The sequence below is a fragment of the Emys orbicularis genome, chromosome 13 (assembly GCF_028017835.1).
Source record: "Emys orbicularis isolate rEmyOrb1 chromosome 13, rEmyOrb1.hap1, whole genome shotgun sequence".
In the NCBI taxonomy this organism is placed as follows: Eukaryota; Metazoa; Chordata; order Testudines; family Emydidae; genus Emys; species Emys orbicularis.
This window is the reverse complement of record NC_088695.1, coordinates 10,986,723-11,058,296: the sequence shown is the minus strand read 5'-3', so window position 1 is coordinate 11,058,296 and position 71,574 is coordinate 10,986,723. Positions and strand designations below refer to the sequence as shown.

General features: G+C 47.6%; 2 protein-coding genes across 2 annotated transcripts; both read left to right on the top strand.

Annotated features, from left to right (window-relative positions):
- Positions 1 to 13,992: 13,992 nt before the first annotated feature.
- LOC135887977 (butyrophilin subfamily 1 member A1-like) lies at positions 13,993 to 37,552 on the top strand. The gene is made up of 9 exons (XM_065415783.1): positions 13,993 to 14,098; positions 16,276 to 16,623; positions 23,260 to 23,541; positions 23,961 to 24,080; positions 27,859 to 27,891; positions 31,962 to 31,994; positions 32,941 to 32,961; positions 33,357 to 33,383; positions 37,017 to 37,552. Exons 1-9 carry the CDS (start codon positions 13,993 to 13,995, stop codon positions 37,550 to 37,552), a joined length of 1,506 nt encoding a protein of 501 aa, XP_065271855.1.
- A 20,384-nt stretch (positions 37,553 to 57,936) lies between these two features.
- Positions 57,937 to 64,944, top strand: LOC135887406 (zinc finger protein 383-like). The gene is given in 9 exon segments (XM_065415173.1): positions 57,937 to 57,960; positions 58,546 to 58,672; positions 62,500 to 62,616; positions 62,949 to 62,976; positions 62,978 to 63,273; positions 63,331 to 63,934; positions 64,103 to 64,338; positions 64,591 to 64,657; positions 64,830 to 64,944. Coding segments are annotated over 9 exon segments (1,614 nt in total).
- The last annotated feature ends 6,630 nt before the right edge of the window (positions 64,945 to 71,574 follow it).

The following is a 71,574-nucleotide window of genomic DNA, read 5'->3' as shown; positions in this document are numbered from 1 at the left end:
TTTGTGAGTCCACACTAACGGGGCAAGCGTCGACATTGGAAGCGGTGCACTGTGGGCAGCTATCCCACAGTTCCCGCAGTCCCCGCTGCCCATTGGAATTCTGGGTCGAGCCCCAAATGCCTTCTGGGTAAAAAAATGTGTCGAGGGTGCTTTTGGGCGCCTGTCGTCATCCGTCCGTCACTCACGCCCTCCCTCCCTCCCTCCCTGAAAGCGCCGGTGGGAAATCAGTTCGCGCGCTTTTCTGATTACTGACAGCGCGGACGCCACAGCAGTGCGAGCATGGATCCCGCTGCGACCATCGCTGCAGTTGTGGCAGTTCTCAACGCCTCGCAGCTTCTCCTCCACCTGTACCAGAGGCAGCTGCAGATCAATCATGAGAGGAGGCTACGGCACCACCGTGACGGCATGAAGTCGGACACTAGCTCCGACCTCTCTGAGAACATGAGACCCAGCGCCCAGGACATCTCGCTGTCACTGGGTCTTGTTGATACTGTTGAACGGCGATTCTGGGCCCGTGAAACAAGCACAGAATGGTGGGACCACATAGTGCTGCAGGTCTGGGATGAATCCCAGTGGCTGCGCAACTTTCGCATGCGGAAGGGGACTTTCCTCGAACTGTGTGAGTTGCTGTCCCCTGCCCTGAAGCGAAAGGACACCCGGATGCGGGCAGCCCTGACTGTCCAGAAGCGAGTGGCCATAGCCCTCTGGAAGCTCGCAACGCCAGACAGCTACCGGTCCGTCGCTAACCACTTTGGTGTGGGCAAGTCTACCGTGGGGGTTGCTGTTATGCAAGTAGCCAGGGCAATCGTCAAGCTACTGCTATCTAAGGTAGTGACCCTGGGAAACGTGGAGCTCATCAGAGATGGCTTTGCCGAGATGGGATTCCCAAACTGCGGTGGGGCTATAGATGGGACTCACATCCCTATCCTGGCACCGGACCAACAGGCCAGCCAGTACATCAACAGAAAGGGGTACTTTTCCATGGTGCTGCAAGCACTGGTGGACCATCGGGGACGTTTTACCAATATCTACGTTGGATGGCCTGGCAAGGTTCATGACGCTAGGGTGTTCAGGAACTCTGGTCTGTATAGACGGCTGCAGGAAGGTCTTTACTTCCCGGACCACAAAGTAACTATTGGGGATGTGGAGATGCCTACAGTCATCCTCGGGGACCCTGCATACCCGCTAATGCCCTGGCTCATGAAGCCCTACACTGGCGCACTGGACTCAGGGAATGAACTATTCAACTACCGGCTCAGCAAGTGCAGAATGGTGGTGGAGTGTGCTTTTGGCCGTCTCAAGGGGAGATGGAGAAGCCTACTCACTCGCTGTGATCTCAGCGAGACCAATATCCCCATTGTGATAGCTGCTTGCTGTGTGCTCCACAATTTGTGTGAGAGCAAGGGGGAGACCTTTATGGCGGGGTGGGAGCTTGAGGCAAATAGCCTGGCTTCTGATTACGTCCAGCCAGACAGCCGGGCGATTAGAAGATCCCAGCGGGACGCGCTGTGCATCAGGGAGGCTTTGAAAGCCAGGTTCCTGACTGAGCAGGGTCTCCAGTGACTGTTCACTTTGTGGACACAGATACTGAACCTGCCCCCGTTTCTTTACCCAGTTACTGTTGACTATCCTTCCAAGTTACATACCCCCTTCCCCACCTTCCCAACAAATAAAATCTGTTCCGTTTTGTTACTGAACAAGGTTCTCTTTCTTACTGTTTTCGCGGGAATGTTTTAAACCGGGGACGCAGACTGTGGCGGGGGGCTGGTTTATTGTTTTGATGCAAATGATGCTTCTAAACTCCGGGAATGACAGGCTCCGCAGTGCTGGATTGGTTGTTTCAACGCAGCCTGCCAGCAGTCCTGGGCGGGACTGCATGTATGTGTCGGCCAAGTGACTTTCTGGCAGGGGGCGGAGGGTAACAGATCCCCTGCTGCGTGGCTCTGTGATCCAGGATAAGGACCGCGGCAGAAGATCTGTAACTGCCCTCCCCCGCCACAAAGTCACAGATCAACCCCCTCGCACCCCAGAACATGAAAACCGCCTCCCAGACTGACCAGGGTAACTGGTGACTGTACTGTGTATGTGTCCTGATGCTGGACCTGCCCCCGCCTCTGTAGCCTGCTACAGGTGACTGTCCTGTCCAAGTAACAAACCCCTTCCCCCCCTTCAGACAGAATCCCCTCTAAAAGACACTCTCGGAAACAGTACTTAACAGAAACAGATGTTTTATTATGAACCGCACATGAAAAGGGGGGGAGGAAACTTGGACGTGGGCTATTGTGAGATGGGTAGGAAAGGGCTTTTCAAACTTTGGAACGAGAGCCTTCCATTGCTGCAGCAGTGTGCAGGGGCCGACTGAAAGTTTTAACGGCCCTTGCCGCCCCTCCTTCTTTGGACTTTTGGTGAGGGGGGTGTGGGACTTGGTGGCGGGGGAGGGCGGTTAGAGATAGACAGCAGCAGGGCTCTGTCCTCCTGCCTCCGGTCTTGCAGAACATCCACTAGGCGCCGGAGCGTCTCCGTTTGCTCCCTCATTAGTCCAAGCAGGGTTCGAGTAGCCTGCTGGTCCTCCTGGCGCCACCTCTCCTCCCGTTCCATGACTGCTCTGTGCATTTGTGACAAGTTCTCCCTCCACTGTGTCGTCTGGGCTGCCTGCTCTCGTGAGCACTCCATAAGTTCATAAAACATGTCTTCACGCGTCTTTCTCTTCCTTCTCCTAATCTGCGCTAGCCTCTGGGAGTGTGATGCCAGGCTGGGTTGGGAGACAGTCGCAGATGTGTCTGTGGGAATGGGAAAAAGGGAGTAAATTCCTGAGACAGATAAATGAAGTTGCTAACAAAGAACATAGTCTTTCTCTGTGAACAACACCATGCACTGGACCTTTCACATGCGCACACAGGACAAGGTCGAATTTTCGGCCCTCGCCTTCAGTGCCTGGGGTCTTGCAGTTGCGATCAGAGAAGCGTGGCAGGACACCTCTACTTTTGTTGCAGGAAAACATGGTAAGCCGTAGACTTGTGGCAGCTTAAAAATGTAATAGTAGCACTGGGCTCCTTTCGCACTGAATGCAAGGCCACTCTCTGCTGGCAGCAATCAGGGAAGCATGAGCTCTGCCCCTGTCCCACCACCTCGCGGCTGTCCCCGGGAAAGATCACTGTATGCTGCCCCTCTGCCGCCTCCACCGCGTGGCTGTAAAGCAGTCCCAATACTAACATTCCCCTCCCTAATTTAAAGCAGGGCGTCATGTGCGATATAACTCTAATGAGGATCTCGGAGAGCGAGAGGGGAAGAATGCTTCGGGAGACCATGCAGAGGCCAGGGCCGTATGCCGCCATGCTGTGCCGTGCCATGATCCCAGACTACTTACTGGACTCATGGCGTGGGAACGTGTGTTACCACGGTGGACCAGTTATGTTAAAATTACATGTTTAGATGTTTAAAGCACTCACTGCTTGATCCTTCCCCTGATTCGGTGTCCGGGGTAACGGCTGTGGATGGTTGGTAGGGGATCTCGGTAAGGGTGATGAAGAGCTCCTGGCTGTCGGGGAAATCAGTGGTGCAAGCGCTGTCGACTGCCTCGTCCTCCTCATCTCCTTCCTCATCTTCCCCGTCCGCTAACATTTCCGACGAGGAACCGGCCGTGGACAGTATCCCATCCTCTGAGTCCACGGTCACTGGTGGGGTAGTGGTGGCGGCCGCACCTAGGATGGAATGCAGTGCCTCGTAGAAACGTGATGTGTGGGGCTGGGATCCGGAGCGTCGGTTTGCCTCTTTGGTTTTTTGGTAGCCTTGTCTCAGCTCCTTGATTTTCACGCGGCACTGCGTTGCATCCCGGCTGTATCCTCTCTCTGCCATGGCTTTAGAGATCTTCTCGTAGATCTTTGCATTCCTTCTTTTGGAGCGCAGCTCTGAAAGCACGGACTCATCGCCCCACACAGCGATGAGATCCAAGACTTCCCGATCAGTCCATGCTGGGGCCCTCTTTCTATTAGATTGCACGGCCATCTCTGCTGGAGAGCTCTGCATCGTTGCCAGTGCTGCTGAGCTCTCCACGCTGTCCAAACAGAAAATGAGATTCAAACTGCCCAGACAGGAAAAGGAATTCAAATTTTCCCGGGGCTTTTCCTGTGTGGCTGGTCAGAGCATCCGAGCTCGAAGTGCTGTCCAGAGCGTCAACAGAGTGGTGCACTGTGGGATAGCTCCCGGAGCTATTACCGTCGATTTCCATCCACACCTAGCCTAATTCGATATTGCCATTTCGAATTTAGCGCTACTCCTCTCGTTTTCGAGGAGTACAGAAGTCGAATTTAAGACAGCTCTATGTCGAATTAAATAGCTTCGTGGTGTGGACGGGTGCGGGGTTAATTCGATGTAACGGCGCTAAATTCGATATAAACTCCTAGTGTAGACCAGGCCTAAGTTTTACCTTGAGTTTGTAAAGAGGTTCAATCATGTTATTGAACATAATTTTGATAAACCATTTCTGTTATACTCTAATATGGCTTCTAACCCCAATACTGTAGTGAAACAAACCCAAGGATGGGGAGCTCTTGAGATGCAGTCAGTGATGTTTGTGTCATCCCTTCCTGCATCAATTTTGCGTTGGGGGTGTGGCGTTATTGATATAATCTGGGACCATATAGATCATTGTTGCAACCAAGGTCCTGTAGTGGCACGCAAATCTTGTATAAAGGGGGTCAAATGAGGTGTCTAAGACAAGGTTATGGTTTACTGGTTATGATTAGGCTGTCTATATGTGTGTATCAATTTTGTAGTTGAAGTTATGAATATTGGCTCTATACTGTCTGTATTTCAAACTTATGCTATGCTGCTGGGTGACATCCCAGGCAGACTGGTGTTAGCTCTGCCTAGCCTGCTTGATGGCCCATTAAGGACCATCAGCTATACAATGGACCCATTAAGAGAAGGCAAATATGCCTTGAGACTCAGCAAAGTATGCAGGGACTGGCCCAGGTGACTGCAGACTCCATCTTGCTGTAATTTTCCACAGTAAGAACAAAGAGGTGTTCTTACACCTGGAAAAGACTATATAAGGCTGATTCCTCATCTCCATCTGGTCTTCAATCGTGCTTCATACCTCTGGAGGAACTTTGCTACAAGCTGAAGCTTTGAACAAAGGACTGAGGACCCATCCCAGCGGGGGATGTATTCCAGAGACTTGATTTGAACCTGCAGTTTATTCTATCGCTGCTGCAAGCCTGAACCAAGAACTGTGCCATTACTGTATGTAATTGATTCCATTTAACCAATTCTAACTCTCATCTCTATCTTTTTCCTTTTATGAATAAACCTTTAGATTTTAGGTTCTAAAGGATTGGCAACAGCGTGATTTGTGGGTAAGATCTGACTTGTATATTGACCTGGGTCTGGGGCTTGGTCCTTTGGGATCAGGAGAACCTTTTTCTTTTACTGGGATATTGGTTTTCATAACCATTTGTCCCCATAACGAGTGGCACTGGTGGTAATACTGGGAAACTGGAGTGCCTAAGGAGATTGCTTGTGAGACTTGCGGTTAGCCAGTGGGGTGAGACCGAAGTCCTCCTAATCTGGCTGGTTTGGTTTGCCTTAGAGGTGGAAGAAACCCCAGCCTTGGGCTGTAACTGCCCTATTTGAGCAATTTGTCCTGAGTTGGCACTCTCAGTTGGGTTCCGCCAGAACCGCATCGTCACACCCACCCCCCTCCATTTTGTGTGGAGTGAGGCAGGTGCCTAACTCCATCTTGCAAAAAATAACTTAGATGCCTAAATTGCCTGACTCCAGGAAAGGGGTTCCCAGCTGGATCACAAGCAGAAAGAGGCACCTCCCAGCAGCCCAGACCTAGAAGGCGCTGAACTTGGAGAGCGGGGCAGAGCTTTTAGGACACACCAATCTGGTTGGCTCCCTGCCTAGCTTGGTGGCTTTTATGCTGCCCATTCTTAGGCGCCTATCTCTCTCCCCATTCATTGTGTAGGGATTCTGAGCACCTAACTCAGGATTTGTGGATCCCAGTGTTGTTCCAGTGATTTTCCAGGTGCTTAAAAGTTAGAGGTTGTGATGCTCAGCACCACAGTGCCTCAGTCCCTTTGTGGATCTGCCCCTTCAGCTCTGCAGATGCTCAGCCTCACCAGAGCTCACTCAACTCTGTTGCTGCCCTCTGAAACATCAGTGAAGGGCCAGCATCCACCACTTTCCCTTTCCCAAACCTCTGCTGCACGTCTGGTAGGTCCTGACAGTCTGTTGAAATTTTTCTTTCCCTGTTCGAATTAAAACAACACCTTCTTCAAAGTGCATGTGTAAATGAGGCTGAATGGAGTGTCGCTGTGTGCCCCTGTCTATTGGCCTAGACTAGGAGTTCTCAAACTTTTTTTGCTTGGCCCCCCTTTGAAAATATTTCAGGCTGTGACAACCCTACCCCCTCTCCCCCGGCCTTCCCATGATACCGGACATAGCTTTCACGGCTTCCGTGCAGATCCCTACACAGCTAAGTAACCATACCATGCTATCCTTACTTCTGTGCTGCTGCTGGCGGCAGCACTGCCTTCAAAGCTGGGCATCCAGCCACCCAGCTCTGAAGGCAAGAAAAAAGCATGAGCAAGGACCAAAAAAGGGGTCATGTCTGGGAAAACCCAGACACATAGTAAGCCTATTTTTGTGATCTCGTAACCCACCACCACCACATAGCCTTGTGACCCCCATTTGAGTCGTGACCGCCAGTTTGAGAAACACTGGCCTAGACCATACATAAATGTTTATGAGTCTACTACTGCATCTTAGGTTATGGAACAGAGCTTGAGCTCTTAGATCCAAATACCCTGAAGTTCAGACCCAAACGGGGGCATCATTACATATTGAATCCTGTTCATCCGCTTTGAAATAATCTACATGAAAAATGTTGTTGATTTATTTAGCCTTGATGAAGATGTGAGGTTGGAAAATTACAGCATCTTCAAGACCCATTTCCTGACATACAGATAAATAGAATCCCTTCGATAAACTCACCATCAGACCTACACTTTCTGTCAATGAAGTAAGTGGCAAAACTCCAAAGGAGGGATAGTATTGCAAAATCCCAAGGAGGACAAGGTTTCAGGAAGGAGGGTATGATTGATGGTGTCAGAAGCAGTGGAGAAGGTGAAGACAGTGAGTAAAGAGTAGAAGCAAAGCAGTTCAGAAAATGAGTTTTTTCCCATGGAAAATTTTGATGGAAGCAAAAAAATATTTCATGTTCATTGAAGCTTTCACCTGAAACTTTCAACTTTTTGTCAAAAAGATGAAAATGGGAAAACTGATTTTTCAGGTTTTTGGCAACTGAAAACCAAAAGGGTTTTGGCTAAAAATGCAAAACAAACAAGCAAGCAAACAAACAAACCTTGATTTTTATTTTGACTAATAACAAAAAAAAAATCCACAATTTTTCAGCTTCTGGGTGTTGATTTTTCCAAGAATATTTTTGAGGAAAGCAGATACTTGCTGAGAAAACTGTTGTTTTGTCCAAAAAATAAAATAAAAATGAATAAATCCAGTGAAAAACAGTTTAAATGAAAAAATTTTGAGCACCTTTAGTAGATGCCCTGTGATATGCCCAAGAAGAAATCCTCAGAAACCTTAGCAGAGATAATGTAGTACAGTCGATAAAATTTTCAAATATATAAATCGGGGAGGAAGATTAGAGAAAAGGAGGTGGGGCTAGAATAGGAGGCCGGTAAAAGAAAATGCATTATTAATCTTTTGTCAGCATATTGTGCTAATAAAACCTATGGTTTTACCATCTCCAAGCAGCCTTGAATTTTGATATGGGATGGGCTTTCACCTTCAGACTTTTCATTAATAAAACGCCCTGCTTAGACAGTCTATTTGTTATTTACTAGCTAATAATTAACTCCCCCTCTCAATCTGAAAATCAGGTTTAAACCGATCAGGCCAGGACAACTTGTGGATTAGTACAATGGAATGAGATGTTAACAATGTTTACTATAATGGATATTTTTGCTGAGGAAGGCCTGAGAAACAACTTTAGCATTGGATCTATAGAGATCAAAGCAAGATCATGGTAAATTAGAATTGAAACAACATTTACCCATGCTTTGTGGATCATAACTCAGGGAACTTTCTTTTTGTGGCCAGCTTATCCAGAAGTTAATGCTAACCTCTGATTCATTATAAAGGGACATTCTTTGAAAGAGTACCCCATCCATTTGGTCTGGTATTTTCACTGTATGTTAGAAAACCAGTTTAATAATTTCTTCCCACTCCCTTTAAGAGTAGGGCTCTCCATCAAACAAAAAGTTAAGGATCATGAATGTTTTTCAAAGGCAACCTGTGAACTGATGACAAAATTAGGACAGGAACTTTCAGGAGAAACTGTGGTTCCAGAAGTAGAAGAAAAATAATTTTAAAAACAAAAGTGTCTTTGCCCTGTAGTGTGATCATCTCATACCCTAAACAACATACGGCTGGACAAATAAATGATTTTTCAGTTCACTGGGCTATAAGGTAGTCTGGTGTGGGTCTTTCTCTGTCTCTCCACTTTGTATAAATAATTAAATCATCATTGGGACAGAACACGAGGGAGACTGACTCCATAGCCCAGTGGTTAGGCTACTCAAATGGTGAAGAGGCAGGAATTGAATGTGGGTTTGCCACATCAAAGGTGAGTATGTTGAGCATTATGCTAAAGCCCATAGCAGTTCAAGAAGTAGTGGTACCTCCTCCTCTGGCCATTTTGTAAATAGCATCTCGGTTCCCCTCCCCCATTTTTTTTTTTTTTTTGGTGGAAACTATGGGCTGGTTTACACTGAAAACTTACATTGGTATAGCTTCGGTGCTCATAGATGTGAGAAATACAGAGCCCTGAGCCACAGGTGAGCTATGCTGACCTAACTTGCAGTGTTGACAGCTCTAGATCAATGGAAGAGTTCTTCCATCAGTGTAGCTACCACCTCTCAGGAAGATGAATTAACTGCAGGGATGGGCAGAACCTCTGCTTTTGCTGTAGTGAGGCCTGGTTTACACTACAGAGTTAGGTTGATGCAAGGCAGCTCACGTCTATGGAAGTGTCTACACTTAAATTTCGCGCCTGCTGACGTATCTGCCCCACTCTGCCGACTTAATAACTCCACTTTCATGAGCGGCATAGAGTTACGGTCAAAGTAATGAAGTTGATGCAGTGTCAGGCTACATCTACACTACGGGGGGGGTCGATTTAAGATACGCAAATTCAGCTACGCAAATAGCGTAGCTGAATTCGACGTATCGCAGCCGACTTACCCCGCTGTGAGGACGGCGGCAAAATCGACCTCCGCGGCTTCCCGTCGACGGCTCTTACTCCCACCTTCGCTGGTGGAGTAAGAGCGTCGATTCGGGGATCGATTGTCGCGTCCTGACGGGACGCGATAAATCGATCCCCGAGAGGTCGATTTCTACCCGCCGATTCAGGCGGGTAGTGTAGACCAGGCCTCAGTGAAAACACAGCACTGTTTACCTTGACTGTTACTGGCCTTCAGGAGCCTTCCCACAATGCCCCACACTGACAGTACAATCAATACACGTGCTCCTGGTGACACACCGCTGACACAAGAAGCAGAGTGTAAACACGCACAAGTGATGCAATTACTGCGGCAGCTGTATGCTGACATAAGTTAGGTGGAGTTAATTTTGTAGTGTAGACACGGCCTCAGAGTTCACACTGAAGCACTACAGCAGCATCACTGTAGCTCTGCTGCTGTAGTGTTTTAAGTGTAGACATAGCCTGTGTGGTGAATTTCTGACAAATTGACAAATAGTTTTGGTTTATCAAACACCCCCTTTTTTCAGCAAATTTACTATTTGCTGAAAAAACTCACCCAGTTTTAATCACAACGCTATACACAGGCTCAGCCTGAAGGCTGGTCTTCTTTTGGGGATGATGGAGGCTATTTTAGTGAGAGAATTCTGTGGCGCTTCACTAAACTTGACTGTTTTTTTATGAACCATGGTGAAAAACCACAGGACCCCTCCCTTCACCCTTCTGCTGCAGAAGTTATTCCTGGCTGTTTCTTCTGGTGTCTCTGTGGAGTTGCCAACTTTCAGAGAGGTTTTGCAAGGAACAATTCTGCAACAAAGGTAAAGAGCTTGAGGAAAAGTCGGTCCCCAGTTGCTGGAGGTCTCGTTGTACAGGGAATTTTAGTTTTGCATAGTGCTTAACAACCATTAGCTAGTTGATCTTCACAACACTTCTCTGTGGTAGAGAAGTAATATCCGTTTTACAGATGCCAAGAGTTGATGCTAGAGCCAGGATTAGATTGCAGGAGTTTCTTGTTGTACTCACTACACTGCTTTATCCAAACCGCCTCTCATGCGATTGAGCTCTTTGGGGAACTCGGTCCTGGGATCTTGGGTTTACTTAGTCCTTACTCCATAAACATCCTCTCATTGATGTCAGTGGAAGTCTGGTGTACAGGAATTGCTATACTTTATCAGACCGGCCATTCATCCAGTCCCCTGTCTCTGAGCTGTCAGTACCAGCTGCTTCAGAGGAAAAGGCAAGAAACCCGAAGCAGTGGACAATTCTGAAATAACTTGCCAATAGGGCACATTTCTTCCTAACCTCAGACACTTAAGTCCAGATCCTCACAGTATTTAGGAGCCAAACTCCCACTAAAATTGGGATCTGGGCCTTAGTGACTGAAATATGCCTTACATATAAGAGCGGCCAAGCTGGGTCAGACCAAAGGTCCATCTAGCCCAGTATCCTGTCTTCCGATAGTGACCATTGCCAGGTGGGAATGAACAGAACAGGGCAATTGTTGAGTGATCCATTCACTGTTGTCCAATCCCAGCTTCTGGCAGTCAGAGGTTTAGGGACACACAGAGCATGGGGTTGTGTCTCTGACCATCCTGGCTAATAGCCATTGATGGACCTATCCTCCATGAACTGATCTAGTTCTTTTTTGAACCCAGTTATAATTTGGGCCATGAAACAGAAAGTCCCTTGTAATTTTTACCCTGGCTCTAACTTTAATTGTTTTCATTATCCATGGCAATGACTAATTCTCCTTTGACTCCAATAAACCTCTGGCCTCAGGTAATGACTGTGCCAGTTGGTTTCAACGGTTAACTATTTGTCCGTGAAAATTTTTTCCTTTTATCTGTTTTTAAAATAGCTGCCCTTACATTTCATTAGTTGCTCTATTTCTCCTTCTATTATATGAAAAAGAGGAAACAGAAGCTCCCAATTTGATTCTGTATTCCTGTAGGTTACTAAGGTTTGCAGAATGTATTTGGAAACCTCCATGAAGTCTCTGTTTTTCTTGTCTTCCCCATTTTTTTTAACTTACCATATCTGGTCCCTGCCTTTTGAACAATCCTCCACCTTTCTTCAAGTGTTTCTAGTTTACAAGTAATTCTGGGTATTATCTGGATGCCCCCATTCAAATGCAGCCTGTTTGCTCTGCACAATTATGAAGTGATGTAATATTAGCTACAGCTGAAGAAATACAGATACATTTGGCATAGATGATTCTCCCCAGCAGAAAACTGAGACAGATGGTTGCCTTCCAAATACAATTTTATTTTAGCCTCATAATGCTTGGGGGCATGGGAAAAAGAACATTTTCAAAATTATAATTATCATCAGGCAAACGGAGAACCTTGGAAAATCAAAACGGCTGCCTTGGAAATACTTTTTATTGTTGTGTTTTTCTTTAAGATAGCGTCTTTATCTCTCCAGTATAACCAGCACACGATAAGGATCCTGGTTGCTAATCTACTTTCACTTCTAAAGTTACTGAGCGCAGTGCGAGAACATTTCAAATCAGTGCAAAACACATCAGGTAAAGGGGTAAAAATAGAATCAGGCTAATGTAAAACTCCGACTTTATATGTAGCGGTAATGATGCACCCTCCTCAACTGACATATTCACTAAAAATATTACGTTAACGCTAATGTCTTGAAGAGGATGTTAAGATGGCTGAGAACACTGTGGGGAGCCTGAAATTACTCAGAAGTATTTTTGTTCCAGGATTCATCAGGTAGGTGATCTTTGTTCATCTGAATACCATCTAGTCTGCTTTTTTCTAGGTTTCCCTACTCGCTCTGTGGCATTTATTCTTTAGATGAACTGTTAATGTCAAATAGACACTGGTCCTAGGACATCCACAGATAAACCGTCAGGTTCTTACTTTGCATTTAAATGATGTCAAAATATTAGCTTAAATAACAGGAGTACTTGTGGCACCTTAGAGACTAACAAATTTATTAGAGCATAAGCTTTCGTGGGCTACAACCCACTTCTTCGGATGCATCCGAAGAAGTGGGCAGTAGCCCACGAAAGCTTATGCTCTAATAAAATTGTTAGTCTCTAAGGTGCCACAAGTACTCCTGTTATTTTTGTGGATACAGACTAACACGGCTGCTACTCTGAAAAATATTAGCTTATGTCAGAGGCTGGTACTTTCTTTCATTATTATGATTAGGACACTAACATTCAGTTCTCACCCAGAACTCTCCACTCTCATTAACACAGAGTTCTGCGGGAAGACTGATGGGATATTATATCTGCAGGTAATGACATTCTTATATAGTTTGCCTTCTTGTATATTACTGCGGCGAAAGGATATATTTTACCCGCATGTGCTTCTCAAGAGGGTTTTCAAAGATGGGAGCATATGGAGGGGAGGAAGCTGCTTTCTCACCTTTTTCTCTAAGAATGGGTGTCTATGCAGAGTAGGAGACTAATTCCCTCATGTCCTTTGTATCTATATTTTCCTATATTCGGAATATGGATGTTCTGCTTCTATAGCCTCCCACTAGCAGAGCACTGAGATGCGTAGTGGAGCTGTATCCACCCTTTCATTACTTCATCCATTCATTAAGAGTCTGAATTCCAGAGCAAAGATATGGAGGATTTTCATCCTGACTTCTTGGCTTCTAATTAATGATAATCATAATTTGTATTATCATAGTGCCCAGGGGTCCCTGCTTGGGTGGTGGGTATCACAGACCAGGGGAGTCTAAGTCTCCCCAAACAGCCAGGTGTTGCCCTGCCCATGCTCTGTCCTAAGGCCCCCTCCTGCCTCTTGCTCTTCCCCCATGGCTCCAGCCCAGACTGCTCCTCTTCCCAAAGTGGGTGGGGGCTGGGGCTAGGGCTGGCAGCCCAGGACTTGGGACAGCTGGGGCCAGTGCTCAGGCTGCCTGGTGCTGGGGCCGCTCAGTGCTCCGGAGCTGGGGCACTGGGACCGCCCACCTGACACTCCGGGGCTGGAGGCACTGGGACCGCCCACCTGACACTCCGGGGCTGGAGGCACTGGGACCGCCCGCCTGACACTCCGGGGCTGGAGGCACTGGGACCGCCCGCCTGGCACTCCGGGGTTGGGGGCACTGGGACCAGCTGCCCGGCACTCTGGGGCTGGAGGCACGGGGACCGCCCGCCTGGCACTCCAGGGTTGGGAGCACTGGGACCACTTGCCCGGCACTCCAGGGCTAGGGGCGCTGGGGTGGGCTGGTTGGGGCAGCCCGAGGCTGGGATGGGGGAGCTGGTGGCCAGGGCCGGCCAAGGGGCCGGGACTTGGGGCAGCTGGGCCGGGGCTCTTCTGGCCATGATGGGGGGCTCCAGCAGTGGAGGGGAGGGGCCTCGGGCAGAAGGGGCATGGCTGGGGCCTAGCCCCCACAAACAGGTGGTTCATGCGCCGCCCATGGGTCCCTGTCATGGATCTGGACTCCATTATGCTAAGGGCTGTACAAATACAGAACATAAAGTTGGCCCCTACTTCAAAAAGTTTACAAGCTAAGTAATCCCAGGAGTATAAAGAGAAGCAGGTGGTAAGATAAATATTTGGAAGCTACTCAGGAGATATTTTTTAATGGATCACCCAGTTTTCAAACTTCAAAGCAAATAAAATATTCAGGGTATTTTATGTAATATTCACCATATTTGCATCAAATTCACTGGCTGATACTCACTTATTTCTGGCTTTTTTTGTTGTTGTTGGTTTTTTTGCCCAGCACCAACTAAAATGAAGATGAGACCTTTCTCTGTCTCCAAGAGCTCAGTAGGGAGCTCCTCCCTTCTTGGTTACACCATAATCTTCATTTCTCTTCTTGTTCACAAGTTGGACTCAGGTAAGAATTCCTACTTTTCAACATACTTTCTGGTGCCTCCTGTAAATGAAATATTAATTCCATGGGGAAAAAAATAAAATTTCCAAGTTGTTTTTCTTTTGAAGGGTTTCAAATGGACCAATTTTCTGGAAGAATGTTCATGACATTTTAAATAAAAATGTGACTGAATTTTTTTAATCAAAAATGTTATTCAGATTTTTCATGAACTGAAAACACAGGCACAAACAGGTTCAGATTCCTTCTGACAGCGCTTGCATGTCCTTCCGCTTCTCTCTTGGTCTCACATTACAGCAGGATCGTAGCCTTAAAGGGGTAGACAGTGACAGAGGTTCTCCATTCTTGTGGGACACCCTTTCTTCTCTCCTTCTCTACCTTAATGGGGTCAGGCTGGTTGCAGCTGCGGAGCCCCTGGAAGCTTAGGAAGTTGGGGGGAAGGTAAGGGGAACAGGAATAAGTGAAGAGGAACAGGCACTTCATGTAAAAAAAATGTTATCAGAATTTTGGAAAATCCAACCCAAAAAAACAGTTACAAATTTTAAGAAAGAATCCAGTGTTTTTTACACATTATTCAAGCAGGTCTACTCCCAGGCATCTTGTGCTAGTGGCAGGTGGGAGTGGCCGAAGAGGTGTGAGCGGGGGGGGGGGGGGGCGGGGGAAGGGGTGAAGAGATGTGAGCGGTGGCCAGGGGGCTGTGGGATGGGACAAAGAGGGGTGAGTGGGAGGGCGGGGGGGCCAGGGGAGAGGGTGAAGAGGTGTGTGAGGGGCTGGCAGGCGGGGGGGGCTGAGGGTGAAGAGGGTCTGAGGCGTGGGTGCCTTGGAGTGGGGGCAGGCTGGGGGGGGGAGGCTGAGGGAAGAGGCTGAGGGGGGGGCGGGCCTCGGGGCAGGGCCACAGTCCGGGCACCCCCAACCTCCCCAAATAGAGGAGTCACACACCACCCATGGCCTCACACTGTGCTTCCATGTTGCATCTGCCTGCCTTTCTTTCTGCTTCTCTCTGTGTGCCATGTCTCCTGCTTTTCTAACACACCCACCCAACCCCTGACCCACCTCTCTGGTCCAACAGTACTCAGCAAAGCCATCCACCTACATATTTGTAATTTGTATATGGGCTTGCATTTTCCTCTGCCCAATGGGAAGCTGCTATGAGGGAGCCTAACTGTTTCCCATGGCCATCCAAATGCAGCCACACCCACTTAGCCTAACCTACAACAATAATTATTCAGCCCAGCTTCTAATACATACAAGGCGGAAGGAAGGGGAAGAGAGTTGAAATCAGACGTATAATGGAAGCCCATTATAGGACATTGAAGGGCCCTGACTTTCAAGAGGTGCCAATTAAAACATCTAAAAACTGAAGCACCAATAAATTCACTTTACACCATTTGGCCAAAATCTTGGCCATTAGTGTATAAATGTTATTTCAGGGAAGGGAGTTTTTTAAATGAAAATTATCTATTAGGGTTATTCACAAAGACACTGTTTGCACATGCAAATATTAGCTTTTTAATGTATATAGATTTGGACCTTCAATATTGTGGACCTAAGATCTTAGGTGTAGAACTTTGCGTTAGAGGCTATTTTAGAAAATGTGGGTCTTAAAATTATACCGGAAAATAGTCTGGCCGAATATTGCACACAGATAATAATACTGCTTAGCTCTTTTCATCTGCATATCTCAAAATCCATACAGAAGAAGGTCATTCTTACAAATGAAGAAACTGAGGCACAGAGAGGGGAAGTGTATTGCCTGAGTTGCCACAAAAGCTAGTGACAGAAAGAGGGCTAGAACCCTGCATGCCAGTCTATGGCTAGTATCCCATTCAGTGGGCCATGCTACCTACCAACTATGCAACGCTCATTCAAGTCACTGAGGGTTGTATGTGTGTGCATCTGAAGGCAAAATTTTATCTGCAATATTTTTCATCCATTTTTGTAATAAATTCCCATTTTAATTCTCCATTTGAATACTTTTCCATCAGATGCTAGCATTTCTCCTAAAAGCTAACAGGGAAGTGTATTAAAATTCACATATGAAGTCAGGATCCATGAACAACCACAATGCACTGAAAAGCTGTAAGGGATATATTTTGTATATATTGTGCCTGACCAGGAAATTAAAATCCTATTCTCAGTTCTTCTCGAATTCAATTGCTTTTGTGTCCTGTTCCATTTAACAGCACACTTCTCAGTGATTGGACCCGATCACCCTGTCACCGCTTCTGTAGGTGATGAAGTCATATTAGCCTGTCGTCTGTCACCCAGCATGAGTGCTGAGAACATGGAGGTGCGATGGTACCGGGCTCAGTTTTCTTCAGTTGTGCACCTGTACCGTGAAGGGAAGGATCAGTATACTGAGCAGATGTTAGAATATCGGCAAAGGACAGAGTTTCTGAAAGACGGCCTGGCTGATGGAAGAGTTGCCTTGAGGATAGGCAATATCAGACTCTCTGATTCAGGGCTGTACACGTGTTTCTTTCGATCAGAGTTCTCATATCAAGAAGCTGCATTGGAACTACGGGTATCAGGTCAGTAAACCTGATTTTCTACATTGCCTTCCCTAGGTTGAGAGGACAGCATTGTATCTCCTTTCATAAGCTCTGACTTTTGGTTTTGCTGGTGGGTGCCCCACACCAGCTCTGTCCCCTCCCCGAGACCCTACCCCCACTCTGCCCCCCAGGGCCCCGCTCCACCCCTCCCCTGAAATCCCCTCTCCTGAGCGCCTCCTGGCTGCAGCTCACTCCTTTCTGCCCCCTCCTGCCTTAAGGGCAGTGAGTGGGGAAGGGGGCAGAGAGGAGCAAGTGGCTCAACAGCTAATTGGTGGCACAGCCACTGAACAGCTGATTGGCAGCCAGCCCTAGGGCTGCCACAGCAGCTGCCCCGGGCAGGTCCATGGGTGCTGAGAACCCCCTATTTTTTCTCCATGGGTGCTTGAGCCCCTGAGCACCCACGGAGTCAGTACCTCTCCTTTAAATGGCAATTCCAACACTTTTCTTTCTGATATCAGTTGTCATTTGCCAGCAGTGCTAAGTGTCTGAGATCTGAGGAGACACTTGAAAGTTTTGGTCTATTGGTTTGTGCACTGCAGTTATATTTCTAAGCACTGATTGCCAATCAAGATGTGTGGAAAAGCTGTTTTTTCTTCCCTCCCTTCCATATTTGTGGTTTTTGAGGAAAATATTGTATATTCATTTAAGGTGATACAAAATATCTGAAACCTATCATTGCATTCAGCTTTTTAAATCGCCTGCACCACTCTGTCTGGTGAAAACTACTTTCAGCTAACATCACAGGAGAAAGATTTATACACATTCTTGGTGATTTTCTTTGAAATTATGGGGCTCGGTTGTCACCAGCCCTAACTCGACCATGCAGGGGAATGGCAGAGAGTAAGTGTGGCCACATTAAGTTTTCAGGTATCCCAGCTTTAGCATGTGTGGGAGTGCAGGGACCAGATGCTCACCCACCAGACCAAATGCATGAAGAGTAGGCAAAGAAAAGTGAGTCATAAGCACAGCCATGTCTACTCCCTCTACCCCCATGTGCCCATCAACACAGCTGGCTAGGTACCCAGTGGGAGTACGCTGCACCATGAAAAGGGAATGTTTTTCTCCTCTCAGTGCTACCTGGGATGTCTCTAAAATGCACAGTCTAGTCCTATGGGATTATATAGATGATAATCCAGTGGTTTTGTAACATATGGTAATACACAGAAACATGCTAGACTAGAATCAGCGTTTCTCAAATGCGGCCATCAGGGGCTTTTCTTGCGGCCTCCTGGGCTGTGATTGGGGTGTGGGGGGGGAAGAGGGGGAAGAGGGGGAGAGCAGCCCCTTCCCCACCCGCTCTCTGGTGCTCCTGGATGCACAGCCTTGGTGTTGGGGCTTCCAGCAGGGGTTGGTCCCTGCCCTCCCCCCGCCCTGGAGACACCTGGGCACAATGCTGGAGGAGCAGGCAGCTGATGAGTTCCCTACCTTCCTGGGGCGGTGGGGCTCAGACTTTGGGCTTCAGCCTGGGGGTGTCGGGATGGCAGGCTCTGGCTGCGTGGCATCGGGCTCCAGCCCCAGGCTCTGGCCATGTGGCATCGGGTTCTGTCCCTTAGCCGCAGGGCTTCTGGCTCCGGCCCCCTGTGGCCTCTTGCTGCCACCCATCCACCCCCATCACCCCTGGCCCCTGCTGCCTCCCCCAGCCCCCCCATCCAGGGCTTAATTTGTCGCCAGACTTGCCGGGACTGAGTAAGTCTGCAGTGAAAAGTAATACCTGTGTGTTTGTTAATATCACCTTTCACAGCAGACTTACTAGCTAGCAATAAATAAATTACAATGATTTGGACGTGTCTATGTGCATATTTCTTTGTTTTTCCTAAACCTAATTAAGTATTTTAGGGGAAAAGTGTGAGTGCGGCCACCAGCGAGAGTTGGTGGCTGCACTCTGAGGCCACGAAATAATTTGTCTTGAGAACCCCTGGACTAGATTCTGTCCTGCTTTACTCCCCTCCTTGGATCTTGGGTCTGAGTATTGGAGAGCTCTTCCCCCGGTCTCCAGAGGGAGCCAGAGGGTGAAGAGGGGGGTAGAGAGAGAAAGGAGGAGAATGGGTAGATCCTTTGCTCTCCTCCCTCCCCACGCCCCTGTGTTTGGCCAGAACAGCTGGCCAGGTGTGAAGACGGCAGTAAGATACACCCTTCCATGGGATGCAGCAACTTACTTCTCCCATAAGAATGGCCATACAGATTCAGACCAATGCTTCATATAGTCCAGTAGCCTGTCTTCCGACAGTGGCTGGTGTCAGATGCTTCAGAGGGAATGAACAGAACAGGGCAATTACTGAGTGATCCATCCTCCGCAATCCAGTCCCAGCTTCTGCCAGCAAGAGGCTTAGAAACACCCAGAGCATGAGGTTGCGTCTCTGACCATCTTGGCTAACAGCCATTGATGGCCCTATCTTCCATGAAATTATCTAATTCTTTTCTGAACCCAGTTATACTTTTGGCCTTCACAGCATCCGCTGGCAATAAATTCCACAGGTTGACTGTGCGTTGTGGGAAGCAGTGCTTCTTTTGTTTATTTTAAACCTGCTGCCTATTAATTTCATTGGGTGACCCCTGGTTTTTGTGTTGTGTGAAAGAGTAAATTTCACTTCCCTATTCACTTTCTCCACTCCAGTCATGATTTTATAGACCTCTATTATAGCCACCCTTAGGCATTGCTTTTTTAAGCTGAATAGTCCCAGTCTTTTTAAACTCTCCTCATATGGAAGCTGTTCCATACCCCTAATCATTTTTTATGCCCTTCTCTGAACCTTTTCCAATCTTAATACATCTTTTTTGAGATGGGGTGACCAGACACAGTATTCAAGATGAGGGCATATCATGAATTTATATTAGGGCTGTTGATTAATTGCCGTTAACTCATGTGATTAACTCAAAAAATTAATTGCGATTAAAAAAATTAATCACAGTTTTAATGCACTGTTAGACAATAGAATACCAATTCAAATGTATTAAATATTTGTGGATGTTTTTCTACATTTTTAAATATATTGATTTCAGTTACAACACAGAATACAAAGTGCACAGTGCTCACTTTATATTGTTATTTTTTATTACAAATATTTGCACTGTAAAAATAAAAGAAATAGTATTTTTCATTTCACCTCATACAAGTACTGTGGTGCAGTCTGTGTCGTGAAATTGCAACTTACAAATGTAGATTTTTTGTTACATAACTGCACTCAAAAACAAAACAATGTTAAACTTTAGAGTCTACAAGTCCACTCAGTCCTACTTCTTGTTCAGCCAATCACTAAGAAAAACAAGTTTGTTTACATTTATGGGAGATAATGCTGCCTGCTTCTTATTTACAATGTCACCTGAAAGTGAGAACAGGCATTTGCATGGCACTGTTGTACCCAGCATTGCAAGGTATTTATGTGCCAGGTATGCTAAACATTCGTATATCCCTTCATGCTTCGGCAACCATTCCAGAGGACATGCTTCCATGCTGATGACACTCATTAAAAAAATCATGCATTAATGAAATTTGTGAAAGAACTCCTTGGGGGAGAATTGTATGTCTCCTGCTTTGTGTTACCCACATTCTGCCATATATTTCGTATTATAGCAGTCTCAAATGATTACCCAGCACATGTTGTTCGATTTAAGAACACTTTCAGTGCAGATTTGACAAAATGCAAAGAAGGTACCAATGTGAGATTTCTAAAGATAGCCACAGCACTTGACCCAAGGTTTAAGAATCTGAAGTGCCTTCCAAAATCTGAGAGGGACGAGGTGTGGGACATACAGAAACTACAGAATTAAAACCACCAAAAAAGAAAATCAACCTGCTGGTTGCATCTGATTCAGATAATGAAAATGAACATGTGCACTGCTTTGGATTGTTATCAAGCAGAACCTGTCATTAGTATGGATGCATGTCCCCTAGAATGGTGTTTGAAGCATGAAGGGACATATGAATCTTTAGCGCACCTGGCATGTAAATATCTTGCGACGCCGGCTTCAACAGTGCCATGAGAATGCCTGTTCTCACATTCAGGTGACATTGTAAAGATGAAGCAGGCAGCATTATTTCCCATAAATGTAAACAAACTTGTTTGTCTGAGCGATTGGCTAAACAAGAAGTAGGACTGAGTGGACTTCTAAGCTCTAAAGTTTTACATGGTTTATTTTTGAGTGCAGTTATTTTTTGTACATAATTCTATATATGTAAGTTCAACTTTCATGATAAGGAGATTACAGTACAATACTCTTATTAGGTTACTTGAAAAATACTATTTCTTTTGTTTCTTTTTTACAGTGCAAATATTTGTAATAAAAAATAAATATAAAGTAAGCACTTTGTATTCTGTGTTGTAACTGAAATCAATATATTTGCAAATGTAGAAAATATCCAAAATATTTAAATAAATGGTATTCTATTATTGTTTAACAGCGTGATTAATCATTATTAATTTTTTTAATCACTCGACAGCCCTAATTTATATAGTGGCATTATGATATTTTTTGTCTTATTATCTGTACTTTTCCTAATGGTTCCTACCATTCTGTTAGCTGTTATGACTGCTGCTGCACATTGAGCAGATGTTTTAAGAGAACTCTCCACAATGACTCCAAGATCTCTTTCTTGAGTGGCAACAGCTAATTTAGACCCCCTCATTTTGTATGTATAGTTGAGATTATGTTTTCCAGTGTGCATTACTTTGCATTTATCAACCCTGAATTTCACCTGCCATTTTGTTGCCCAGTCACCCAATTTTGTGAAATCTCTTTGTAACTCTTCACAGTCAGCTTTAGTCTTAACTGTATTAAGTAATTTTGTATTATCTACAAACTTTGCCACCTCACCATTTACCCCTTTTCCCAGATCATTTATGAATATGTTGAATAGTACTGGTCCCAGTACAGATCCTTAGGGAACTCCACTATTTACCTCTCTCTACTGTGAAAACGGACTATTTATTCCTACCCTTTCTTTCCTATCTTTTAACCAGTTACTGATGCATGAGAAGACCTTCCCTTTTAGCCCATGATTGCCTACATTGCTTAAGAGCCTTTGGTAAGCGGCCTTGTCAAAGGCTTTCTGAATGTCCATGTACATTATATCCACTGGAACACCCTTGTCCGCATTTGTTGATCCCCTCAAAGAATTCTAATAGATTGGTGAGGCATGATTTCTGTTTACAAAAGACGTGTTGATTCTTCTGCAACATAGCATGTTCATCTATCTGTCTGATAATTCTGCTCTTTACTATAGTTTCAACCAATTTGCCTTGTACTGAAGTTAGGCTATTGGCCTGTAATTGCCAGGATCGCCTCTGCAGGCTTATTTAAAAATAGGTGTCACATTAGCTATCCTCCAGTCATCTGGTACAGAGGCTCATTTAAGCGATAGGTTACATGCCACAGTTTGTAGTTCTGCAATTTCACATTTGAGCTCCTTCAGAACTCTTGGGTGAATCCCATCTGGTCCTAGTGACTTATTATGGTTTAATTTATCAATTTGTTCCAAAAATTTCTCTATTGATACCTCAATCTTGGACAGTTCCACAGATTTGTCACCTAAAAAGAATGACTCTGGTGTGGGAATCTACCACACATCCTCTGCAGTGAAGATCAACGCAAACAATTTATTTAGCTTCTCCGCAATGGCCTTGTCTTCCTTGAGTACTCCTTTAGCACCTTAATCATCCAGTGGCCCCATTGATTATTTGGACGAGTTCCTGCTTTTGATGTAGTTAAAAAAATGCTGCTCATTTTTGTGTCTTTTGGTAGGTGCTCTTCATATTCTTTTTTTGGCCTACTTAATTATGCTTTTACACTTGACTTGCCAGAGTTTACATTCCTATTTTCCTCAGTAGGATTTAACTTCCAATTTTTAAAGAATGACTTTTTGTCTCTAACTGCCTCTTTTACTCTGTTGTTTAGCCATGGTAGCATTTTTTTTTTTTTTTTGGTCCTCTTACTGTTTGTGTGTGTGTGTTTTAATTTGGGATCTACATATAGTTTGGGCCTCTATTATGGCGTTTTTAGAAAGTTTCCTTGCAGGCATTTCATTCTTGTGACTGTTCCTTTTAATTTTTGTTTAACTAGCCTCCTCATTTTTGTGTAGTTCCCCTTTTTGAATTTAAATGCTACTGTGGTGGGCTTCTTTGGTATTTTACCCTCTACAAGGATGTTAAATTTATTTACATTATGGTTGCTATTACCGACAGTTCAGTTATATTCACCTCTTGGACCAGATCCTGTGTGCCACTTAGGATTAAATCAAGAATTATCTCTCCCCTTGTGTATTCCAGGATTGGCCTCTCCAAGAAGCAGTCACTCATCTATCTAGAAATTTTATCTCTGCATGCCATCCTGAGGAGACATGTTCTCAGTCAACGTGTGGATAGTTGAAATCCTGTTATTATTGGGGTTTCTCTTTTTGTAGCCTTTCACTTCCCTCCCCACACAAAAGAGTAGTAAAGGGGTAATTGTGTCTCCAGAGTCATAATTCCTTTCGAGGTTGCTCCTTGAATTGATAAATGTGTCATCCCTTACTCAAGGCTGAGCCTAAAGGATCAGTGTAGCCCTCAATGCTCTGTTGACGAATATGTTAAATTTTTAACCCAGAATATACAATTAATGCAGATTTACTTCATTCTCCAGTTTCAGGTATTAATCCCCTGATCTCTATTGAGGGTTACCAGGACGGAGGTATCCGAATGGTGTGTCGATCAGGTGGATGGTTTCCAGAGCCTCAGTCACTGTGGAAGGACCTCAAAGGACAGCCTCTCCCATCATTGCCTGCAAAATACTTCCGTGATGAAAATGGCCTGTTTCAGACTGAATCTGTCCTTATTGTAATAAAAACTTCCAACCAGAATCTGACCTGCACAATCAGAAACAACATCCTGAACGAAGAAGAGGTATCAAGCGTTTATATAGCAGGTCAGTTCATACGTCCGTTTATATGAAGTCTGGTTTGATAAACTGTTTGTCCTACATCAGTGATTTTCAATCTGTTGTAGATGGACCCCTGGGGTTCGGCAGACTGTGTCTAAGATTTCCAAAGGGGGTCTGCACCTCCATTCGAAAGATTGAAATCCACTGGCCTACATGCATTTCAGGACTAGTCTCCATGTGTAAATAAAGTCAGTTACACTGAGAATATACTCTGACTTCATGTCACTGGTTTTCCTCTGCTGGAAACTGAGGTGCAAGGCCGAGATATTTGCTACCACTCAACAGAGGGTTGACACTGGGGTTAGAAATGGGATGCTGGTATTGGAAAAAAGAAAGACAATAATAAGGTTAATAATAAATAATACTAATTCATAATAAATTAATAATATGCATTTATTTTTCAGATTCTTTTTTCCCAAAGGTCTCCCACGTGACTGTGATTCGCCTGTCACTAAACCTGTTGGTTTTGGGGTTTTTCATTCCTTTGACTATTTACTATATATGGAAGCAACACAAAGAAAAAGGTAATACATGAAATAAAGGGGACAGTATAGACAGAGCAGTCCTGTCCATAGGATGGACCGGGGAAACCGCTCCAGGCCCCATGCTTTGGGGGGCCCCGTGCATCGGGACGCGGAGTCCAGGGCAGCCTGGGGGGCTAATGGGGGGGGTGCTGGCAGAAGCGAGCAACCTGGCCCCAGCCTGCTCCGCTCTGCCCCGCCCCGCCGGCTCCTGGCGTCGCTCGGGGAGGGGGCAGAAGCCAGAAGGAGGTGGGTTAGGGGCTTGAGAGAAGAGTGGAAGGGCGGGGAGGGGCAGAGCAGAGGCAGGAAGAGGTGGGGCGGGGGCGTGGCAGGGGTGGGAAAAGGGCAGGTGCTTGGGGGAAGAGGTGGAGTGGGGGCGGTGCCTGGGCCGGAGTTGGGGGTGTTGTCCCAGGCCCCGCACCCCTATAGGGATGGCCCTGAGTACAGATATAATCAGAGAGATATTTTTAAAATGAGAGAGGGTGGTATATAGAAGGATTAATAGAGGATTTCAATTCAATGTTCAACTTTCCTTGGGATTCTCTTGTGCTTCCTATGCACAGCCACATGTTGACTGTGGACAATAGTTACACCGTGTAATGATCTAATTGCAGACAAGTTATTTGGAAACTCTGTCCCTTTGTAAACCAAACATGGAGGAGAGACAGAGCCTTCAGATACTTAAAATCTTCCCTCTGGAAGAGTAATCTTGACACTCCGGTTGGCCAAACTTACTGACCCTCTGAGCCACATATGATAATCTTCAGAAGTTCAAGGGCTGGGTGCATAGGCCCCGACTCCATGGGTGCTCCAGGGCTGGAGCACCCACAGAAAAAAATTAGTGGGTGCTTAGTGTGACAGGTTGGATCACAGAAACCCCCTTGGGAGCTGCCCCCCAATGTGCCAAGACAACTTCTATCCCTGTTTTCCCTGCCAGCTCAGGACTCCAGCACCCTGTCTTGCTGAGCCAGACACTCCCGTCTGCTCCAACACAGACCCAGGGTCTCAATTATGTGCCCCAAAGCTGCAGGTTTACCTGAAAACAGCTCACAGAAGTGTGCTTGTCTTTAACACTCAGATGCCCAACTCCCAATGGGGTCTAAACCCAAATAAATCCATTTTACCCTGTATAAAGCTTATACAGGTGTGAGGGTTTAACCCCCGCATCACAGGGCGGCACGGCCCAGTGGCCGGAGTCCGGGGAACTAGCCCTCGTCACAGGGCAGTAGGACCTTGTTACTGACTCAGCGGGGGGGTCCTACCGAAACACACTGAGGCTTACCGGGGCCGAGATACCAGTCCGTCACACCCCCCGGGTCGCTTCCTACCAGCTCAGCCATTGGGGTCTCCCCGGGTCCCCTGATTCTCCACGAGTCTTGGGGTCCGTTGCCTCCTCCGGTTCCTCCCACAGTGGAGCTTCGCACCGGCCTGGAGAGGCCTCGGTTCCTGGTAGCTTCAGGAGTGCGGGCTGGTCCTCTACCGGAGCTCTCCCTATAGGTGCTTCTCCTGCGGCTGCCAGCCCAGACTGAGCTGAGTTCCCTCTTTTTATACTCCCTGAGCATTTGGAGCATGCCCAGTACGAGTGGGGCGGGACTTCCGCCGACAGAGCTACTTGTCTGGCGCTGCCGGGGCTAGTGCGGGGCGGGGCTGCCCCGTCACAACAGGATAAACTCATAAATTGTTCGCCCTCTATAACACTGATAGAGAGATATGCACAGTTTGCTCCCCCAGGTATTAATACATACTCTGAGTTAACTAATAAGTAAAAAGTGATTTTATTAAATACAGAAAGTAGGATTTAAGTGGTTCCAAGTAGTAACAGACAGAACAAAGTAAGTCACCAAGCAAAATAAAATAAAATGTGCAAATCTATGTCTAATCAAACACTGAATACAGATAATCTCACCCTCAGAGATGCTTCAATAAGGTTTTTCCTCAGACTGGACACCTTCCAGGCCTGGGCACAATTCTTTCCCCTGGTACAGCTCTTGTTCCAGCTCAGGTGGTAGCTAGGGGATTCTTCATGATGGCTCCTCTCTCCCTTTGTTCGGTTCCACCCCTTTATATATCTTTTGCATAAGGCGGGAACACTTTGTCCCTCTGGGTTTCCACCCCCCCTCACTGGAAAAGCACCAAGTTAAAGATGGATTCCAGTTCATGTGACATGATTACATGTCACTGTAAGACCCCAAGCCTTCATTTCTCCCAGCCTGACTCACAGGAAGGACTGCTTGCAAACAGAGGCCCAGTCAATTGTCCTGGTTGATGGGAGCCATTAAGATTCCAAACCACCATTAATGGCCCACACTTTGCATAATTACAATAGGCCCTCAGAGTTATATTTCATATTTCTAGTCCCATATACAAGAGTGGTACATTTATAAAAAAATAGGATGATCACACTCAGTAGATTATAAGCTTTGTAATGATACCTTACAAGAGACCTTTTGCATGAAGCATATTTCAGTTACATTATATTCACTTATTATTAAATTTTTATAAAACCATATAGACTGCACAACGTCACAGCACCCACTGGCAGCCAACTCCCCCCTCGTCTCCAGCACCTCCCGTCCACCAGCGGCCCTGCTGATCAACTCTTTCCCCTCCCTCCCAGTGCCTCCCACCTGCTGCGATCAGCTGTTCTGCAGTGTACAGGAGGCGCTGGGGGTGGGAGGGGAGGAGCGGGGAAGGGGTGCGCTCAGGGGAGGGGGCGGAACTGGGCAGGAAGATGCAGGGCAGGGTGGGGGCTTGAAAGAAGATGTGGGGTGGGGGCGGGGCCCGGGGCAGAGTGGGGGCAGGGGTGGGGGTTTGGAGGAAGGGGTCGGGTGGGAGGCCTGGGGTGGAATGGGGGGTTGAGCACCCCTGGGGCCCGGAAGAAGCCGGTGCCTGTGGCTGGGTGTGCCTGTCAAGACTTGGGACTTCAGCCCTGTGGGGTGCACCTGCCGGGGCTCCAACCCTGTGGTGGGGTTTGGGGCTTCTGCCCTGTAGGAGGTGCTTCAGCCCCAAACCCCAGCAACACCTACCATGGGGCAGAAGCCCCAAGGCCCCCCTCACTGTTGTGCAGAAGCCCCTAGCCCCACCACTCTGCCACAAGGCAGAAACCCCGAGCTCCCCTCCCAGTCTGGTAGGCAGAGAAGGGGTGGGGGTGGGGAGGCTCCACGAGTGACACATTAACTGTAAAAGAGCCGCATGCGGCTTGTGAACCACGGTTTGGCCACCCCTGCCGTATGTGAATGAGAACTCCTACAAATACAAAATACAATACAATCAAGAAAAGTTAAAATACAATACACTGAAGAAATGTTATTCAATTCTCTGAGTCAGAAGAAGACGTTAGAAAAAATCATTTCAGCTTAAAAATTTCATTATGAAATGGCAATAGTACAAAAATCATTTTTATACTATTAGAATATCTTCTTTTTTTGGCATAGTAATGAGAAATGCAAGATACAGGCAAAAGATATAATTCGGCTTCTTTTATCTAGAGTGAATTGCACCTGGTGAAACAAAGCTGAATGCTGTTTCTTGGTATGGAAAACAATCCAAATGTACCTCTACTTACTGTGAGATTAAGAAAACCAAAAACAATTTTAACTTTTTTTTTATTTCTGATTAATTGTAAATTACCTTCCACATCATGTACACCTGTTTCTGTTTGTTTTTCAATTATCTCTGTTTCTATCACAATTATAGCAAAATTACAATAAATATCAGTTGAAATGTCACCATAAATGTGAAAGGATGACATCTAGCATATCTGATTTTTTCCTTACAATAGCTTCTCTGCACTCTAAATTGAAAGTCTTTGAAGGTAAGTTTATGGGTTGTATGGAGCAAGTGAACTATCTGATCTAAATAGTCCATGAAATAAGGTAAGTCAAGAAAACGTTTATTATCATGTATGCGTAGTCCCTCCCCTGAGGTGTGGCTTAAGCCTCTTCCCTTTTTTCTCTATCTGGTGCTTGCTGTCACCAATATTGAGAGTTTACATATACACAGGCATTGGCTCTGACTTTAATTTTTCCCCAGGGGTGCGAAACCCCTGTTCTACCCCAACGCCCCACCCCCACTCTTCCTCTTCCCCCAAGGCCCTGCCCTCGCTCCGTCTCTTCCTGCCTCTTCCCTGCCCCCTCCATCAAGGCCCCGCCCTCGCTCTGCCTCTTCCTGCCCCAGCTCTGCTCCCTCCGCCGAGGTTCCGCCCTCGCAACATCTCTTCCTGCCTCCTCCCCTCCCCCTCTGTCGAGGCCCCACCCTCGCTCTGCCTCTTCCTGCCCCCACCCCAACCTAGGCCCCTGCTGCTCTCCCCCCTCCCCCATGGCTCCAGGGCTGGAGCACTCATGGAGTCAGCACCTATGTACACAGGGGTTCTATCCCTTGAGAAAATTAGTACAATTACTGCTAGCTGGCAAGGAATGTAAAGCCTAGTACACAGGGGACAACAACGTAAACAAAACAAACTTAGCAATGTAATAACACACCCAAAATAAGAGCATAATGGAGGGGGGGACATTATTGGGAACAGGAAAAATAGGATGTGGGGAAGTAATGGGTTAAGTTTAACTAATACTTAATAAACATTGATAAACAAACCTTTTCCTTGCCTCTGAGCACTCACAAAGTCCTCCAAACCCCAGCTCCCACCCTGGCACCTTCCCAACACTGCAGGCTAAGGTTGTGTGTCCCAAGATGGAGTGTTGCAGGGCTGTAGTGACGTTCAGAGACACAGAGACCCCCTTGGGACTGTCACCTGACGTGCTGGAATCACCTCCTAGTCCGTTTTCCCTGCCAAAGCTTGAGACTCCAGAACCCTACCTTGTTGAGCCAGACATGCTAGCCTGCTGCAACATAGATCCAGGTCTGGTCCAAGCCCCCAAAGCTGCAGACTTTAACCAAAAACTGCTCAGCAGATCACCTATCTACAGCACCCAGACACCCAGTTCCAATGGGATCCAAACCCCAAATAAATCTGTTTTACTCTGTATAAAGCTTATACAGGGTAAACTCATAAATTGTCTGCCCTGTATAACACTGATAGATATGCACAGCTGTTTACTCCCCCAGGTATTAATCACTCTGGGTTAATTAATGAACAAAAGTGATTTTATTAAGTATAAAAAGTAGGATTTAAGTGGTTTCAAGTAATAACAGACAGAACAAAGTAAGTCACCAAGCAAAATAAAGCAAAAACACGCAAGTCTAAGCCTAATACATTAAGAAACTGATTACAAGTAAAATCTCACCCTCCGAGATCTTCCAATAAGCTTCTTTCACAGACTAGACTCCTTCCTAGTCTGGGCTCAATCCTTTCCCTGGTACAGTCCTTGTTAGTTCTAGCAGACATCTTAGGTGGAAACTAGGGGTTTTCTCATGACTGGCAGCCCTCTTTCTTCTGTTCCACCCCCTTTTATAGCTTTGGCACCAGGCAGGAATCTTTTGTCTCTCTGGGTCCCCATCCCTCCTTCTAAATGGAAAAGTACCAGATTTAAGAAGGATTTCAGTATCGTGACATGGTCACATGTCCTGTGAGACCTCATTCTTCATTACCCATGGGCTGCCCACACGTACACAGAAAGGCTTGCAAGTAAATAAACCCATTCACAACCAATTGTCCTAGTCAATGGGAGCCATCAAGATTCTAAGCCACCATTAATGGCCCACACTTTGCATAATTACAATAGGACCTCAGAGTTATACATCATATTTCTAGCTTCAGATACAAGAATGATACATACATACAAATAGGACGAATATATTCAGTAGGTTATAACCTTTGTTATGATACCAAACAAGAGACCTTTTGCATGAAGCATATTCCAGTTACATCATAGTCACACTCATAAGCATATTTTATAAAGCATATGGAGTGCAACGCATATGGAGTGCAACTGGCCTCAACATGGGTTTCAGTCCCTAATGTCTACCCTCCTGACTCCAAGAATGCTGGGAAGCATGGTCAGAGGGACGTGGTAGCCATTACAGTTGTAGTCCTTTCGGTAAAGCCCCCTAGAAGCTCAGTCTGCATCCCCAGGAGCTGACAAACTACAAGCTGGGGTTTATCTGAACGATCAGATAGAAGAGACTTTACCAAGGATAGAGTAAGGAGGGTCCTCACACTCTGTTTGGAAAGAATGGCACATAGGCCACAGATTTATTGACTATATCAATGCTAATAAATGCAGTGAAATCAAAGAATAGTTCTTACAGCAAGGAGTTGGCCATGGGAGATTTTTTTAATCATAGGCTGCTTCTTGCTCCAGCTGATAAGCAGCAAATTCCACAGTCATAAGAACGGCCAGACTGGGTCAGACCAAAGTCCATTTAGCCCAGTATCCTGTCTTCTGACAGTGGCCAATGCCAGGTGGCTCAGAGGGAATGAAGAGAACAGGTAACCACCGTGTGATCCATCCCCTGTTGCCCATTCCCAGCTTCTGCTCTGATTCTTCAGAAACTTACTTGGCCACACAGCCTACCATAGTTTGATCTGCAGGCTACGATCATAGAACAGAAAACACTCCTAGGGAGGCCAAGAGTAGCACCGACTAGTTTCATCAATCTCTGCTGTGGGGTTTCACTGTCCTAATACACCACAAATACCAAACTAGGAGACAAAGACCACCACTCTCCCTCTGCGGCCCTCTATTTAATTGCCAATTGATTGTCATATTTTCACTAAAAGAACATCCTCTGAACAGTAAAAGTTGAAGGCTTCAATAAATAGTATAACAAAACCTACTGTGACAGACCCAGACCGGTGGGGTACAGGAGTCTGGTAGAGGGCAAATATACTGGTCACTGGATGAGTAGTTTTCTGTTCCCTGAGTGACCAGAGCAGGGGCTGCACTAGAGTAATCAGGAACCTGCTAGAACCAGTTAAGGCAGGCAGGCTAATTAGGACACCTGGAGCCAATTAAGAAGAAACTGCTAGAATCAATTAAGGCAGGCTAATCAGGGCACCTGGGCTTTAAAAAGGAGCTCACTTCAGTTTGTGAGGCGAGTGTGAGGAGCTGGGAGCAAGAGGCGCAAGGAGCTGAGAGTGAGAGGGAGAGGGTGTGCTGCTGGACGATTGAGGAGCACAAGCGTTATCAGACACCAGGAGGAAGGTCCTGTGGTGAGACTAAGGAAGGTGTTTGGAGGAGGCCATGGGGAAGTAGCCCAGGGAGTTGTAGCTGTCATGCAGCTGTTACAGGAGGCACTATAGACAGCTGCAGTCCACAGGGCCCTGGGCTGGAACCCGGAGTAGAGGGCGGGCCCGGGTTCCCCCCAGACCTCCCAATTGACCTGGACTGTGGGTTCTTCCAGAGGGGAAGGTCTCTGGGCTGTTCCCCAACCCACATGGTGAATCTCTGAGGCAAGAAAATCTGCCAATAAGCGCAGGACCCACCAAGATAGAGGAGGAACTTTGTCACACTACTTATGTAAAAAACAACCCCAAACTTGTGGGGTTGGTCCATGTCTGTGATGACATGGTGGGTGAGGTAATATCTTTTATTGAACCAACCCATCTTGTGAGATCAATGCTGCAAACAGCTATTAAAATGAGACTTTGTACAAGTGGTGTTTATGGTCGTGATTGTAGGGAAAAGATCAAAAAAGTATATTTTAGTATGTTTTTAATTTTCATAAATTGCAATTGGGCTTCCACAGAAAGATCAACTTGTGTCTGTCCTTTTTTCATAGGAACATAGGAAATAGGAATGGACATATTGGATTAGATGTGTGCCCATCTAGTTCAATATCCCGTCTTTAATAGGAGAAAGATTTTCAATCTTTCTGTCTCACATTGTCTTTTATAATTTTAGCATAATTATATGAAATAACAGTAGGAATATCACCAAAAATATGACAACATGAATCTCATATTTCATTCTCTTCTTCCTCTAGATAAACAACGATTTCAGGTGGAGAAAGAGAAAGGTAAGTTTCATTTACCTAAGTGTGTCTCTAAAATGTATCTCTGGTAGAAGAGGTGTTTTTAAGTAAACCAAAAGTGAATGTTTCCCTGATAGAGAGGAAATGTTACAGAGGAAAATTAGAGATATCAAACATTCTGATTGGAGCTGGTTAAATCTATCAAATAAGCACAATTTGCAAACCCTTTTCAAGATGTTATACTGTATTAGTCAAAATTTGAGTTTTTGATGAAAAACATCATTGTAAAATCAAAAGCTGAAAATTTTCAAACAGTTTTAAATCGGACTGTATTTTAGACTGCTGCTGCTCGATGTGCTTTTGGAAACTGCTTATTACACGTTTGCTAACACAGCTTTCTTTCCATAGCTGTACTCCTAAGGAAAGATAGGCTGTGACTTGAGTTTTCATTGAAGAGCCTTTTTGTTTGTAAGCCAGGACATCACTGGAGTGAATATGATATAAACTTTTATAACTTTAAAACTACCAGAGCAACTTTCCTCAAACTCAACTCAGGCTGAGAATTCTTGAAGGCACCAGGGCACCTAGAGGTTAAGCATTGCAACGAATCTGACCATTACCTGTGTCAGTGGTATCCCCCGTTTTCAGCATAGGAAATATCACTGGAACCAGTAATACCTGTAAAACCTGAATGCACTTTTTAAATGTATGCACTGTATCTCGGCAACTGGAAATCTTCGAGGGTGAAATTTACTTCTTTGGAGACGGGTCACCTCACATGCACTGCTTGAAGCCCACTTAAATCTTATTTTGATTTAAGCGATGCATAATATTGATGGCCCACTGCAAAAGGGTGAATGTATCTTTTAACCACTTATCAAGTAAATCAGATGTTAAGTAATGTAACTAATTAAAAATGGCAGGAGACACAGTGCTAGAGTATCTTTCTTTCCAGCATTATTCATTTCAGGTCTTGTTTTTTGTTTTTCAGAAAAATATCTTTCAGGATTTGGTAAGTTCCATTTTCCTCTATTATGAAAAAGCAGACATTCCACAGTTAAGACTGAATATTCCTGACCATTATGAGCATGGTTCTCTTCCCTTTTCTAATTTACCAAGTGAAAAGTATTTTAGCTTTATACTTAGGATGTGTAATCTTTGGGCAGAGGAAATACGAGTGTATTGAGGTTATTGAGAGAAGGCATTTTTGAGATATAGTACTCAGAAAAACAGGTAGTCACCATAGTTTGAAACCACCGTGTTCTTGTAAGGCTTGTAGCATTCAGATTTCTGATTTGGGTTTAACAATTTTTTTTTTCCTGGCCATAAAAGTAGTACCAAGTTGTATCATATTAAGACTGCATGTATTTGGACAAGTCTTCAGCTGTTTTTGTACCTTTGTTTCAGTGCTCAGAGAAGCCCGAAGATTTGCAGGTAACTGAAATTGACATGTTACCAATGTCAAAATACCTTTCTTTCAAAGACCTCTGCTCCCTTTTCTTCTCAAAATTAGCAGGATAAAATAGTATTGGCTCTTAAGAGAGATGTAAGAGGCGATAATATAAAAATGCAAGTTACTGTTTAGCCCTTTTAGACTTGAGCGGTCAGCCAAATTTGGGGTCGTGCAGGTTGTTTGTTAGGAGGAAAAATTGATGTTGGAGTCAGCTATTTCTTTGATGCAATCCTGTTTATTTACAAAGACTGTACAAAATCATGCATCTCTGAATAGAGGAAGAGTCAAACAAGAGGAAATAGTTTCTTTTTGCACAGTCCCAGGCCTCTTTCAGCTAACATTCAGTCCACAAAAGTTTTGCTCTAGGCTTTTTCCCTGGGCCAAACTCCCAGTGTCTATTCAGGATGTGTCCTTCACTTTCTGCTTCTTATCTGTGTCTGTTACTGCTTTGTTCTTCCTGCCTTTCTCTCACACATACACCTCTACTGAAACAATACCTACTGAAACCCTTCTGCCCACATATGCCTCACATGTGCCTTTCTCTTGGGCAATATCATTTGCTTGTGTTATTGGTGGAAAACGCTATTGTTTCAGCTACCTGGTTACATAGAGGAGCTCAATTACTTTTCCCATTGATACTGAATGAAAGGCAGTTGTTAGACCCAGCCTCTTTTATGGGGTTTAGCCCGACCCATAACATTATAAACAGGACAAACAGCTCAGAGGAACAGAAATATGAGTCAGCAATGTAGCACTGTTGCAAAAAAGAAAAAAATCATGCTGGGATGTATTAGCAGGCGTGTTGTAAGCAAGACACAAGAAGTCATTCTTCTGCTCTACTCCAGGCTGATTAGGCCTCAGTTGGAGTATTGTGTCCAGTTCTGGGCACCACATTTCAGGAAAGATGTGGAGAAATTGGAGAAAGTCCAGAGAAGAGCAACAAAAATTATTAAAGGTCTAGAAAACATGACCTGTGAGGGAAGATAGAAAAAATTGGGTTTGTTTAGTCTGGAGAAGAGGAGACTGAGGGGGGACATGATAACAGTTTTCAAGTACATAAAAGGTTGTTACAAGGAGGGAAGCAAATTGTTCTTGTTAACCTCTGGGGATAGGACAAGAAGCAATGGGCTTAAATTGCAGAAAGGGCAGTTTAGGTTGGACATTAGGAAAAGCTTCCTAACTGTCAGGGTGGTTAAACAGTGGAATAAATTGCCTAGGGAGGCTGTGGAATTTCCATCATTGGAGGTTTTTAAGAGCAGATTAGACAGACATATGCCAGGGATGGTCTAGATAATACTCTTCTTAGTCCTGCCATGAGTGCAGGGGACTGGATTAGGTGACCTATTGAGGTCCCTTCCAGTCCTACACATCTATGAAATCTGATGCAATGAGAGATCTGAGCTGTAGCGCCTAATTTATTCCATCTGAGTGGAGTGAGGCCTCAGAAGGGAACATGTACCTAAGTGCCTTGCTTCCATGTGGAGAATCATGCTTAAATCCATGACTTGTTAGACATAACTATTATCCACCCACATTCACCCGCAAAACACAAGCCAAGCTAAATTTGGATGGGAGATCTCCTGTATCTGAAGTGTCCTGCCTCTGTGGTTCAAATATTGTCCCACCTCAGAACAAGACCACCTTGAAAGAAATGTTTTCTTATTTGGCTATGAATGTTTAGCCACCTGTAACATGTAGTTTGGTACTCAAACTGTAGTTCATCTAGCCAGGATGGGCAGGATGGTGTCTCTATCCTCTGTTTGCCGGAAGATGGAAATGGGCGACAGGGGATGGATCACTTGATGATCACCTGTTCCGTTCATTCCATCTGGGGCACCTGGCATTGGCCACTGTCAGAACAGAGGATACTGGGCTAGATGGACATTTGGTCTGACCCAGTATAACCGTTCTTGTGTTCTTAGTGTCAGTGCAACTAAAACACCCATGATTTAGGTGCTTTGTTAAATGCTCCTCTGGGAGCTACTGCAAATATCTACAACCACCGTTCTCAACATCTTTGATGTAAATAACATACAAAATGAGACAACTCCATATTTATGTGGGATGGAGGTAAATCTGGGCTTTAAATGTTATCTATAGATTATTTTCTTCCCATCATAGCTGGAGATAACTTTTAGTCTGGTAAAGGGAGGGTGAGGGAAGAATAGGCTTTTCGAGGAGATGGATATTATATCCCGTTCTGGAGGTCCTGATATGGATAACTGAGAAGTTTGAGCAATGCTGCTGTGAGCTGAGGACAGAGAGATCTGATTGTGGGCATTCTATACAATTTCTTGGATTCTCTGAATTTCCTTTAGTGATGGTCACAGGGAGACAAGGCAGATGATTTCTGGCTTTTAGGGCTAGATTTTCAAGAGTTCATCACAATGGCTCTGGAGCTCTTTTGAAAATTTGGCCAGCTCATTCTAGCAGGTTTCTCATCCACACCTAGGACAGGAGGGTCATTATATCCTCCTATTCCCTCTTCCACTGAACACCAGGGATCACCTCTCTCATTACCTTCAACCCTTCCTACATGCACAGTATTAGCCATCCAAAAGAGGTAGGCCTGTCATCCCCAACTGAATGTACCCAAATACCCCTCTTTCTCCAACTACCAGTTCTACCACAATCCCCTGTAATAGAAACCTAAAGATAAAAAAAACCACAATGAGCAAATACCATTCCAAATGCTCACTCCATAAATGAGCAAATGCCAAACACTCCTATCTTCTCACCATGCCCCCACCAAATACCCCACCCGCAAATAACTCCCTCCCAGAAATAGCTAACGAAAATATGCCTGGTCATGTTTCCACTCCCTCGTCTTTAGGGGGTGGCTGGAGGAGATGGGGGGGAAAAGATAGTCCTTCCTGTAGGGGGTAAATGGATTTAAAGACCTCTTTCTCTAAATCCAGGACAACGAAACACTACTCAAGAACTTCTGGTTCACAGACACCTACTGTCAGCTTTCCCCAGGGGTGCTCCACCCCTGCTCAGCCCCGCCCCCACCCCGTCCCTTCCCCCAAGGCCCCACCCTCACTCTGTCTCTTCCCACCCGCTCCACCCCTGCCCTGAGGCTCCGCCCCACCCCTCTTCCCAGCCCCACTCCACCCCCTCTCCTGAGCATGCCCTGCCCTCGCTCCACCTCTTCCTGTCCCTGCTCCTCTTCCTCCCCCCAGTGCCTCCTGTACGCCGCCAAACAGCTGATTGGCAGTGGGCAGGAGGTTCTGGAGGGGATAGGGGAAGAGCTGATCGTTGGGGCTGATGGGTGCTGAGCACCCAATATTTTTTTCCCATGGGTGCTCCGGGGCTGGAGCACCCATAGAGTACGCACCTATGGGCTAGTGTAAGGAATCATGATGACATTCAAACCAATAACAATATGCTTACAAACCTGATAATTTAACTTGTAATTTTTCTACACAAAGACACTGAATCTCTACTATTTTTATGATAAAATGAACATGGGCTGAATAGAATGTGATGGCTTCCCAGATGTTATTAACTTAAAGGAATAACATATTTAAAATGACTAGTTGTGAATATGTAAGTATTATTAAATATGTTTTTGGATGATCTATACCGAAAGGAAAACTCTTTCCTCCTTCCAGTGGACGTGACTCTGGATCGAGAAACAGCACATTCTGAACTCTGGGTGTCAGAGGACCTCAACAGTGTGAAATGTGCAGACACAACGGGGGAACAACCTAAAGATCCGAACATTGTTGATTCTTATCGCTGTGTCCTGGGCTCTGAGAGATTTAACTCTGGGAGACATTATTGGGAAGTGGAGCTTAAGAACAAGACTATGTGGCACTTGGGGGTTTGTGCTGACTCAGAAAACAGGGAGAGGTACAAAAGTATAGCACCTGAAGGTGGATACTGGGCCATAAGGTTGTGGAATGGAGAATACAAAGCCCTGTCCACTCCTCGGACAACAATCACCTTGGAAATGAAACCCACGAGGGTTGGGATTTTTCTGGACTATGAGGCAGGAGAGCTCTCATTTTACAATTTGTCTGATGACTCCCATATCTACACTTTCAAATACAGCTTCTTCGGGACACTCCGGCCTTTCTTCAGTCCAGGTATACATGGATCTAAAGAGGATGCTCCCCTGACCATCTGCCCAGTTACAGACTGGTAATGAAGGACACATTGTCATTCACAACTACCATTACAATTTTCTAGCTATGTTAGATGCACACAGGAAAAAATTTTTGTAAAATGTCTGATGATGGGGAAACATCAAGTCGAGCTGGTTGAAAATTGAGAGACACAATGTTTTTTCTTCGGAAAACACCATGTCATCGCTATCTGAACTTTCCATGGGAGTGTGTCGATTTCAATAAAACTTAGTTTAGAAAAAAAATTAAACAAAGCATTTAATTAATGTTGAAATGCCCCTTTTGATACTTACAGAACAAAACATTTTGATTTTTTGTTTCAAAATGACCTTTGTTTAACATTTTATTGTATATAATATAATATAATAAAAGGAATAAAGGCAAAATTGAAACAATCTTTTATTTAAATAGATTTCTACTAATCTTGCCTGGTCCCAGTCAAGCCAGAGATTCTCCTTCTGGATCCGGGTTCTGCACATGGGACAGCACAAAGGGTCATAGTCCCCCTCTGTCCATGTGTCACAGTGCTGAGAGATGCAGCCCCGGCAGAAGTTGTGCCCACAGTCTAGGCTCACCGGGTCCATGAGATAGTTTCTGCAGATGGGACATTTGGTTTCCTCTTGGAGTCCCTGTTCAGAAGTCCCTGAAGCCATGGCTACTAGGAGCTGGGCTTCCGTTATCTCTGCCTTCTGCTCCGAATCAGAAGTGATTTTGCTGATAGCAGGTCAGGCAGGGACCTTCCATTATCAGCTGCTCTCCAGCACAGGAGCAGAAGATGCAGAAAAAGAAGGGGGTGAGAGAAGGAATAGAGGAAAGATCAGAAAATAAGGAAGTTCAACCTACATAGGATGAGGAGGAGAAGGAATGGGAGGAGAAGGGGGTAGAGAAATAAAAAGGGAGTGAAAAGAAAAGGCAAAGGGAGGATAAAGTGGGTGATGAATACAAAAAGAAACAAATTTAGGTTGCTCTTAATCTGAAACGAGAGTGTCTCAGACACATACAGATTTGCAGTGAAATAACTAACGGAGTGAATTAAGACCATATAGTTATGTCAGTGACAGTCGTGTGTGTCGATCTGGCCTGGCTGTGCTGTGCTAGATGCTGAACAGTCTAACAGTCCCATCCCAGGGACTGCCAGACTTACAATCACTTCCTGGGTAAATATCAGAGGCATCTTGTGACCTGGGAACAAGTTGTGTCCTACTTGCTGCTGGCTGATTCTGACTGGGGCCGATCGGTATCTTCTCCTGTCTTCACCCAGAATCTGAAGATTTCTTCAGGGTACAGAGTGACCCTTGAACCAAAGGGTGATTTTTTTTGTGATAAATTTTATGACTTCTCTGAGGCCTGGTCTACACTACGACTTTAATTCGGATTTAGCTGATTTAATTCGAATTAACGCTTGACCCGTCCACACAACGAAGCCATTTAATTCGAATTAAAGAGCCCTTTAATTCGATTTCTGTACTCCTCCTCGACGAGAGGAGTAGCGTCAAAATCGGTATTGTTAATCCGAATTAAGGTTAGTGTGGCCGCAATTCGATGTTATTGGCAATTAGATGTTATTGACTACCCACAATGCAACGCTCTGGAAATCGATGCTACTACGGTAGCTTGGACGCACACCACCGAATTAATGGTGCCTAGTGTGGCTGAATACATTCGAATTTATAAAATCGGTTTCCTAAATTCGAATTATATAAATTCGGATTAATCCTGTAGTGTAGACATACCCCGAGTCGACAGTTCACATCCACGCCCGTTTCCAGACTCCAGTAAAGCCTCAGGAAAAATGGATTTCGGTTTTAAATTGTTCAAAACCACAAGCAGAAAAGGCAAAGGAACAATTTGTCGCCCACACAGAGAAAATGTAACTAACACCACACACAGTCAGTCAGTGTGTTTTGCCATGACTAAGACAGAGCACAGATGGTGACACAGCAGAGAGGAGAATGTTTGTTTTGGGGATGATTATTCATTTACTAATCTGACCCCATGGCTTCCCCAGGGACAAGCTTGAATTCCACAGAGATGGGTAAATCTCCCGTTTTAAGTGCTGACAGGAACATGTTTGCTCCAGCAGAGATGCCCTGTGCTAATGAGCACAGTAGCATGTGATCTTGTAATGAGAGATTGTATCCTAATAACAAGACACAAGGGAAAAGAAATAACTTTGCCCACACATCCTTGATTCTGGCACTGCCTAACTGAAACTGCTTGACTTTTCAGCCTTAAGAACTTCCTTTTAAAGTAACAGGTTGAGGATAATGTTGATATTAAGCCCTCCTAATTTTTCTGCTCTTCTATATAATTAGCTAATATGCAGCTATAATCCCCTCTGTTCTTGGCTTTTTTCTCTCCAGTACTCAAATATGGCTGCACAATCTCTCGCTCTTCTCCATTTCAGTCACATACTGAATTTTAATATAAAACCCCCAAAGCCGTTGATAAAGTTTTCTGTTTAGGGATTACTAATATATTATATGCATAAATATTGGTTATTTTTCCTCTAAATGCCCACTATCGATACCAAACCTTTCAGATTTTGCTTTTTTCCCTGTCTAGTTAGCCAATTAGTGTAAATCTTCTCCGAGTTTTCCTCATACTCTCTTAATTACCAAATGCTGATATAAACTTGCCTCAACAGTCACTGGTCCCATAGCCCCTCTCCCCCAAGTCACTGCAGCCCCAAACCCCTCTCCCACCCATCACCTCTGTCCCCAGATTCCCCTTCCCTCTCAGCAAGCATTTGTATGTCTAATGTATTTTATTTCTAAAAAGTAGCTTGATGACACTTCCCCAAAATAACTCCCCCAATAACAAGTAGGTGGATGAAACCAGACAATCACTATGCTCTCGAATGAACTCACACAGGAAAATGCTAAAAGACAAAATAGGTGAACACTTTTCACAAAGTGATCACTCCATAGCTGACCTCTCAGTCCCCATCCTCAAAGCAAACCTGCCCAATACTTTCAAAAGACAAGCCTGGGAGCTTAAATTCATAACTGCTAAACACCTAAAATCAAGGACTGAACAGACACACTGGATTTATGGCTTATTAGGACAAGCTGTAACCCGCTACCCCTCTCTTTTTGTCCTATGACTGCAGAGGTGTTAATGGTCTGCCTTGAATGGTCACTTACAATATGTGCTAACTACTTATGCCAAACAATCTGTTCCAACTTGCATTATGCTGTGATGCTCGGAGTACCTTTCCCAGCCCTGCAGAAGAGCTCTGTGTGGCTCGAAAGCTTGTCTCTTTCATCAAGGGAAATTGGTCCAATAAAACGTATTATCTCACCTGCCTTGTCCCCCAAGAGAGACAGAGTTTAGCCCTAGATTGGATACAAGCTACCACTGGCTGAAGGTTGGGTTGAACAGTGGCAATTGCACATGCCCTTGAGCTATTCAACTTCATGAGAAATGGTACACTCAAAAGCCTGTTGGCTGACTTTTCTGGGCATGCTCAGTGTAATCAGTTTAACTCATGAGCGTTAGGTAGGTGACTAACCTGAGACCTAGCTCTCTTGCCAACATCATTTTTAAAGGGACATTAGATGCCATGCATTAGCTATGATATATGTGCAGGGCTAGCACCGGCGCTGACTTTCATTTTTCTGAGTGGGTGCTTCCACTGCTGCTCTGCCCCAAGGCCCCGCCCCATTCTGCCTCTTCCCCAAGGCCCCGCCCCACTCCGCCTCTTCCCATCCCCACTCCGCCCCAGCTCTGCCCCCTCCCTAAGCACCTCCTACCCGCCGCCAAACACACCCACTATTTTTTTCCCATGGGTGCTACAGCCCCGGAGCACCCACGGAGTCGGAGCCTATGAGTGCTAGAGATCCCCGTGCCCAGATCAGAGCCATGGTTTGACCCTGCGACCCAAAACATCCAGGTATACACACCTCTCCGCATTATTGCAACAGTCTTTGCACAAAATAGGCCTTGTGAGGTATCATTTAAAAATGAATCACTTGCTGCTCAACCATACCATGGTGAAATGTATGTAGCAAAACTATATGTAAACTTACGAGTTCCCCTGTATGATGTTACTAGAACATGTTCAAGTCCAGACAACCTTGCCTCAGTAAAGGTGTGACATATGTCTGTCCTAAACAAAGGAATGCGTGTTTACCTCAATTTACCTATAACAGGACTATCCAGACATCAGCGGGAGGAGATTGCAGAGAACGGAACGATTTGAATTTTAGCTAATACCAGCAGGGGGGAAAAACCATCACCACATGACCCCATGTTGCCTTCCTCACATAAACTTTACTTGGAGGAGTAACATTCAAGAGAATACATTGCAAAGGTTTACTGGTGTATAAAGACGGAGGGGCTGAATCTCAAGTGATATGCAATTGAATCAACTGATTGGATACAATATTACTGTACTTATAAAAGTATATAGAATGAGGTCTTTTCTGAAAGCTAATGACACACTGGTGATTAATAGCATTGTGAAATGTCCATATTAACGCTATATGAGGAAATATGGACACCTAATGATATTATGCTTTAAAGTCGGTGGCCAGACAAGGAGAAATAGGTAGGAGAGAAGGCAGCTATCTACCTGGCTGCAATGAAAGGTGAAATGCAAGTAGGGTGACCAGACAGCAAGTGTGAAAAATCAGGACGGGGTGGGCGGTAATAGGCGCCTATATAAGACAAAGCCCGAAATATCAGGACTGTCCCTATAAAATTAGGACATCTGTTCACCCTAAATGCAAGGTTTAACCAAAAACAATGGAAGCCCCATTTACATAGAAATCAGGAGGGGGTTGGGAAGTCCACAGGAAGGGAAGTAGAGCATGAGGTCATCCTGCCTCTTAAAGCAAGGTCATTGAAATTTGGAAAACAAGGACAGAAGCCATCTTTGGGATCCTTCACTAGACAGACACAAAGGAATAGATCTCTTGCAAACTCAGAAAGATGGGCCCTTCAACCAAGGGAGGGGTTGAAGTCTCTGGGAACTGAATATAGGAAAGAAATCCACTTAGGCAAAGGTCTTTCACCCAGGTGGACAAGGGAAGCCAGCCCCTTGGGCTTCTGCAGAAGATCCTGACTGAGAGAAATTCAGCCCTGGCTGGCAAGAAGGAAGATTGCTGAGAGAAACCATCTTGAATAAAGCCCATACCTCGCTAGATTCAGTTTTTGACTTTTAGATGCAAATTTTCACTTTCATTTGCTTGTAACCATCTCTACTTTTATTTCTTTTCTCAGCATCACTTAACCTATGACCTTTTGTTAATACATTTGTTTGACGTTGCACGTTGCAGAGCACACAGTTTGGGCAAAATTCAGGACTGGGAGTGCATTGGGGTCACCCTGCTGGTGGTAACCCAGGATGGTAGAGAGCAGGGAGTGGGCCTGCTGTGTTGCTGGGATCAGAGTGACTGGACCAGGGTGGCAGTTATACACAGACACTCAGGCTGTGACCTGCATGCTTGTTGCTGTCTGTGACTGTCCCAGGCAGGGAGTTACAGTAGCAAAGCATTGTGAGGCTCTCAGGGTTACAGGGTCAGAGGTGATGCATCCTCGAACCCTGTGACAGATCCCCAGATCTGGGCAAAAAACCATTGGTGGAACCTCTCAACTTTGCAAAAAGCAGCTTGTCAGGGGGCTGTATCTCAGGAACCCCATATTTAAGTGAGCCCAAATTTAGTTCACTCCCTACCCCACGAACCCATGAGGTACACCAAATATCAGAGCTATCCAAGTAACCATGCAGGTTTTAGAGCACTTAGAAGAGACAAGCATTAAACAGAAAGCTGGTCCTAACGACAGCAGAGGCTGGCAACCTGCTACAATTTCTCTGCTGTGTGGAGTCTCTCACGTCCAATATGATGTGAACTCTGCTTGAAACATTTGCCACACTATGGACATTTAGGAGGTCTCTATCCTGTATGGATTTGCAGAAGCCAGTTATGATCATAGCCCCAAGTGAAGAGTCACCCACATTCAGGTCCTCTTCGCCGTGTGGATTTTCTGATGTTTAATAAGATGTGAGCTCCGCTGGAAACTTTTCCCACAGTCCAGGCACTTATAGGGTCTCTCTCCTGTGTGGGTCCTCTGATGCGTAATAAGGTTTGAGTTGACACTAAAACTTTTCCCACAGTCAAAGCATTTATAGGGCTTCTCTCCCGTGTGGGTTCTCTGATGCACAATAAGGTGGGAACTCCGACTGAAGGTTTTCCCACAGTCCAAGCATTTAAAAGGTTTCTCTCCCGTATGGATTCTCTGATGCACAATAAGCTGTGAGCTCTGAACGAATGTTTCCCCACAGTCAGTGCACTTATAGGGCTCCTCTCCTGTGTGGATTCCCTGGTGTCTAATAAGGTGTGACTTCTGAGTGAAATTTTTCCCACAGATGAGGCACTTATGGGGTTTCTCTCCCAAATGGAGACTCTGATGTCTAATAAGGTGTGAGCTCTGTATAAAACTTTTCCCGCAGTCAAGGCATTTATAGGGTCTCTCTCCTGTGTGGAGTCGTTGATGTGAAATAAGATCGGAGCTCTGAATGAAACTTTTCCCGCAGTCCAAGCATTTATAGGGTCGCTCTCCCGTGTGGTGTCGCCGGTGTGTAAGAAGGTTTGAGCTCAGGCTGAAACTTTTCCCACAGTCCAAGCATTTATAGGGTCGCTCTCCCGTGTGGGTTCTCTGGTGGGTAAGAAGGTTTGAGCTCAGATTGAAGCTTTTCCCACAGTCCAAGCACTTGAAGGGTCTTTCCCCTGTGAGCGTTCTCTGATGTCTAGGAAGGTGTGAGCTGTCATTAAAACTTTTCCCAAACTCAGTGGATGTGTTTTTTCTCTCTCCCATTTGGATTCCTTGCTGGGATGTGGTTTCCTTGAGATTCCCGCAGCCTCTTCCACAACAAATAGATTTATCCACTTTTTTCCTAGCTGCCTCTCTTACAACTCTGGAAGAAATTCCCTTCAGTTCTTCCTGATAACGTCCTGTGCAGTTACACTTGCTGAGGATTTTCTGCTGAGGATTCTCCTCCTTTGTTCTCACTCACTGTCCCATCACCTGCTGGGAGAGAGAGAGAGAGAGAGATACAATCCAGAGAGGAGTCATTCCGTGGGCCGGAAAGAAAGGAGAACAGCAAAGAGTGGAAACCCAACATAATAAGTGTTTAGGAGATTGAGGAATTGGATTCTGCCTCCCCATCCCATCCAAACACTCAGGGGGAAACAAAGTCAGGGCAGAAACTCCTGCCAGCTGTCAGTTAGGACAGGTGGGAAGCCAGGAGTATATGATGTATGGCAGTGCAGTGTAGCCGTGTCGGTCCCAGGCTATTAAAGAAACAAGGTGGGTGAGGTAACATCTTTTATTGGACCAACTTCTGTTGGGGAGAGAGACAAGTTCATGAGTGCATGATGACACCTACTGGTTCAACCCTGGTTGGATTGAGGTGACGCAGAACTGGGGGAGTATGATCCCAAATAGAGGTGGGTTAAATTTTTTGGCCAGAGTTTAGTTGCTGAAGAACATAGTTTCAGTCGACCTGAAACTATTTGTGAATTTGATAGAACTCACCAAATAACTTCAGTCCCCCCACACACCCCAAAATTGTGGAGGGACCGAGGCACCTTTCATAAAATGGCCAGAAGAGAAGATATTGGTGCCTCCTTTCTAACCTTTACCCTGGTGGCTAGGGCACTTGCTTGGGATGTGGAGAAGGGATTTGAATGTGGGTCTCCCAACATTGCAGGAGTACTAACGTCTTTGGCTAATAATGTTAAAAATTCGGGCCTTATTTCTAATCAAAATTTGTCTGGCTTTAACTTCCAGCCATTAGTTTTTGTTATGCCTTTCTCCGCTAGATGAAAGAAATTTTAAGTAGCTGATATTTTCTACCTGTAATCAAGTCAATAATTCATGGCAATAGTTCTGCAAAACTGAGGGAATTGTCTATTATTCAGTAATTATATGTGGCAAAACATCAGTGAATACTGAGATTTTTTTTTATCAGGATTGATAAGTGAGCGAGAAAATGAGGCAAATCTATGAAAATTTACATATCTTCACTAATTAAACAAAAAACCCAGCAAAATCTGATAGGTTTTTATATTAATAATGCATATGTAGATGAAAACAATAAGCAATATTTACACAGAGATTAATAATGTATAAATACAGAGAAATGAATCAAAATCAGATAGGAAATTATATCCAAATTCAATAAGAGAAAAAATCTGAAGGATGGTCCAGCAATGTTTGATTATTGGAGAGAAAGGTGGCCAGAGAAGATACTTATAAAGAGATGCATCAGAATTGGAGGGTTTGGGGTTTTTTTCTATATTACCTTCAAAAACTACATTAAGAAAATGTTATTAAGGTTGCAAAGTCCACCACTCACAGCTAGGCTGTGCCAGAATAAAGAGTATCTGGGGAATATCGATTTCATCCGGCGCATTATACTGTAATACAATCTCTAATGCTAGAATCACATACTGCACTGTTCGTTAACACAGGACCTTGCCTCCTTGTAGCTGGGATGTATTTGCTGCAGGAAACATGTCGCTGTCAGCAGCTGATTAGTGAAGAGATTTCTGTGCAATTCAAGGGGGGGGGGACCCCAGGGCTGGGAGGGAGGATGGATGGGAAGTAATGGGTTTGGTTTTTAAAGGAAGAATAACCACCCTTCCACAAACACACCCTCCCCATTCCCCTCACTGCTTTTCCTTCGTTTCTGCCTCCATATTCACCCCCTTCCCTTTCTGACAATCCAGAAACACAAAGGGGAAAACCCAGTGGGTGGGTCTCCCCTTCCCTGTTTCCCCTCCTGAATCCCCCAGTTTGTCCCCCCCCCCCGAGCAGATTCCCCCACAAAGGGGTGCTGCTAAGGACAGATCAACCCCCAGGCAACTTCACACAGCTGCCAGATCCGAGTCTCCTGGGGCCCTTTGTGCAGTGACTTTCCTGCCCATCCCTCCATCACCTGGAGTCTCCGGCTCAGGAGCTGGTGTTGGCAGAGCCTAGGGATGGCCCAGGGGCTAGTTCCAAAAAGTCCCCACCTGGGCTGGGCACAGAAGGAGCTTTAATGAAGGTCTCGCCCCTGCCCAGACCCGGCTGGGGAGCAGCAGCTGCTGGTTCCTCCCCAGATGACAAGGGAGGAGACAGCAGCTCCTGACCCAGGAAGATAAACAGAGCCAGAGCAAACACAGCTTCCCCTCCCCTCCCCGCCGGAGCAAGAACCAGAGCCCTCTGGATACAGCAGCTAATGAAGCTCTCCGCCCCCGAACCTTGCACAGCCCTGGCCCAGGAAAGATCTGGGGCCAGAGCCCTTCTCTCTCTGCCCTTGAACTCTAGAAACCTGCAGAGCAAATAGCAGACAGATCAGTGCCACTGAGAAACGCGTCCCCTGCAGCTCGGGGCTCCGCGCAGCCTCTCTAGGGCCAGGATCCAGGGCTTAATCTGTAATGTAAGAGGGGCTGGGGGGGCTCAAGCAATTTTTTTACATTCATAACTGATGCAACAAGCCTAGAGGTGCCGGGGCTCAGCCCTGGCACAAATTAAGCACTGCCAGGGCCAGGCCCCCCATTGCCTTTGTCCCCTGATTTTGGAGACCCCGGGAACAATCCCCAGTCCCCATAGAAATCCCCCGTCCTCCCTCCCCGAGATATTGAAGTCACCCCCTTTCCATCCCAGGTAGATGCTTTAATGCACAATGCGGCTGCACCCAGGGATGTGCGGGGGGGGGGGGCAAGCAGGGACACTGGATCCCCCAACTGCGGGGGCACAGAACTCCTCTGGGGCCGGGGTGGGGAGAGCCAGCTCCTCCAGCTGCTGGGGGAGAGCAAACTCCATCGGCCCCAGGGCTGCAGACATCAAAGAGAACCAGGCCCTCCGGCCATGGGGGGTGGATGGGGAGAGCCAGCTCCCCCGGTCGCGGGGGACACAGAAAGTGCCCCTCCTGAGGGTGCAACCCCCCTACACACACCTAAACAGACATCTGGGTCTCAGTGACCATGTTCCCCACGGTTCAGATCCATTCAGATTCCATGTCCCGCTCCCAGCACAGTACGGAGCCAAAGCACAATCAAGGAATGTTCCTCTGACAAACATGATGCATCCTGATTTCACCCCCATTCCCGAACCTGACCTGATCACCCAGCTGGAACAAAGGGAAGAGCTGGTGGTCCCCGATCTCCAGCGCGCTGAGGAAAGCTAGGAGAGGCACTTGCACAGGCAAAGTATCAATGAAATTGGTAGAGAAACCCTCTGATTAGTGCCAGATGCCTCCAGAAATGTTATGCGAGGGATTCCCCAGTTCCACCTCATCTCTCCAGGTCAGGGTTGTAACTAGCAGGTGTCATATCTTCATGGCCGATGTCACACACAGTTTCACACCCATCCTGGCCGACCGCTGGTAGGAACTCCCTCCCTGCCTTTGCTTCCCCTCTGCTGTCTGGATGGGACATGAAGGCAGACTCCAATTTCTTCGGTCAACAATTCTTCTGGTGTTTTCCTCTCTTTACTGTTCCTTTCTTTGTCCTCTCTCCCCAGCACAGAGAATGAGTCCTGTCTGGATTCTCACTCCCTATCCCAACAGGTGATGAGATAGGCAGTGAGAACAAGGAAGAGATTCCCCAGCAGAATTTTAAAATATTATGTGCAGAATTTGTAATTTTTTGATGCAGAATTCCCACAGGAGTACCTCACACTTGTTTCTATTTGAATCTCTATTCTTAAGAAGCTTTTTTTCCCCCTTATCATCAGACTCCAGTGCTGCATGAGACATTGGAGTGGTGGTGTATGGTGAAACTGGTAAACCAGGGTACGCTGTTCCTCTGGGAACAATGGAACTGGGACGTCTGTGGATATCCAGTGATTAAGGGCTGGATACCACAGGGGGACGCTTTGAAGGGAAGCAGGAGCTGGGGTGCATCTGTTGTCAACCTGGAGGGCAAAGGTGGGGCTGGTGTAGCCCTGGGGAGAGAAGTATGGTGGCTGAGAGGTTGGTTGTGTTAAGGTGCTAACACCCAGCTGTCAAAGGCAAGACTCCCTCATGCTGGTGACAGCGAGGGAACACCCAGCCCTGAATAGCATCACAGCACCTGTGTCTGATTGTGAATGCATAGCTGGGAAGGAAGGCAGGTTCCTAAGCTCTTTCCTTGTGGGAGCAAGTGGGTTAGACAGGCGCCTCGCTACATGTAGCCATAGGAGAGGAGTGTGCGTGGGGGATTCCTCCTTTAAACATTCAGCCCAGGAGTTCGAGCAGTCACCCCGCTGTGGGAAACCCAGGTTCAATCCCCCCCCGCCCCCCGCAGAAAGGATTTGATCAGGGTCCCCTCACAGCTCTTAGGAGAGTGCTCTCACCACTGGGCCATGGGATCTTCTGGTATGGGACTCCCTCAATGTGTCCTCCCGTGGCACTTTGGATGAGTCATTAAAGAAGGAGACAGGACCCTCCCAGCCAGGTGCCCCCTGGACTACAGAATTGTTCTCTCTCTGGCCCAGCGAAAGGCCCCACCTCCGCTGGGCACAGCTAATGAGTCAACTCCCCTCCTCTCCAAAACCCCAACCCTGGAGGGATCAAGTGAGCTCAGGCCCAGATTAAGGCACTGGCAATTTAGGCATCAGTCTAGGGCCCAATTTGTGTGTGTATGTGGAGGAGGGGAAGGGGTTGTCAGGAGGCTGTCCCACACTGCAGCGATGAGGAGGAGCAGTGCTGGCTGCCCCACTGCCCAGGCAGCTGTGACCAAGGCGCTCCACCACGAAACAGGTGGGGCACCAGGGTGACACTGAGTGAGTGGCACCCAGACTCCCGCGCACCAGGTAACAAGCCCGAGTCTCCTCACATACACCCCATCTCCCCATCCCTGGAATCATCTCCTGTCTGTCCGCCCATGGGTGCATTGGCTTCTGTGCACGATGCCCCCTTAATGCTGAGAGAAGCTGCCTCTGTATGGAGCCCCTGATGGCAAGTGTCTGGGGAAGGGGGGCTGCAGCGCGATTGGTTTATAGCTAGGACCCAGGAGCAGCTGGGAGCGATCGCTGGGGTCAGTCCCGGCAGCAGGAAGTGACTCGCAGCCGCTGCGGTGACTCTGGCTCCTGGGGAGATCCCCGAGCCCCGGCGGCTGGTGCTGGGAGCCCGGAGCCCTGGCTGCAGCCGGGAGAGGGGAATCTCCAGCAGGGCCCTTCCCGCTGCTCCCCAGGAGCCTCTCCCAGGGCAGAGCCCCCAGCCTGGCCAGGCCCCTTCCGGCCCGGCCCCTGCCCCAGGGGGCCCCGCTCGGAGGGAAGGTAAGAGAGACCCGCCCCCGTCACACCCGGGCTGCAGGGGGAGGTTTGGCCCCAGGCTGCTCCCAGCGGAGCTGGCTGCGATTCCCTGCCCTGGGCCCGGGAAAGCTGCCGCCAGCTCCCGGTGTGTGCGGGGCGGAGGGAGCCGGCCCGGGCCGTGCTGGGGCTGGGACAGTGACACGGGGGGAGCCGGTACGGGGCTGAAGAGGGACGGGGTGGGGGGGTGAGGGTAAGGGGGGATTTTAGGGGGCAGGATGGTATGGGGACAGGAGGTTGCTGAAGGGAGGATGGGGCGGAGACTTATAGGGCAGACGGGAACAAGGCTGCAATAGAGGGAAACTGAGTAGGGGGGCACTGCGAAGGAAAGGGGGGATGTGGGGAGGGGAGGCTGGGGGGAGACAGAGCAAGAGCAGACTGGCTGGGGGAGGGAGAGAAACAGGGTAGGAATCGGGGAGAATGAGAGGGAGAGATACAAGGGCAGCTCCCCCACCCCATGGGGCAGGAGAGGGTGAGGGGCTGCCCCACCCTGCAGCCAGAGGGGAACTCCTTTAGCACAACTAGTCAATGATGTTTTGGTGGTAGGTGGAGGCTCCCCACCCCCCACTGCTCCCAATTTATTTTATTTTATTTTTTTAAGACACATTCATGATTTTTGGGGTCTCATAGAATCATAGAAGATTAGGGTTGGAAGAGACCTCAGGAGGTCATCTAGTCCAATCCCCTGCTCAAAGCAGGACCAACACCAACTAAATCATCCCAGCCAAGGCTTTGTCAAGCCAGGCCTTAAAAACCTCTAAGGATGGAGATTCCACCACCTCCCTAGATAACCCATTCCAGTGCTTCACCACCCTCCTAGTGAAATAGTGTTTCCTAATATCCAACCTAAACCTCCCCCACTGCAACTTGAGACCATTACTCCTCGTTCTGTCATGTGCCACCACTGAGAACCGCTGAGCTCCATCCTCTTTAGAACCCCCCTTCAGGTAGTTGAAGGCTGCTATCAAATCCCCCCTCACTCTTCTCTTCTATAGACTAAATAACCCCATTTCCCTCAGCCTCTCCTCGTAAGTAATGTGCCCCAGCCCCCTAATCATTTTCGTTGCTCTCCACTGGACTCTCTTCAATTTGTCCACATCCCTTCTGTAGTGGGGGGCCCAAAACTGGACGCAATACTCCAGATGTGGCCTCACCAGTGTTGAATAGAGGGGAATAATCACTTCCCTCAGTCTGCTGGCAATGCTCCTACTAATACAACCCAATATGCCGTTAACCTTCTTGGTAACAAAGGCACACTGCTGACTCATATCCAGCTTTTCGTCCACTGTAATCCCCAGATCCTTTTCTGCAGAACTGCTGCTTAGCCTGTCGGTCCCCAGCCTGTAGCAGTGCATGGGATTCTTCCTTTCTAAGTGCAGGACTCTGCACTTGTCCTTGTTGAACCTCATCAGATTTCTTTTGGCCCAATCCTCCAATTTGTCTAGGTCACTCTGGACCCTATCCCTACCCTCCAGCATATCTACCTCTCCCCCCAGCTTAGTGTCATCTGCGAACTTGCTCAGGGTGCAATTCATCCCATCATCCAGATCATTAATAAAGATGTTGAACAAAACTGGCCCCAGGACCAACACCTGGGGCACTCCGCTTGATACTGGCTGCCAACTAGACATCAAGCCGTTGATCACTACCCGTTGAGCCTGACAATCTAGCCAGCTTTCTATCCATCTTATAGTCCATTCATCCAGCCCATACTTCTTTAACTTGCTGGCAAGAATACTGTGGTGACAGTATCAAAAGCTTTGCTAAAGTCAAGCTATGAGTGTTGGGGACAGAATGTTCGGGGCTGCCCACGGCCCTGGTCTGATTTTCGGGCAGGATTCAGATCTCAGCCACACTGGTGTCAGACCGGAGTCACTGCTGGCTCTGCCAGGGGGTGAGTGCGGATGGGTCAATGGGATCAGCCTCTGCCTGCCTGTCCCTGGGAGCTGCAGGGGTAGCACAGGGAGGCTCAGTCAGTAGCTGCTGCCACCAGAGGGCTCTGGCTATTGCTCAGGGAGAGGAGGAGGCTGGTGCGTGTCTCTCTCTGCTCCTCATATTAGAGCCCTTGAATTGAGCTGCCTGGGTCAGATACTGCTGCCTCCTCTGCCTGAGAGCCCAGACTGTGAGACAGCTGCTCCCTAGCTGGGGCTGTGCCAGGGACAGACCTTCATTAAAGTCCCCGTCTATGCCCAGTCTGGGTGGGCACTTTCTCCAGTGGCTGGAACCAGCCCCTGGGGCAGCCCCGGGCTCTGCCCGCACCAGCCTCTGAGCTGCAGCCTGCAGGTGATGGAGAGACCTGGGGGAAAGGGCTGGGGCCGGCCAGGACAGTGACTTTGCACAAAGGGCCCCTTTCAGGCACCAGCTGGTGAATTTGTACCGGAGGGGGAGGGGCTCCCCTGTGCCTGTGGGTCCCAGAGCTGCTGCCCTCAGTGACACAGGCCTGGTCTACACTACACCTTTAATTCGGATTTAGTGGCTTTAATTCGAATTAACTCTGGAACCGTCCACACAACGAAGCCATTTAATTCGAATTAAAGGGCCCTTTAATTCGATTTCTGTACTCCACCCCGACGAGCGGAGTAGCGCCAAAATCGAATTTGTCAATTCGAATTAGCGTTAGTGTGGCCGCAATTCGATGTTATTGGCCTCCAGGAGCTATCCCACAGTGCACCATTGTGACCGCTCTGGCCAGCAATCTGAACTCGCATGCACTGGCCAGGTGGACAGGAAAAGCCCCGGGAACATTTGAATTTCATTTCCTGTTTGCACAGCGTGGAGAGCACAGGTGACCACAGAGAGCTCATCAGCACAGGTAACCATGCAGGCTGATAATCGAAAAAGAGCACCAGCATGGACCGTACAGGAGGTACTGGATTTGATCTCTATATGGGGAGAGGATTCAGTGCTAGCTGAACTGCGTTCGAAAAGACGAAATGCCAAAACTTATGAAAAAATTTCCAAGGGCATGATGGAGAGAGGCCACAATAGGGACACAGATCAGTGCCGCGTGAAAGTCAAGGAGCTCAGACAAGCCTATCAAAAAGCAAAGGAGGCAAACGGTCGCTCCGGGTCAGAGCCGCGGACATGCCGCTTCTACGCTGAGCTAAATGCATTTCTAGGGGGGGCCGCCACCACTACCCCACCTCTGACTGTGGATTCCGAGCTGGGGATAATCTCATCAGGGACACCTGATGATTCCGCGGAAGGGGAAGAGGAGGAGGAGGAGGAGGACGAGCTGGCAGAGAGCACCCAGCTCTCCGTTCTCCCCAACAGCCAGGAACTGTTTCTCACCCTGACTGAAGTACCCTCCCAAGCCTCCCAAGCCAGCACCCAAGACCATGACCCCATGGAAGGGACCTCAGGTGAGTTTACCTTTTAAAATATAAAACATGGTTTAAAAGCAAGCATTTTTAATGATTAATTTGCCCTGAGCACTTGGGATGCATTCGCAGCCAGTACAGCTACTGGAAAAGTCTGTTAACATGTCTGGGGATGGAGCGGAAATCCTCCAGGGACATCTCCATGAAGCTCTCCTGGAGGTACTCCAAAAGCCTTGCCACAAGGTTTCTGGGCAGTGCAGCCTTATTCCGTCCTCCATGGTAGGACACTTGACCACGCCATGCTAGTAGCAAGTAATCTGGTATCATTGCCTGACAGAGCCTGGCAGCGTATGGTCCCGGTGTTTGCTGGCATTCAAGCAACATCCGTTCTTTATCTTGCTGTGTAATCCTCAGGAGAGTGATATCGCTTAGGGTAACCTGGTTGAAATAAGGGAATTTAATTAAGGGGACTGAGGTGGCCGTTCCTACTGGGCTGTTTGCCTGTGGCTGAAAAGAAATCCTTCCCTGCATTTAGCCAAGTGCAAGGGGGGGGGGAGGATTGGCCCAGAGCTTTTCGCGTTTTGCTAGCAGGGATCTTCCCTGATACCAGCCAGGCGGTGGGGGGAGGGATAAAGCACTCATCCCAGAGAATTCATGGCGGGTGGGGGGGGGGGTGTTAGTTTGGTTCCTGCAGGGATCTTCCCTGATACCAGCCACGCGGTGGGGGGAGGGATAAAGCACTCATCCCAGAGAATTCATGGCGGGTGGGGTGGTGGTGTTAGTTTGGTTCCTGCAGGGATCTTCCCTGATACCAGCCACGCGGTGGGGGGAGGGATAAAGCACTCATCCCAGAGAATTCATGGCGGGTGGGGGGGGGGTGTTAGTTTGGTTCCTGCAGGGATCTTCCCTGATACCAGCCACGCGGTGGGGGGAGGGATAAAGCACTCATCCCAGAGAATTCATGGCGGGTGGGGTGGTGGTGTTAGTTTGGTTCCTGCAGGGATCTTCCCTGATACCAGCCACGCGGTGGGGGGAGGGATAAAGCACTCATCCCAGAGAATTCATGGCGGGTGGGGGGGGGGGTGTTAGTTTGGTTCCTGCAGGGATCTTCCCTGATACCAGCCACGCGGTGGGGGGAGGGATAAAGCACTCATCCCAGAGAATTGGATGGGGGGGGGGTGTTAACCTTCAGCAGCAGAAAACAAGCTAACAGGAAAACTGCAGCACAACGGGCTTTGCTTGGTATGTGGGAAAGCAGGGCGCAGAAGCCTAAAGACAGTGGCTTACCATGGCAGCATGCAAGGTGAATTCTGTTTCCCCGACCTGCGTCTGTGATCTCTAGCAGCAAAGCCACAGGCACTCAATATTAAGAGGCAAAATGCGACCTTGCACAGAAATCACATGTGCTATGTAATGTGAATAGTATACACCGTGAAAGAGTATAAGCATTGTTCTGAAAAATGTATCTTTTAAAAAAATTCTCTCCTTTTTTCACTCCCTCCAGCAGGTGCAAATGTTTCAAGCCTCCCTCCTCCTTCCCGAAGGCTATCCCAGATAAGGCGTTGTAAAAAAAAAACGAGAGAAGAGATGTTTTCCGAAATCATGCAATCCACCAGGAATGAAAGAGCTCATCTGAATGAGTGGAAGGAGACGGTTTGCAAGTATAGGAAAGAAGCCAGTGACCGTGAGGACAGGAGGGACCAACGTGAGGACATGAGGGACCAACGTGAGGACAGGAGGGACCAACGTGAGGAGAGGAGAGACGCTCGAGATGAGAGGTGGCGGCAGGAAGATCAGAGGAGTCGGGAAGCAACGCTGGGGCTGCTGCGTGAGCAAACAGACATGCTCCGGCGTCTGGTGGAGCTTCAGGAACGGCTGCTGGAGAACCGAGTGCCGCTACAGCCCCTGTATAACCCCCCTACCTCCTCACCATGTTCCATAGCCTCCACACCCAGACGTGTAAGAACACGGGGGGGGAGGCTCCGTACACCCTCCCATTCCACCCCAGTGGACAGCCCAAGCAAAAGGCTGCCATTTTTTTAACCTTTTTTTACTGGGCTTTTCCTTCCCGCAGATCCTCCTCCCAAACCCCACTCAGGTTCTGTGCCGCTACAGCCCCTGTATAACCCCCCTACCTCCTCACCATTTTCCATAGCCTCCACACCCAGATGTGTAAGAACACGGGGGGGGGGAGGCTCCGTACACCCTCCCATTCCACCCCAGTGGACAGCCCAAGCAAAAGGCTGCCATTTTCTTAACCTTTTTTTACTGGGCTTTTCCTTCCCGCTGATCCTCCTCCCAAACCCCACTCAGGTTCTCTCCCTCTTTTTATAATCAATTCATAAAGAATAAATGATTTTTAAACAATGGTGACTTTATTTCCTTTGAAAGCAAGCTGGGGGAAGGGGGAGGGTGGGTTCCTTACAGAGAATGAGTCAATAAAGGGGGCGGGTTTTCAGGAAGGATAAACAAACATAAATTTCACACTGTAGCCTGGCCAGTCATGAAACTGGTTTTCAAAGCTTCCCTAATGCGCAGCGCTTCATCGTGTGCTCTTCTAATCGCCCTGGTGTCTGGCTGCGAGTAATCAGCAGCCAGGCGATTTGCCTCAGCCTCCCACCCTGCCATAAAGGTCTCCCCCTTGCTCTCACAGAGATTGTGAAGCACACAGCAAGCAGTAATAACAATGGGGATATTGGTTTGGCTGAGGTCTGAGCGAGTCAATAAGGATCGCCAGCGACCTTTTAAACGGCCAAATGCACATTCTACCACCATTCTGCACTTGCTCAGCCTGTAGTTGAACAACTCCTGACTCCTGTCCAGGCTGCCTGTGTATGGCTTCATGAGCCATGGCATTAAGGGGTAGGCTGGGTCCCCAAGAATAACAATTGGCATTTCAACATCCCCCACGGTTATTTTCTGGTCCGGAAAGTAAGTCCCTTGCTGCAGCCGTTTAAACAGATTGGTGTTCCTGAAGACGCGAGCGTCATGAACCCTTCCCGGCCAGCCCACATGGATGTTGGTGAAACGTCCCTTGTGATCCACAAGTGCTTGCAGCACCATTGAGAAGTACCCCTTGCGGTTTATGTACTGGGTACCCTGGTGCTCCGGTGCCAAGATAGGAATATGGGTTCCATCTATCGCCCCACCACAGTTAGGGAATCCCATTGCAGCAAAGCCATCCACTATGACCTGCACATTTCCCAGAGTCACTACCTTTCGTAGCAGCACCTCCGTGATTGCTTTGGCTACTTGCATCACAGCAGCCCCCACAGTAGATTTGCCCACTCCAAATTGATTCCCGACTGACCGGTAGCTGTCTGGCGTTGCAAGCTTCCACAGGGCTATCGCCACTCGCTTCTCAACTGTGAGGGCTGCTCTCATCTTGGTATTCTGGCGCTTCAGGGCAGGGGAAAGCAAGTCACAAAGTTCCATGAAAGTGCCCTTACGCATGCGAAAGTTTCTCAGCCACTGGGAATCGTCCCACACCTGCAACACTATGCGGTCCCACCAGTCTGTGCTTGTTTCCCGGGCCCAGAATCGGCGTTCAAAGCCTATAACCTGGCCCATTAACATCATAATCTCCAAAGCACCGGGGCCCGCGGTCTCAGAGAATTCTGTGTCCGTGTCCATGTCCTCATCACGCTGGTCGCTGCGCTGCAATCGCCGCCTCCTCCTCCTCCTCGCCTCTTGTTTCTGGTCCTGTGTAAGCATAAACTCCACGAGAAAGCGCGAGGTGTTTATAATGTTCAAGACTGCGTTCTGGAGCACAACGGGATCCATGCTTGATGCAGAATGGAGTCTGCAGAGTTCACTCAGGAAAAAAGGCGCGAAATGGTTGTCTGCCGTTGCTTTCAGGGAGGGAGGGGGAGGCTGTACCCAGAACTACCTGCGACAATGTTTTTTGCCCCATCATGCACTGGGGTCTCAACCCAGAATTCCAAGGGGGGTGGAGACTGCGGGAACTATGGGATAGCTATGTAAAAGCTACCCACAATGCAACGCTCTGGAAATCGATGCTACTATGGTAGCTTGGACGCAAACCACCGAATTAATGGTGCCTAGTGTGGCCGAATACATTCGAATTTACAAAATCGGTTTCCTAAATTCGAATTATATAAATTCGAATTAATCCTGTAGTGTAGACATACCCACAGACATAGCTGTTGTAGTAGGAGATCTGTCTACTGGAGAGCAAACGCCCATGTAAATGGAGCAGTAACCAGTTCTCCCAGGCAGAGGGAAGGGAGACAGGGAATGAGACAGAAAGGGAGAGTGGAGAGACTGAAAGGGGCAGCAGGAGCAAGAAGCGAGAAGAGAGTCTCCAAGCCTCATTCCCTGCATCACCCCAGGGCAGACTGACTCTCTTGGGAACAAGGAGAGAAGCTGACAGGAAAAACCAGGGTCTGCCACCGTCAAGTGCCCGCATTGCTGGGGGGACATGCTGCCCTCGGGGCCAATGTTAGGGGGAATCCCCCAAAGTGGCTCCTTTGATTCTGCTCTTTTCTAGCATTTGTCTTAGTGACTCTGTCCCTGGGAGGGGTTAAAAGTCTCAGGGGGTTCAGTGCTGGTGGGAGGGGCCGGGTCTGTGTTGTAATAAAGTGACTGAGGGTTTTCCCAGCATGGCAGAGTCCAGAAGATCTGTCTGCAGGGAGAGAGCCTGGGGGGAATCAGGGTGTGAAATGGACTCAAGCCCCTTCTGAAACCTCCCCCATTGCTCCTCTCGCCCTGACAGGCTGAGGAATCACGTCCACATTTTGCTCTAGATCGTCCCATCTTCCAGGGGACAGGGAAAAGAAATGGCTGTGATGGAGCCAGCTCAGGTAGAGGATTTTCAGGGAGCTGCAGGGGGATTTGCCACAAAGGGGGAGGGGCAGGAAACACACAGGGGGAGGCTGGGATGGGACAGGGTGTGATAAACCTGCTGGGACACATTCATCTTGGAGCCTGATTTTCTGAACAGGTCCAGGGGCGGTGGCGGGGGCGACGGGGAGAAACATTCCTCCATTTCTGAACCAGGAAACACCCCTCCGGGCAAGGCTGGGAAAACTGACCAGACTCCCAGTGCTGGAGCCTGACCCCACTGGCCAGAGGCTTCTGTGAAATACGAAGGGAAGCTGTCGGGATTCCTGTCCCTGTCCCTGGCTCAGAGCTCCGCTTCCCGTATCAGCCTGTGGCAGGCGTGTGGGAAATGAGAAGACCCTGCCCTGCTCTGTCTGCTGGGGGGCAAGGAGCTCTCACCTTCTCCCCAGCCCCTGAAGCCTCCTGACTGTTCTGAGCTGGGTGGGGGTGGGATTCTGCTACTCTGTCACCCCCAGAGCTTCCATTTGTTTATCCTTTCTCCTGTGTAATTAGTGGGATTGTGGCTGGGGCAGCAGGCACTGAATGGGGGACTCTTGTTGTTTCAGATGCCAGTGACCTTTGAGGAGGTGGCTGTGTATTTCACCCAGGGGCAGGGGGCTCTGCTGGACCCCGGTCAGAGAGCCCTCTACAGGGATGTCATGCAGGAGAACTATGAGACGGTGACCTCACTGGGTAAGGGATTCCCATCCCCTCAGTTATTGGAAGCCATGGGGTCTGCGTGTCTGAATCTGGACAGGGTCTTCCCTGCTCAGTTGGATTAGGGGGGACTAGGTCCTAGAGTCCACAGCTGCAGCATGAGAGAGACTTTCATCTCCATACCCTCTCCAGTGGGATAGGTGAATCAGAAACATAAGAACATAACAGTTGCCATACTGGGTCAGACTATGGTCTATCTAGCATGGTATCCTGTCTCTGACAGTGGCCGGTACCAGAGGTTCATGGGGAGTGTTCAGACACAGGGCAATTATGGAGTGACCCGCACCTGTCTTCCACTCCCGGCTTCTGTTAGCTAGTTGTTTGCCATCACTCCAAGCATGGGGTTTCATCCCTGACCAACTTGGTTAATAGCTCTAGCTGAACCCCCTATTCTCCATGAAGATTTCCAGTTCTTTTTTTAACCCAGTTATACTTTTGGCCATCACAACATCCATCAACAATGAGTTCCACAGGTTAACTGTGCGTTGTGTGAAAAAAGAACTTCCTCTTGTGTGTATTAATCCTACTGCCTGTTAATTTAATCGGGTGTCCCCTGGTTTTGTATTATATGAAAGGGTAAATAACACTTCTCTATTCAGTTTTTGCAAACCACTCATGATTGTATAGACCTCTGTCAGATCCCCCCTTCGTCATCTTTTTTTGAAACTAAACAGCCCTAATCTGTTTAGTCACCCCTATTATGGAAGCCATTCCATACCCTTGATTACCTTTGTTGCCCTTCTTTGAATCTTTTCCAGTTCCACTATACCTTTTTTGAGGTGGTGCTACCAGAACTGGGCACAGCATTCCAGGTGTGGGTGCAGTATGGATTTATATAGTAGCATTATGATATTTTCTATCCCTTTTCTAATAGTTCATAACATACTGTTAGCCTTTTTAACTGCTGCTGCACATTGAGCAGAAGTTTTCAGAGAACTATCCACAGTGACTTCAAGATCTCTTTCTTGATTGCTAACAGCTAATTTAGAACTTACCACTGGAAAAAATAATCCTAACTATATATACTCAATGTGCACTACTTTGCACTTATGAACCTTGAATTTCATCAGCCATTTTGGTGCCCAATATCCTGGTTCAGTGAGATCCTTCTGTAACTCCTCACAGTCTGCTTTAGACTCATCTGTCTTGAACAATTTTGTATCATCTGCAAATTTTGCCACTTCACTGTTCATCCCTTTTCCCAGATCATTAATGAATATGTTGAATAACAGAGGTCCCAGTACAGATTCTTTGGGGGCCCCACTATTCACCTCTCTCCATTGTGAAAACTGACCATTTATTCTTACCCTTTATTTCCTATCTTTCAACAAATGATTGATCCATGAGCAGACCTTCCCTCTTATCGCATTACTTTTAGTTTCCCTAATAACCTTGGTAAGAGACTTTGTTAAAGGGTTTCTGAAAGTCCAAGTCTATGTCGACTGGATCGCCCTTGTCCACATGCTTGTTGGCTCCCTCAAAGGATTCTAATAGATTGGTGAGGCATGATTTCCCTTTACAAAAGCTGTGTTGACTCTTCCCCAATATATTGTGTTCATCTGAGGGTCTGATAATTCTGTTATTTAGTATAGTTTCAACCAATTTGCCCGATACTGAAGTTAGACTTTTTGGTGTTTTCCACCCTACAAGGATATTAAATTTGATTACATTACAGGTCATTTTTACTGAACGGTTCAGCTATAGTTACCTCTTGGTCCAGATCCTGTCCTCCACTTAGAACTAAATCAAGAATTGCCTCTCCCCTGGTGGGTTCAAGGACTAGCTGCTCCAAGCAACAGTAACTTATAGTGTCTAGAAATTTTATCTCTGAATCATGCCCTGAGGTGACATTTACCCCATCAATATGAGGATAGAGGAAATCCCCCATTACTTTTGCATTTTCTACTGCTGTAGCCTCTCTGACCTCCCTTAGCATATCATAATCACTGTCACTATCCTGGTCATGTGGTCAGTAGCATATTCCTACTGCTATGCTCTTAATATTCAAACATGGAATTTCTATCCATAATTTTCAGTTTGATTCATTTTAGAATTTCACCCTATTTGCCTCTGTTTTTTGTTTTTTTTTTATCATATAATAGCACCACTGCCCCACCGGCGTGACATACTCTATCATGGCTATATATTTTGTACACTGGTATTACTGTGTCCCATTGATTATCCTCATTCCACCAAGTTTCCGCAACGCCTGTTATATCAATAACCTCATTTAATCCATGCACTCAAGTCCAGCCATATTAGTATTTGTAGACTTCTAGCATTTGTATATAAGCACTTGTACGTTTCCTCAATATGCTTACCTTCATGTGTTATGTTTCAGTGGGACACTTTTTTGTGTAACTGTTCCTCTCTAGCTCCTACCTGTACTTTACCAACTCCTTCCCTAGCCTCGATACTAGGATATAAAGCTACCCCTTTAATAAATTCATCCCTAAGGGATGTCTTCACCCGATCCAAGGCTCTCCCCCACCCTTATTTTAAAAACCTCTCTACAAACTTTTTAATTTTACATGCCAGCAGTCTGGTTTCATTTTGGTTTAGTGGGAGGCCATCCCTCCTATAAAGTCTCCTCCTTCCCCAAAAAGTTCTCCGGTTCCTAATAAACCTAAATATCTCCTTCCTACACCATCATCTCGTCCATGCATTGAGACCCTGCAGTTCTGTCTATCTTCCTGGCCTTGTGCGTGTAACTGGAAGCATTTCAGAGAATGCTATCATGGAGGTCCTGGACTTTAATCTCTTACCTAGCAGACTAACTTTGGCCTCCAGGAACACCGTCCTACCTTTCCTTGTATCATTGATACCTACATGTACCATGACCATCAGCTCCTCCCCAACACTACTTGTAAGGCTATCTAGATGTCTTGTGAGATCTACTGCCTTTGCATGCAGTGGGCAATGCACCATGCTGTTCTCCTGGTCATCACAAACCCAACTATCTATATTTGTAATATTCAAATCCCCCATTACTGTTACCTGTCTCTTTCTAATATCTGGTGTCACCCTCCAGTGGTATCCTCAGTGTCAGAGGATATCATGACATCATCTTGAAGGTGGGTCCCAATTATGGGATCATTTCCCTTTGTTCCAGCGTGATGCTTTCGAGCCCCAAGATTTTCATCTTCCTCAACAGCACTGGGGCTGTTGGACAGGAGGTGGGACCGCTCTACTATGTCCCTAAAAGTCTCCTTTTTGTACCTCTCTATCTCCCTTTGCTCCTCCAGTTAAGGCGCTCTAGCCTCCATACCCTGTACTTCATCTCTAAAGGCAGTGAGTTCCTTGCATCGCATGCATATATTCGCCAGCTGCCCACGAGGCAGGTAAATTACATGTTGCGCTCTAATGGATGTGCTAATTCATCCCATCTCTCCAGCTTTCAAGGGGATAGAAGCCATGTATTGTCCTGCCTGTATTACTGCTCACTCACACACAGAATCCTTGTTCTCCTCCCTTCCTGGGACTAGCTCCATCCATGGGGAGGGCTCTGGGCTCTGCAGATTTGGAAATAGGCAGGGGTTTAAAACACCAAAGCTGTATGCGCATCAGCAAGTCCCCCAGAGTGCACAGATCCTGGGAACTCCTAGTGAGAGTCAATTCCCCCCACCTCCCCACATGTCTGCCTCTCCCAACGAGGCTCAATGACCATGTCCCCATTTGTTCAGATTCCACATCCCCCCCTCCAGCACAGCACAGGGCCAGGTTAAAATCAGGGAATGCCCTTTGTGACAGATACTCTACCAATACTCCTTGCATCCTGATCTTCTTTGATTTCACCCCCTGAGCAGGATTTCCTGTTCCCAAACCTGACCTGATCGCCCGACTGGAACAAGGGGAAGAGCCGTGGGTCCCGGATCTCCAGGCCACAGAGGAAGGGGAGAGCCCGAGAGGCACCCGCACAGGTGAGGAGTCAGGGAAACTGACAGAGAAACATCTGGCGAGTGAAGGAAAAAGCTGGGACTCCCAAAATGTGCTGTGAGCGAGAGACCTCAGTTCTGCCCCGTCTCACCCAGGTCAGGGCTGCAGTCAGCAGGTGTCGTAGCATCAAGACAAATATCAGTCACGGCTTCCAAACCATCCTGTTAGCTGTCGGGAATTTCCTCCTGACTTCACTTCCCTGGGAGTGTTGGGGTAGGATGGGGAGGCAGAATCCAGTGTCTCCATCTCCCCAACAGTCACTGTGTTGTGTTTTCCCTGTTTCTAGTCCCCTTTCTGTCCTTTCTCCACAGCACAGGCAGTGACTCCTGTCTGGATTCTCTCTCTCCCAGCAGGTGATAGGACAGTGAGTGAGAACAAGGAGGAGAATCAGCAGCAGGAAGGTCCTGAGAAAGTGGAACCGCAGGAGAGGTTTTTGAGAAGAGCTGAAGGGAATTTTTCCCAGTGCTTGGAACAGGAAAAAGCCTGGGGAAATCGGTGCAGGTCAGAGAGGCAGCTGAGAAACTATTTCATTTATTGGGCGGATGAATCCATTCAATATGGGGGAGGATGCAAAGATCCCAAGGAAACCACAGCCCCACAGACATATCACCAGGAAGAGAAACCCTATAAACGCCTAGAGAGTAGGAAAAGGTTCAATGTGAGTAGAAACCTTGTTACATGTCGGAGAAACCACTCAGGCGAGAAACCCTATAAATGCTTGGACTGTGGGAAAACCTTCAGTAAGAGCTCAGACCTTATTAAGCATGGTAGAATGCACACAGGGGAGCGACCTTATAAATGCCTGGACTGTGGGAAAACCTTCACTCAGAGCTCACACCTTATTACACACCAGAGGCTGCACACAGGAGAGAGACCATATAAATGCCTTGAGTGCGGGAAAGGATTCAACGTGAGATCAAATCTTATTAAACATCAGCAAAATCACACAGGAAGGAAACCCCATATTTGTTTGGATTGCGGGAAATGTTTCAATCACAGCTCCTACCTTATTACGCATCAGAGACTGCACACGGGAGAGAGACCCTATAAGTGTCTTGAGTGTGGGAAAAGTTTCAGTCAGAGCTCTAGTCTTATCACGCATCTGAGAACCCACACGGGAGATAAACCCTATCAGTGCCTCGACTGTGGGAAAAGCTTCAATGTGAGATCACAACTTATTATTCATCAGAGAATCCACACGGGAGAGAGACCTCATAAATGCTTGGACTGTGGCAAAAGCTTCAGTCACAGCTCACACCTTACTAAACATCGGCGAATTCACACGGGAGAGAGACCCTACAAATGTCTAGAGTGTGGGAAAACTTTCAATCAGAGCTCACACCTTATTATGCATCAGAGAACCCACACGGGAGAGAGACATTATAAGTGCCTCGAATGTGGGAAAAGTTTTGTTCGGAGATCAGCCCTTATTACGCATCAGAGAATCCATACGGGAGAGAAACCCCATACATGTTTGGACTGTGGGAAAAGTTTTAGTCAGAGATCAGCCCTTATTAGACATCAGAGAATTCATACGGGAGAGAAACCTCATACATGCCTCAACTGTGGGAAAAGATTCATTCAGAGATCACACCTTATCACACATCAGACAATCCACATGGGAGAGAAAACCCATAAATGTTCGGACTGTGGGAAAAGCTTCAATAACAGCTCCTACCTCACCAAACATCGGAGAATCCACAAGGGTGAGATACCCTAGAAACACTTCAATGGTGGGAAAAGATTCAGTGGGAGCTCTCACATTTTTATACATCGGAGCATTCCCACAAGAAAGAGCGATTTTTGACGTTTAAAAAGACTTTTAATAAAATCGGTACATAAAACGCAGTGAAAAAGAAATTGCCCCCCCGCTAACATTAAAATCTCACTTCTCCAACAATGTGCTAAAAGAGCACCCAAGCTCTGAAAAATCCCACACACCTGGTCTTTCCCTACAGTAGCAGCACAGTCATCCGAGATCCTGCTGCAGCAGGGTCCGCCTCCCAGCAGCTCACTGGGCATCTGGTAGGGTGTGCCTGATTGATTGCACTTCCTGATTGGTGAAGGGGTGGAGCTAGCTACTACGTGACCCAGCAGCAGCCGGGGCTCGCTGGAAACTCAATGCGTTCCATGCCTGCAGCTGCATTTGGTCCTGCTTCTTGCTTTCTGCTTCTCACCAGTCTGCTCTTGGGCCCAGCTGCCTGCTTCAGTTCCTGTCCTTCTCCATCTCCATCCTGTCCTTCTCCAACCCCTGGCTCTGCTTCCTGAACATGCTTCTGGCATACCCATTGACTCTGGCTTTCAGCCTTTGATCCCTGGCTTTCACCCTTGGCTCTGTGATGGATGTAGGGAACAGATATGCCTTTGAATGATTAATAGTTACTGGTTCCTTCTGGCCCTCAGAAAAATAGAAAAGTCCGCCTCTGTATATCCCAAAATAGGATCCACCTAAGAAGTAAAGACAACAAGAAAATGGTTCATATTATATGACACACCTTGTCTAAGAACCCATAGATCAGCCAAGGTTGAGATTTCCTCTCCCCAAGAATAGAAACTAAAATGTCTAAATGAGAGTACTGTTAATCAGCTAGGCAAGAATATCTCATAATTTGCTTATATATAAACCTCTTTCTCCCTCCCAGCCTAGTTAAAAAGAACTCCAAGTTACCAAACTACGGTCACACCCTGCTTGCCTATGCAAAATGTTTTCACCCCAAAGTATAAACTATACATTGCTTTCCTTGTAAATCAAATATACTGTGAATCATCTCTTTCCCCCCAAATTAAAATCCGCACATTTGTTTGCGTTGTGATTGTGAATCAGATCTACATCCTTCCGTATGTGGAAAATGTCTCTTGTTCTGTTGTATGTCCTAAATAAGGTGAAATGCTTATGTACAATCAAAGAATGTATGGAGTATGTCCTTTAAATTTAGAAGAGTATAAAGGTTTTGTTGGGTTTCATTGTAAATGTTGCACTCTAAGAATTGTCTGGCACAAGGAAGAAGAAATGTAAAAAGATATAAACCAGGGTATAACTTTGGGATATTAAGAGAAATTGCTTAAAAGGGGGTGTCCCAATCGATAGGAGGGGCTAATAATGAAATACAATCCTTGAAATGAATCAAATGTATAAAGCCTCTGATTAAAAAAAGGATTGAAGAAATGTGTGATACACTGACGCCACCTGCTGGATACCAATAGAAGCAGCAAAGAAAAAACCTAAGCACTTATTTGACCTGAGTCCAATAGGAATGTGTGTGTGGCCCTTTCCTATGAGCCCTGAAAGTAGGGTATGTAAACTGAAGTCACCATATGCTAAAGAGAGTTGACTGAACCCAACAAGAAAGTGAAAAATCCTAAGTACAACTCACTTCCGGACCAGACATGTGGAAAGAACTCTTCCCCCAGCCCAGGGTTATATGGATAAGAACTGATGAGATTTCATTTCAAGGGTTGTATTTCCCCTTCTGTTCTTTCATATAAATTACTGTGAGTTATCTTGCTGAGTCTGTGCTCTCTAGTGAGACCTCAAGTAACCATATTTTAACTTCTTTGTAAGCCCAAGCAAATTGGCTTAACAGATTGAAAAGAATTGCTTTTAGCAATTGTTTTTAATGCTCTAAACTTGTCTCTTTCGGACCAGTCCAGTCAAACTGTACTAACCACACTCTTCAAAGTGCCTTGCAAACAAGTGCACCCTGGGAAGTGTGATAAATGTGTTAGGAATTTAGAATTGATAGTCACAAGTCAATGTAATCCGAAATCTTGGTACTTTGTTCCTTGATATAACTGCTGAGCCTCAACGCTAGCCTCTGAGAATTGCTTACAAGACTGTATTGTGTGTGTCGTATACACCTAGCACTTCGGCTGTGTCTGCACTTTGGTGGTGAACTGCTGATTGTATATTGATGTGACTCTGGGTGAATTAATAAATTGTTGTTTGGTTGAGGATAAGCATGTGTCCTGATGTGAGAAACATAGTTCAACTTAAAAGTGGACCTGAAAAGAACCCATCATTAAAACTGGTAAGCTAATGTTCCCTCCACTGAATACAAGGGATTCTGTTGGATTCTATTATATATAGGCCTAGTTTGTTAGGTTTCAGCTTTGAAATCTATCTGGCACCCTGGCAAATTCATAAATTGACTCCTTTTCATACTTACGGCTCTGCTCTTGACGATGACCCCAGGTGCCCTGTGGTCCTGATTCTTGTCTCCAGCTTGATTCCACTCTACCCTCCAGGCCAGGTCATCCCCATGGTTCTGACCATTAGACACAACCACCCACAACCTGGTTGTGATCCTGCCAGTTTGAGCCACCCAAGAGAGAAAGATCGGAGACCTGATTTGCTGAGAAACTGGCCTCTGGTAAGGCCTTCCTCTTCTCAGAGGTAATGGATACCTTTCAGAGGCTGCCATCCAAGACTGAGGTCTCGCTACCCGGGGCCCAGGTCTCTCAGGAACCAAAGATTCTGCTGCTGGCCAAGTTAGACAGCAACTGCAGGAAATTTCACGGCTTCCTAAATCAGTGCGGGCTCCTGTTCATGCTACGACCCCGTTCATTTCCCAGTGACTAAGCCCAAGTGGGGTTTATTATCAGCCTATTAGTGGGGGGAGCCCTAATCTGGGTGTTTTCCCCCCCTAGAATTTCCAGCTCCTTGCTAGGGCATCTTAAGGAATTCAGCTGAGACGTGGTGGCTGTCTTCAATGACCCAAATTGCACCCATTCTGCTGAGACCACACTTTGGGACTTACGCCAGGGGAATAGCCCTGTTACCAGGTTTGCTGTAGAATTCCAACCCTTAGCAGCTGGCACTAGATGGAATGAAGCAGCAGAACATTCCTATTTCCAATGCCAGGTAGAGCCATCATCCGACCCAGTGGCTGTGGCCAAGCTGTGCATCACCGTCAATCACCTGGCTGAATGCCGACTAGAAAGTCCATTTTTCAACCCGCACTGGCTGACCAGCTTCAACCCTGTCATACTGCCATAGTAAGGAACCAGCAGTGAACCACAGACATATGCCTACATTGTGGGGAACTTGGGCACTTCATCCAGAGGTATCCCAATACGATTCATGTTCTGCCCTGGTCAGGAAAGCCCTCTTCTGTCAACCAGTACCCTAGCCGTGATCAGTCAGCAAGCCACCGCTGTCCAACTTCCTCTTACTTACAACATCCTGCCATGTCTGAGCCGAGGATTCCAGGAAACTCAGGAGCCTCTGACATATTTTTGGACATACATTTTGCTTGAACATACAACATTCCCATGCCCGGAGAGCGTCCAAGCATCAGTACCGGGGGGGCAGCCTCAGGGACTGCCTGAGAAGCAGCGGTCCCGGGAGCGGCCGGAGCAGCGGCCTAGGGGCAGCCCCAGAGGCCATCGGGAGAATGGTCTCCAGGGGCCTTTGAGCAGCGGGCCACTGGGGCCCATCAGCCCCCACCGCTGGAGCAGGGGCCCCCCAGAGTAGCGGGGCCCCAGGAGCAGAGATTTAGTCATCATGGGTATTTATAGTAAAAGTCATGGACAGGTCACGGACTTCCATGAATTTTTGTTTATTGCCTGTGACCTGTCCATGACTTTTACTAAAAATACCCATGATTAAATATTTCTTAAGGGAGAGTGCTCTCACCACTGGGCCATGGGCTCATCCAATGTCGGGCTCCCTCAATCTCTCCTGCTGACCCTGGGACACGTTGGGTGTCATTACAGAGTCCTTGGGAAAGGGGACGGGGCCCTCCCAGGCAGGTGCCCCAACCCCTGGGCTGCTGAGTCAGTCTCTTGCTCTGGCCCAGTGAACGTCTCCAGCTGCGCTGGGCACAGAGGGGGCTTTGCTGAAGGTCTCTCCCCAGCACAGACTCTGCTCAGGGAGCAGCAGCTGCGCGGTTTGTGGTCTCCCAGATCCCGATTGAGGAGACAGCAGCTTGTAACCCAGGCTGGAAACCAGAGAGAGATGGAGGCGGCCTCCTCTCTCTGAGCAGGGCCCCTCTGGCCACAACAGCTACTGAATCAACTCCCCCCAACCCCTCTCTGCTGGACCCCTAACCCTGGAGGGATCCAGTGTAGCTTGGGCTGACCACGAAATGGGTGCCAGTCAGTGAGTGGTGCTGAAACGCCTGTTCCCCCAGGAAAAATTTTGGTCCTGGAGCCAATCCTAAGTGGGCAGAGCACCAAGACACCCTGAACCAGGCCGGCTGGAGCTTTGCCACTGACATCCAGGCTCTGGACGGGGACCTCACTCAGCGGCCACATGGGGGCGCCAACTGGGTGAGGTGTAGTTGGGATTCCTGGGGGCGGGGGGCAGACATGAGGGGGGTTTGCCTAGAGCCCAGGGATGGGTGAATCCGGGCCTACAAATCACTGAATGAACCTGTTGCCATGGTACTGACAGCTCCCTGACCTGAGAGGCAGGGGAGCAGAGCTGGTATCTCTGACCAAGGCTGGTAGCCACGGATGGGGGTGTGTACCAGTTTTGTACTCGAGGGACTCACACACCGAGTCGGACGGTGTCACCGAGAAACGTGTCCCAGGCAGCCTCTCTAGGACCAGGACTCGAACCCCTCACCCCTGCGTCCATGTAGACATTACGACTCTGTCTGGAACAATGCCCAGTCTCCATAGAAACCCCCCTTCTCCCCCGTCCCCGGGATCTGCCCGGCTCTTTTCTGTCCCCCCATTGATCCCGCGGCTTCTATGCACGATGCTCCCTAATGCGGGGAGAAGCTGCCCGTGCCCAGGGGCGGTGGGGCCCCAGGAGGCAGGGTCTGGGGCAGGGGGCTGCAGCGCGATGGGTTTATCGCTAGGACCCAGGAGCAGCTGGGAGGCGGCTCTGCGGGGAGCGATCGCTGGGGTCAGTCCCGGCGGCAGGAAGTGACTCGCAGCCGCTGCGGTGACTCTGGCTCCTGGGGAGGTCCCCGAGCCCCGGCGGCTGGTGCTGGGACCCGGAGCCCTGGCTGCAGCCGGGAGAGGGGAATCTCCAGCAGGGCCCTTCCCGCTGCTCCCCAGGAGCCTCTCCCAGGGCAGAGCCCCCAGCCTGGCCAGGCCCCTTCCCGGCCCGGCCCCTGCCCCTGCCCCAGGGGGGCCCCGCTCGGAGGGAAGGTAAGAGAGACCCCCCCCCCCCCAGTCACACCTGGGCTGCAGGGGGAGGTTTGGCCCCAGGCTGCTCCCAGCGGAGGTGGCTGCGATTCCCTGCCCTGGGCCCGGGAAAGCTGCCGCCAGCTCCCGGTGTGTGCGGGGCTGGGGGAGCCGGGCGGGGGGTTGCAGATAAGGGGGGATTGAGGGGAAACAGGGATGTGTGAGGGGCAGGATGGGATGGGGGCAGGGGGTTGCTGAAGGGAGGATGGGGCGGTGCAGGAGAATCTGGGGAGACTTATGGGCTGGATGGGAACAGGGCTGCAATAGAAGAAAACTCTGAGGGGGGGGCACTGCGAGGGAAAGGGGGGATGTGAGGAGGGGAGGCTGGGGGGAGATTGAGAGCAAGAGCAGACTGGCTGGGGAAGGGAGGGGTCGGCAGAATGAGAGGGAGAGATGCAAAGGCAGCTCTCACACCCCATGGGGCAGGAGAGGGTGAGAAGCTTCCCCATCCAGCAGCCAGAGGGGAATTCTTTTACGGCAACTAGTTAATGATGCTTTGGGGGTCGGTGGAGGCTTCTGCCCAAGGGCTCAGAAGCACCAAGGCAAATATCCAGCCCCCCGCACACCCTGCTCCCGATGTATTATTGAGTGTTGGGGGCTGCCCTGATCTCATTTCCCTGCAGGATTCAGATCTCTGCCACACCGGTGTCCGACCAGAATCACTGCTGGCTCTGGCAGGGGGTGAGTGCGGATGGGCCAATGGGATCAGCCTCTGCCTGCCTGTCCGTCCCTGCCCCCGATCTGTGTTGTGATAAAGTGACTGAGGGTTTTCCCAGCCTGGCAGAGCCCAGAGCGTCTGTCTGCAGGGAGAGAGCCTGGGGGGAATTGGGGTGTGATGTGGACTCAAGTCCGTTCTGTAACCTGCCCCTACCGCCCCTCTCGCCCTGACAGGCTGAGGAATCACGTCCACGTTTTGCTCCAGATCGTCCCATCTTCCAGGGGACAGGGAAGGGAAATGGCTGTGATGGAGCCAGCTCAGGTAGGAGATTTTCAGGGAGCTGCAGGGGGGTTGTTGTCAGGGACGGCTTCAGCTTTTTTGCCGCTTCAAGCGGCGAATGGGGGGCGGGGGAAAGGAAAACCCGATTGAGTGGCCACGGAAGAGGAAGGGGGAGTGAAGGACCTGCCGCCAAGTGCCGCCACAGCAGACCTGGACATGCCTCCCCAACAACGGACAGAGTGCCGCCCCTTTCTATTGGCTGCCCCAGGCACCGGCTTCCTTCGCTGGTGCCTGGAGCCGGCCCTGGTTGTTGTGGAGGGGGAGGAGCAAGAAACACACAGGGAGAGGTGGGGTGGGGACACAGGGTGTGATAAACCTCCTGGGACACATTCAACTTGGAGCCTGATGTTCTGAACAGGCCCATTGACGAGGAGGCGGTAGGGGGGAACATTCCCCCATTTCTGAACCAGGAAACACCCCCCTGGGCAGGGCTGGGAAAACTGACCAGACTCCCAGTGCTGGAGCCTGAACCCACTGGCCAGAGGCTGCTGTGAAATACGAAGAGAAGCTGTCGGGATTCCTGTCCCTGTCTCCAGCTCAGAGCTCTGCTTCCCATATCAGCCTGTGGCTGGCAGGCGTGTGGGAAATGAGAAGACCCTGCCCTGCTCTGTCTGCTGGGGGGACAAGGAGCTCTCACCTTCTCCCACCCCCTGAAGCCTCCTGGCTGCTCTGAGCAGGGTGGGGTGGGATTCTGCTACTCTGGCTTTCCCAGAGCTTCCATTTTATTGACCTTTCTCCCCCATGAATTTTGGCTGGGGCAGCAGGTGCTGAGTGGGGGACTCTTGTTGTTTCAGATGCCGGTGACCTT

Coding starts and splice junctions, on each gene's coding strand:
- LOC135887977 (XM_065415783.1), top strand. CDS start 13,993: ATGAAGATGAGACCTTTCTCTGTCTCCAAGAGCTCAGTAGGGAGCTCC. Junction 31,995..32,940: donor TCAGGTGGAGAAAGAGAAAG/GTAAGTTTCATT, acceptor TTTGTTTTTCAG/AAAAATATCTTTCAGGATTT. Junction 33,384..37,016: donor AGAAGCCCGAAGATTTGCAG/GTAACTGAAATT, acceptor TCCTCCTTCCAG/TGGACGTGACTCTGGATCGA.